The sequence below is a fragment of the Lissotriton vulgaris genome, chromosome 3_1 (genome assembly GCF_964263255.1).
Source record: "Lissotriton vulgaris chromosome 3_1, aLisVul1.2, whole genome shotgun sequence".
Taxonomy (NCBI): Eukaryota; Metazoa; Chordata; class Amphibia; order Caudata; family Salamandridae; genus Lissotriton; species Lissotriton vulgaris.
The window spans coordinates 1,477,035,433-1,477,107,521 of NC_141689.1; positions in this window are offsets into that span (position 1 = coordinate 1,477,035,433).

A 72,089-nucleotide genomic window follows, 5' to 3' on the forward strand; every position below is an offset into this window, starting at 1 on the left:
ATTCTTCTTACCTTCTTCTTTCCACTCTCTTCTTTTCACTTCCCTTTTTTCTCCTTCTAGCTCTCGCTTTTCTTTTCTATTATAAAATCATCCCATGTATTGCCCTTTTGGTGAGTCATTCATTTTGACTTTTCTATTTTTCTTTATATAGATATATGGTTCAGATTCTACTTACTCTGGCCCTTGCTGGTGACACTGCACTTTGCACTTTCCTGCTTTTCCCTGGTCGGTGGTGAGAGGAGGGGACATGAGACGTGACGGGTGCAGGAGCCCCGTAAAGCAGACCGAGGCTTCATGCAGCGCGGGATGTGTCCGGGCTCAGGGATCTGGGCATAAATCCATTGTTTTGTTGCTCACGATGCCATTCCAGTTTGGACCCATCCATATGCAAATCAGTCTTGAGCCTATGCCCAATGGGAACAGTCCCTCCCGAACTGCCAGGCCAGGTCCTCCCTGGACTGGAAACAAGCATCCTAGGACCGGTTTCGGGTTTTTAGCCTTCATCAGCCAGAATAGCTGGACTCCATTGGCATGGAGAGCACGGGACCCACGTCTGGGCATACCTGTCCCACTCTGGGTGGCAAATACAAAAAGAACAATTGATGGACAGAATGCAGACCAATGTCATACATTCTCCCCAGTACAGAGATCTGGGCTTAAATACATAGTTTTTTTGGTTCACCATGCCATTCCAGTTTGGACCCAGCCATATGCAAATCCCAGAATTGGCATCCCAGGATGCTTGTTTCCGGTCCAAGGAAGGCATGGCTTGGCAGTTCAGACAGGACTGTTCCCATGAGGCACAGGGTCAGACTGATTTGCATATGGCCATGTCTGAACTGGAGTGGCAGAGTGAGCTAAAGAATGATGATGGATTAAACCCAGATCAGTTGACTGGGGGTGAGTGCTTGCAATGTTCAACACTCCGTCCATCATCCCCTTTGGTTTTACTTTGTTTGCCCTAAGTTGGCATGGTATGCCCAGACGTGGGTCCCTTGCTCACTTTGCCACTGGATTCAAGCTAGCCTGGCTGTTGACGTCTGATTAGCCAGAAACTGTCCCAGTATGCTTGTTTCCAGTCCAGAGAAGACATGGCCTGGCAGTTCGGGCTGGACTGTTCCCATGAGGCACCGGGTCAGACTGATTTGCATATGGCCATGGCAGAGTGAGCTAAAGAATGATGATGGATTAAACCAGATCAGTTGACTGGGGGTGAGTGCTTGCAATGTTCAACACTCTGTCCATCATCCCCTTTGGTTTTGCTTTGTTCGCCCTAAGTTGGCAGGTTATGCCCAGACGTGGGTCCCTTGCTCACTTTGCCACTAGATTCAAGCTAACTTGGCTGATTACGGCTGATTCGCCAGAAACCAGTCCTAGGACGCTTGTTTCCGGTCCAGGGAAGACATGGCTTGGCAGTTCGGGCTGGACTGTTCCCATAAGGCACAGGATCAGACTGATTTGCATACACCCATGTCTGAACTGGGGTGGCAGATGGAGCTAAAGAATGATGATGGATTAGCTCAGTTGACTGGGGGTGAGTGCTTGCAATGTTCAACACTCTGTCCATCATCCCCTTTGGTTTTGCTTTGTTTGCCCTAATTTGGCAGGGTATGCCCAGACGTGGGTCCCTTGCTCACTTTGCCACTGGATTCAAGCTAGCCTGGCTGATGACGGCTGATTAGCCAGAAACTGGTCGGAGGATGCTTGTTTCCGGTCCAGGGAAGATATGGCTTGGCAGTTCGGGCTGGACTGTTCCCATGAGGCATAGGGTCAGACTGATTTGCATATGGCCATGTCTGAACTGGGGTGGCAGAGTGAGCGAAAGAATGATGATGGATTAAACCCAGATCAGTTGACTGGGGGTGAGTGCTTGCAATGTTCAACACTCCGTCCATCATCCCCTGTGGTTTTGCCACACTTAATACAGGAAATCCTATCCAGAGTTGGAAATTTAAATATAACGCATACTGGTATTAACATCTTACCATTGGGTTTCTTTTATCAGCCCCATTGTGTTACCCAATCGCGTATCCAGAGTAGGGGTTTCCAGGCCTTCCCCCCCATCTCCTTAGAACATCCCAGTTCTAACCATTATGATATCTTACCTACTCTTTAGGATATTGATTGACCAATTGTACATGAGGCCCCATACGTTCAAACAGGGAACCGTGTCTTGCCTACACAGTTTGATAAATCTGTCACCCCCAATAATGAGCCAGTCACCATGTCGGTAGGACTTGGGGTTACCACTCACACTAGACTTACTGGCAATTCCCCAGATTTATTGTCTCAGCCTGCTACCCAAACAGAAAATGCAAGTCATATTACGGGTGATACACAAGGGGTTCATTTAGTGCATAGGCCGCCTACTTGTAGTATTCTTTTCTGGAATGTTTCTGGATTGTGTGCGAAAACTGGTGATCCTCTTTGGTTGAAATTCATTGAAGATTTTCCCCTATTGTGCTTACAGGAAATTTAGTTAGAGAATCTGCTGCACGTCAATGGGTACAAAACATTCTACTCACCAGCAGTCAATTCAGCCCATGGGAGGCACAAGGGTGGCTTGTGCACTGATGTATCAAATTCTGTTAACATGAATAATGTAATATTTAAGGCCTCCGCTACTTACTATCAGATTGTGGTATTTAGTATGGACAAGAAGCCCTGTGTTGCTTTGTTAAATTTTTATAATAATATACCTCCTGAGCTGTTCAGGGGTGTGCTGAACAAACTACAGAATGATTTTATTAATTTACAAGATAAGACCTGTAACGACATCTGTATAATTTGGGGTGAGGATTATTATCACACCCTGTGTCAACACGCGATGTGAGGTACCTGTGGTTTAGCTCATGAAAAAGGTGCAGAGCAGGCTCATTTCCCACACACAACATCTGGGGATTTATTAAATTCACCTTTGTAGCTTATTCGGAGAGCTCGAGCGGAGTATGTGGCCGATAAAATCTTGGCTAGTACCAATCCTGCCAAGACGATCTTCTCCTTGGTGAAGGGCATGAAGAGTGGTGGTGCTACGAGGGCCTCATCGATCTCCTCAAATCAGCAGTGCATTGAGTTGGCTTGGTACTTTGTGAACAAAGTCAAAAACATTTATCTTGGGCTACCTACCCTGGCTTCGTCCGTTGAGGTGGTGGTTTCGGGGGCTACTTGTTCGATCGGGGAAAATACCTTGTCATCCTTTCCTCCGCTGACACATATGGAGTTCGAGGCCCTCTGTCTGAAGATTAAATCGGGCTCTCCAGCCGACCCTTTGACACCTGCTCACTTCCGTCAGTTTCACACTCTCCTCTCCCCGCTGAATATTGACTTGGTCATTCTTTCTTTGGCGTCAGCCTCCTTTCCGGGGGCGTGGAAACACGCTAAGGTCATCCCGTTGCTCAAAAAACCCTCCCTAGACCCTGGGGAGTCAGGCAATTACCGCCCTTTCTCCCAACTGCCTTTCTTGGTGAAGCTGGCTGAATCCCAAGTGAATTCCATTCTCTCTAAGTTTATTGAGCAGAATAACATCCTTGATCCATCACAGCATGGCTTCCGAGCTCGCCATGTTGTAAATCAGCAGCGATTAGGTTAAGCATTCGCAGAAGACATGCTTTGTTTTGACCATTATCGTAACAAATGTGCCGACTCCATCTTGTATTTGTAACGGCCATTTTGTATGCCATACATTGCCATGTGCTCGTCATGTGCTTTGTCCTACCTTCTTGTCAACTGCTCCTGAAGTCTGCCCGGCAACAGGCTATTTTTAGTATTCCCCGCTTCCAGCATGTCCAGACATGCGCAGTAGGGTCAACGGCCGTTACTAATTGGTTCCAGATAGGAATGTGTTTACCAGTTACCGAAGAGTGTGAACTCCGCCCATCTATCGATTGTGCCTTCCAAAATGTCCTTGTATGGTCCTGAAACTGCTCTGGTCTTCTGTACCACCTTCTCTTGAGCCCCTTCATTGTGTATAAAAGGGGCCATGTGCTTTAGTTCAGTGTGCTACTCAATACAATACTGAAGGGTGTTGTGTGGACTGTAGTACCACCTTTAGGTTTAAAGTATTTTATTGAAGCAAGGTGAAGAAGGAAACAACAATACAAACATATAACCACAGGTGCCTCTCAGAATCAGTGTGCATGGTACATTAGATGCATAAAGGCAGTCCATTCGACATGGTGGGCACATTCGTGCCTGGATCTCACAGCTCGCGCACCTGTGGACAAAAACAAAAAAGGGGAAAAAGAAAAAGGGGAAAAGAGAGGGGGGGAACAACCCTGCCCCTCCTCCCATCCAGCCAACAACCCCCAAACTCCTCAACCCCCTCCCCCACCCCCTGTACTGTGCCGACAACCACTTGCTCTTCCCCTGCGGCTACCTATTGTCTACCCCCACCACCAGATGCCAGCTTGGGCCGGTTAAACATGCGGGTCCGGCGGCGGTGTCAGCCGCAACAGTCTAAGATACCTAGGGCAAGTGATTTCTTTGAATTCTGAGCATAATAAATTATGGAAGGGTGCCCACAGCTCCTCAAAAGTGTCTACGTCCCCCGCCACCACTAGGGACAGCTTCTCCATGCCAAGTACATGCCACAATCTATGCAGCCAGCCGACAACAGTGGGGAGCGTGGTGGAGCGCCAGTGAATGAGTATGTTCTGTACTGCTGACCCCAAAGCTATCGCTGTCTGTCTACCCCTTTTAGATCTGAGAGGGTACATCAATCCATTCGGCAAACCCAGTAGGATATATGCAGGGAGACGGGGTGGTTCTATTCCAAAGCATTTGTCAACCTCATTGAGGACCTCCTCCCAGTAAGGAGCCAGAAGGGGACAGTCCCACAATATATGAGTAAGTGTGCCAGTCTGACCACAGTTGCGCCAACATGTCCCAGGTATTGAGCGGTCCATCTCATGTAATTTCTCAGGAGTGCGATACCAATAGGTTGTGATTTTGGTGAAGGTCTCTGTGAGCCCGGTGTGATAGGCGGAGTGGCGCGCTCGGTAGGAGATGTGGTCCCATTCAGTATGGCTCAGCACTTGACCAAGCTCCCGTTCCCACCGCTCCCTACCCGGGTTGTAGATGTGGAAGGGGGGGGGGGTTGCAGCATCTTATACAAGTCAGAGATGAGCTTGGCGTCCGACGAGCGAGTCACTAGCCAGCAATCATACGCTGTAATCGGCCGGTCTGCCGTCGCGCGCACTTGAGGCTGTAGCGCCCAGTGACGTGGCTGCATATACCGCATGCGTTCCGTCTCGGGGAGGCTATAATCCCGATGCAGATCCTGGAAGGAAACGACACCCTCTGGGCCATATAGATGATATAAAGTGAAACATCGGGCCGCCCACCAGTGATCATAGGCTCCAGGCTCCATACCCGGGCCAAAGTCCGGGTTACCAATCAGTGGCGTGAAGGGAGAGGGAAAGGTAGTGAGTTCGTGCCTGGTAGCCACAGAGTCCCACACCCGAAGCGGGACCCGCGTCACAAAGGAAGCATAAAGGTTAGGGGGCCGGTGGGCCCTTTTCAAGAAAGGCACCTCTTGTACCGTTCTGCCAGCTACAGCCTGGTCTTGAAACAGCCAGTGTTTATCCGATTCCCACCGGCTCCACTCCACCAAATAGCGCAATTGGGCGGCTTGAAAATACTTCTGCAGGTCTGGTATCCCAAGTCCACCAGACTCCGGCGCCAGTGTAGCTATGGTCCGTTTGATCCGAGGTCTACGGCCCTGCCACACAAAACGTGCGATGGCCGACTGAGTTTCCGCGAGCCAACCTTTGGGGGGCTGCAGCGGGAGCGCCCTGAACAGGTACAGGACTTGTGGCAGGAGGGTCATCTTCACCGCGGCCACTCTGCCCAACAGCGATAACGTGCCCCTGTCCCAGCGGGCCAACTCCTCCTTGAGTTTTGCACTCAAAGCTGTATAATTGGCGGTGACCATCGCAGGGAGTGTGGGTGCCAAAAGGATCCCCAGATATGGAATCCGATCCCCAGACCAGCTCAAAGGGAAAAGCCTCTGCAGGTCAGCTCTGGTGGCGCTAGTCAGCGAGATATCAAGGGCCGCAGACTTCCCAAGGTTCACCTTGAAGCCCGCCACCGTAGCAAAGAGGTCCAGCTCCACGATACATGCAGGCAGGGACCTCCGCGGGTCGTCGAGTGTCAGTATGACATCGCCGGCATAGAGGCTGAGAGCATGATGGAACTCTCCCATCCGGACTCCTATGATGTCGGGCTTCTGGCGGACCCTTTGAGCGAACGGCTCCATATAGAGAGCGAAGAGCAGAGGGGACAGCGGGCACCCCTGTCTCGTGCCACGCTCTATTGGAAAGTGCCGAGAGCTACCTCCGTTCACCCGGACTACCGCAGATGGGAAACGGTAGCAGTTGAAAATCAGGTGCCGGAACTTCTCGCCGACCCCAAACTTGCCCAGGACCTTTTCCAGATAGGGCCAGTGCACCCTGTCAAACGCCTTTTCCGCGTCAATGGAGAGGAGCATGCGTTCCCCGGGGATCCTCGAGGCCTTCTCAAGGATATGAGTCACTCTCTTCGTGTTGTCCACAGTCTGCCTGCCTGGTACAAAGCCAGCCTGATCTGAGTCGACCATGCCCGGGAGATGAAGTGCCAGACGTGCCGCCAGAATGCTAGTGAAAACCTTCAGGTCTGTGTTCAAAAGTGAGATTGGGCGGTAGGACCCGCAAGCAGTCCGATCCTTGCCCGGTTTCGGGATCACAGAGACCGTAGCCTGAAGAAATTCAGGGGGAATGGCACCCGGCTCCGAGAATGTATTAAAAAGATGCGTCAAAAGAGGTACGAGCTCCTGGCAGAAGGTCTTGTAGAAGAGAGGGATAAAACCATCAGGTCCCGGGGCCTTACCAGTCTTGAGCTGGGAGATCGCCGTAACCACCTCCTCAATCCAGATCTCCCGCTCCAGATATTGGGCCTGATCCGGCGTCAGCGACGGGAGCGACACCGAGTCTAGATAGTCCGTTTCAGTCTGTGCGGAGGGGACCTCAAGCGAAGCACCGCGTACTCCGCTCTATCTTTGTCAAGAGCTGATAGGAGTTTCCTGGCGGCCTTCAATTGCCTCCAGACTCGGGGGGCGCCCGTTCTGTGATGTACCTGTTCCAACTCCCGCACACGTCGAGTAAGCTCATCCCTTTTGAGCTGGCGATCCTTGTTCTCCGCCGAGGAGATAGCGATAAATTCACCACAGAGCACAGCCTTCAGGGCAGCCCATTGCGTCGCGCGGGTAGTGTCGCCGTTGTCGTTTACGCGCTGAAAGTCCGTTATGGCCGCGCGGATCTGTAGCACCGTCGATCGCCTATGCAGCAACGTATCCCGAAGACGCCAGACCCCCCTCGAACGAGCCACTGGAGGCAGACGGAAGGTGCCCTCCACCGGTGCATGGTCGGAAAGAGAGAGGACCCCCATGTCGGCATTTGAGGCCAGCTCGAGCATCGGGCCCGTCACTAGAAGATGATCCAGCCTCGCGTAGGACTTGTGGGCATGGGAGAAATAGGAGTATGCACGAGTCGCGGGGTGGAGGCGGCGCCACAGGTCGTGCATATCAAGCTCCCCCAGTCGGGTACGAACCGAGCCCGAAAGCTCCCCCAACTGGTGGCGCCGCTGCACAGACCTGTCCAGAGTCGCATCAAAAACCACATTCAAGTCCCCCCCTAGTATAATGTGCCTGTCAGGAGTGGATGCCACGTCTTCCAGCGCCCTGTGCAGAAATTGGTCCTGACGGTCATTGGGGCCGTATATGGAGCCTACAGTAAACACCAAGCCCCCCGCCTTAATCCTATATGCCAGGAGTCTCCCCTTTTGCTCCGCTACCTTCTGCAAGACCTCCCCTCTGAACCCTCTTGAGAACAAAAGCGCTACACCTGCTGTTTTAGAGGCACTGGAAGAAAAGAGTTGCGTGGGGAACTTGGGGGTGCGCATTCTGGAACAGTCCTTGGCTAGCAGGTGGGTCTCCTGCAGTAGGCAGATGTCGGCCTGGGAATTCTCTAACAGGGACAGGACAGCCCGCCGTTTAACCGGATTATTCAGCCCCTTCACATTCAGAGTAACAACTTTAAGGGCCATCACGGAGGGGAACACCAGAGACGCTCATGAAGGCGGGCAAGGCCCACCGGGCAAAACTCAAGGGCCACAGTAAGAGACATCATCTCACAGCGAAAGCAAACTTCCCAACGGCACAGTACAGTTCCCAAACCCCAAAACACCTCAACTTTCCCCCAACCCCCCTCTCCCCAGCGGACCCTCAAACTCGAAACTTCCCCCAACAACTCCCCTTCCTCCCCCCCGCTCCCCAAGCCATTCAAAAGCGTCATTGTCCCAGTCCGGTCTAAATCGGACAAGGCCGTGGAAAGTCGATCAAGTGGACGTCCAGCCACCACCACAAGCACCCCCGCCCCCCCTACCCCTAGAACCCCCGCACCTGCAATGTTGAAAAGCTAATGTAGACTCCCCCCGGAGTAAGTTCAGGCCGTCAAGGCCACATCGCCGTTCGTCGTCGCCCTGGAGGCCTCCTGGATGGCGCTCGACATGTCCGCTCGAATCGTGGGCGAGTCAGGCCTCGCAGGCGGCGGGGATCGCCTCTCTCCGACCTGTTGCCAGCCGTCTCTAGTGCTTCGCCTGCGGCGAGGTGCCGGGGTGTCCATATCCGAGGCCATGATACCCAATACTCCGCAGACATCCTGGAGGGACCGAAGCTGATGCAATGTTCCATTCCACCGGAAAATCAATCGGAAGGGGTGCCCCCACGAATACTGCATTTCGTGCTCCCGAAGGAAGTCCGTGGCAATCTTGAATGTTTTCCTCTTCTGCAACGTGATTGTGGATAAGTCCTGATATAGAGCCACCGGGTGATCTCTGAAGCGGAAAGACTGCTGCCGCCGCGCCTCGCGGAGAATTCGCTCCTTCAAGGGGAAGTCCAGCAAAAAGGCCAATATGTCCGGGGGGGGCGCCGAGGCCCTGCGAGGACGGCCAACCCTGTGCGCCCTGTCGATACGTAGTTGGAAGTCCTCAGACTCTCCCAGGATTTCGCGGAATAGGGCTCCCAGGTAGGCGGCCACGTCCTCACCCTCTTCGTTGGACGGAACACCCCGGACCCTGATGTTGTTCCGCCTGGACCGGTTTTCAAGGTCCTCGGCGTGGGCCTGTAGCTCGATCTGTTGTTCCCACAGCCGTAGGACCTCCTGCTGCAAGTGGGTGATCTCCTCGTCCCTGGAATGACCAGCCGCCTCCACAGTGTTAACTCGCTCCCCCAGGGAGTCAACTTCTCTTCGGACTTCCCGGACCTCTCCGGCCACCTCCTGCTTCAAAGTCTGAAAATCCTCCCTTAAGGAGCTAAACAGGGACTCCAGGAACGACCGGGTCACTGGGGGCTCTCTGTCGTCAGCGCCCCTGGAGTTGGTCGAGGGGCTCGGGGCAGGCTGGCTCCCGCCGCTGCGTAGGGCACCGCGTCCCAACATGTCCGGTAAAGTCCGATCTCCTCTCCTCTGCCCCCTGGCATTCGACATCTTGGATAGGCGGGGATCGCCAACGTCCACAGTTCGGCAAGCAGGTGCCGCAGGCCGCGGCAGCCGAGCAGCAGAGGCTGGCCGGTCCCTCAATCGCTGGCAAGGGAGCACTGTGGCCCAGAGGCCCCGGTCAAGGCCGGGCGGCTGCTCCAAGTCCCTCAAAATGGCCACCCGTTACAGGCAATGGGGCCAACGCCCAGGAATCGAGACCGACTCCCGTCACAGGAACACATACAGGGCGTACAGTCAAAGGGCAGGCTCGCAAGGCGCGAGGCAACCAGGGCCGGCTCGCCGGGATGTGCAAACACGCTGGAGGAGGCACGACCTCACTCCGTTGCAGTCATGGGGGACCGGAGCAGCCACGTGGGGTAGGCCCTCTCGAGCCCCGGGCTTGCGTAGTTGCCGTAGGCCAGCCACGCCTCCGCTGCCACCGTCTATTCAACTCCACTCCGTCGGCGAAGGCCGCTCCGGCACCCACCCAGGCGCCGTGTCACAGGCACGTCGGCAGGCCACTCGCAGTCGCTGGATCACCTCGCCAGAATACAGTGCCTGAAAACCTCGCGGCTCTCGGGTCCCCGCAGGTCTCTCAGCGGCCACCGCCTCAATCGGCTCCCGAACGGAACCACCGCCGCGGCGGGACAACCGGGGCTCACCGACTGCTCTGCACCACCACAGGGATCACCAGGTGTGGTAGCCGCCCGATCTGGGGGAGATCAGCGGCTGTAAGCGGTGCAGGGTTTCGAGGGGCTCGGGAGCTCTCGGCAAGTGCGTCCTCTCAGCCCGCCATCTTGGCCACGCCCCCTTACCACCTTTAAAGGTTTAATAAACTTTGCTTTTGTATTTTCCAGTTTCATTGCCAACTTCTTCCTAAGGTCTGAGGACTCTGTGCAGAGAAGGGCGACCCTTGCACTAAGTAGGCCTAGCTGAGGTTTGCTTACAACAAATTGGCGCCCGACACGTGGGGCTCATCGGCGACTCAGATGCCCGAAGGAGTGGTCGTGACGAAGGATTGGAATCTCGCTGCGGACGCGATCAAGATCGCATACCAGAAGAGACCCGAGTCTTGGCATCCAAGGTGGTTTTTTCCTTTCTTTCTGATCTGACCATCCAGGTGGTGCCGGTCCTCGACTGAGATCTCTTCTGTTGGTTTGCCGTGCAGTGGCCGTTTGGTCGAATTTAGAACTTAGCAGTTGGAATCTGGACGCCCTGTGATTGGTAAGAACCGTTGTACGGTACTTGCTGTGGGTTTTGGAAGCCTGGGAGTGGCAAGGCAGTTTTAGGATACGCTTGCTGTGGCAATTTTGGAATGACTAGTCAATGATGTGTATGTGTATGTGTAATATATGTGTTGCAACATATATAGGCAGGCAATGAGGAGATTTTTCTCTACAATGCAATTTTGATTTGAACGGCACAACGTATTAGAGATACCTTAAGTGCTACTTTGATTATAATACTGCATATTTTGCACTATTTTTGGCATGCCTGCTTTTAGCGCACTCCGTAGGATGTGCTGCTTCTGTGGAAATAACTGGTTAAGTCTTGCGGAATCGCAGCCGGCATCCCCAGAGGGGACGCCTCATAGAGACATGTATCTAAAATATGGTCTTTCTTCTATAATGTACAGCACATTGTGGAGGAAATACACGCAAAAGGATCCTGAGTTATGTTGGCCGAAGTATGGGTCATTTGATATGCGGAAAATTGAGTATGTGGAACAGTGTATGTTTAAGCGAAAATCTAGACAAGATATGTTTGAGAGTGTGCGAATGTGGGTGAAAGAAGTAAGTGAGCATGAGAAACGTGAGCAAGCGCTGATTGAGAAAGAGCAACGGAAGAATGTGTATGAAAAAGCGCAATAATTGAGAAAGAAGGAGGCGAAAGAGTTGGAAGAGAGAAAGGAGAAGGAGAGTAGATTACAGGTATCTGGCCAATATGCTGTTCGACAACCTCTTTATCCTGTCCTTAATAAACCGCAAGATGATTTTTCTTTGTTAGATCGTCCTCCGCCTTCGTATATTGTTCCGTCCGCTCCATCTGCCTAAGACAAGGATGCCGGGGCTGATAAAACGACACTTGACACCCGCTCCATGATTCCGGTCGATCGTGCGGCTGAACTGAGAAAGATTGCTCGACAGTCATTTAAGGATATTGTTGCTGTTTCTGATATTTTAGAGACTTTAAAGGGATGGCACGATAGAGAGCAGATATATTTTACTGAACGTTTTGCAGAGGAAGTTGTTGATATGTTTCGAGAAGTATCTGATGTTCTCGAACCCCATGATGTGGCAATCGATTGTAAACAATTACATAAATGTCTTTTTACTCTTTCCCAGGTGACTGATACAGTCAGGCGGCTGGTTAAACTTCGAAATGAGGCACTTCGGCTATGGGAGGAGAAACGGAAAGCTAAAACAGATGAACGAACGGGATTGGTCGACGGGAAACAATCATCTATTTTTGAAACAGATAAGACCGCGATAGTGCATGCAAAGCCTATGCGAGAGGCCGCGCCTTTATATGTTCCTCCTAAAGGAGCGGGTACAAGTGACGATAAATATTCTGTAGATGCTAAAGGGTATTTTATTTATATTTGGGTATATACTCCCTGGAATAGAGCAGATGTTATGGCACTTAAAGCTTCATTACCTGATCCGCGTAAAAATCCTGCCGCTTTCTATGAGGAAGTTGAGGGAGCCTTAAATTCTTGTACCATGACATTAGCTGATATTGATTTATTTTTCGGGCTCATATTGCTGCCCGATATGTGGAGATCCGTGCGTAAAATAGATGATAGCACAGCCTATGGGGCATTATGGAAAGAGATAGAGAGGGAAGATGAGGACAGGGAACCAGCGAAAAAGCCATGTCAGTTGATTTTAGATCTTCTCGGTGCAATATTAGGTAAGTTAAAAACGATTATTACCCCTAAAAAGATTGATTGGACTGTTTTAGCGTCTTGTAAGAAAAAGACAGATGAATCAGTTTCAGATTTCTTCGCACGTTTTGAGGAAGCTTTTCATGATTTCATTGGCCAGTCGCTAACGGACGATACGGGCCGACACTTGTTTGTAGATAAGTATGTTACGAATCTATTACCAGGAGTGGCTAGCCGCTTGAAAGCTAGTGAAAGCTCTTGGACCACCTCTTCTCCGGCATCCGTCCTGACGATGGCTCAATATTACGAGCGTCAGGAACTAGAAGCGAAGGGCAATGAGGATAAAAAGTCTAAAGAATTTAAAACAAAAGTTATGTTATCTCAGGTTTATGGTCCACCTCTTCGAGGTAACGATAGAGGAGGATGAGGATTATTTAATTCCTATTATACTCATCCCTCTTTGGCCGTTGATCAATGCACGTATTGTAGGAAATTTGGTCATTGGGCAGATGAGTGTCCATTGTTGCGCTCGCAGCGCTATGTCCGTGGCCGAGGATCCATGAGGAATCGCTCGGGGAACTCAGGACCCAGAGGTGCTATGAATGATCGTGCTAGGTTTGAGTCTAATGTGCGGGTACAAAATGGGTTCGATACTTTTGATAGGCGCAATCAATACCAGATGTCTGATTATGTGCAGCCTGAGTCGCATGATTCTGCTTATGCATAGGATTGAGTAGGATGGGGTAAGGAATCAGTTGAAGTTCCAGTAGATCAGAGGGGTCCTTATGTTACAGCACATGTTTTGGGTTCTACTGATCCGTTTCTGGTTCATACAGGAGCTACTCGTAGCGCTTTGTCTAAACAATTGGTTCCAAGGGCTCCCCTGTCTGGCTTAATGATTACATCGATAGGGTTCGATGGAACACCTTCCCTTAGCCCATTGTCACAACCACTTGCATTTCATGTTGATAAGTTTGCTGCTCCATGCCCGTTTTTGCTTTCCCCAAATACACCAGATAATATTGTGGGTCTTGATATGCTCAAGTATTTCAGAGCGCCAATAAGATGTTCCCCCGAAGGAGTGCGAGTGATTTTGAATGACAATTATCCCGTAATAGACAGAGTTTGTATTGTTCAAGAGGATACTGCATTAGCTTCCGTACCTAACAGTCTCTGGGCTACTTCAGATACCGATGTGGGCCAGATGGTTATTCCACCAGTTCATATTAGTGTAAAGGAGGGAGCTGTATTGCCTCGCCTGCCTCAATATCGAATTTCACAGGAGGGTGAGGAAGCACTCATACGAATTGTACAAGATCTCATTGAAGTTTGAGTTGTTGAGGAAGTTTCATTTAACATTTATAACAGTCCGATCCTCCCAATTTTGAAGAAAGACACTGATACCAGGATTTACAGATTTACTAATGATTTACGGGAGGTGAATAAGATAGTGGTACCGCAAAATCCAGTGGCTTCTGATATCACGACACTTCTTACTTGAGTTCCAACTACTTCAACTACGTTCTCTGTTATAGACTTGAAGAACGCTTTCTTTTCGATCCCTATTCATCCTGATAGCCCATATTTGTTCAGTTTCACTTTGAATAATCGATCGTATAGATTTTGTAGAGTTCCTCAAGGGTATGCTGAGAGTCCTAGTATTTACAGCCAAGCATTGAAAAGACAGCTTGATTCTTTTGTCCTACCCGAGGGTGTGGCCCTCATTCAGTATGTTGATGATATTTTGTTAGCAGCCGATACCCCTGAGCAATGTGAAAAATGTACTCTGTCTTTGCTTTCTGTCCTTGCTTTACATCACCATAAGGTATCGAGAAAGAAACTGCAGTATTGTAGACCAAAGGTAACCTACTTAGGTCACCTTTTGTCTAAGGAGGGGCGTGCACTCACATCAGATCGCATTCAAGCAATTTTAGACACGCCAGTACCTTCCACACAGAAAGAGGTTCGAGCATTTTTAGGTCCTACTTCTTTTTGTAGGCAATAGATATTAGGATTTTCACATATTGCTAAACCTTAGTTAGCACTTTTGACAAAAGACACTCCAATACCCCTCCCTTGGACAGATGAATGTGAGAGTACTCTTCGACAGTTACGACAAGCTCTTTGTTCAGCACCAGTGTTAGGTACTCCAGATTATACGAAGCTCTTTACATTGTACGTACACGAGAGGGATGGATGTGCATTGTCAGTTTTAGTACAGACACATGGTGATAAGCAACGCCCTTGTACATATTTTTCAGCAGTACTGTTGCTCGAGTGTTGGCTGGTTGTTTTCGCTCAGTAGCAGCAACAGCTGTGTCAATACACCAGAGTGAAGGGATAGTCCTATCACATAAGCTGTTGGTGCCGGTACCCCATGCTGTTGATGCCCTTTTGAATCAAACAAAGACGCAGCATTTGACTACTGCTCGTCTGACAGGATATGAGTTGACGTTGTTAGCTCCTCACATTACATTGAAGAGATGTGCAACACTAAACCCAGCCACGTTGTTGCCATTTCTGACGACTCAGCCTGAGGCGCAGGAAACACACAATTGTATTTTACTGACTGAGGAACAGACAAAGGGTCGTATTGATTTGCAAGATATGCCCCTTCCAGATGTGGATGGAGAACCGTGGGTTGATGGGTCTTGTCTGAAGTTACGGGATGGTACAACTTCAGCCGCATATGCAATTACTACGCTTCACACGATAGTAGAGACAGCTCGCATACCACAGAAGTCAGCTCAAGCAGCAGAACTAATAGCTTTAATACGAGCGTGTGAGCTTAGTACAGGATTGTGCGTGAATATTTACACAGATAGCCGCTATGCTTTTAGAGTGGTGCATGATTTTGGCCTGCTCTGGAAGGAAAGCGGCTTTCTGACATCACACGGGATGCACATAATGCGCGGAGAACTAGTGCATAATCTTTTGACTGCATTAACATATCCAAAGAAAATAGCTATAGTGAAATGCAGTGCGCATAAAAAGGTGACAGATAAAGTGGGATAAGGAAACGCTTTTGTAGATCGAGTGGAACGTGAGACTGCGATGCAGCCTGACACTACTTCTATGTATGTAGTGAAGTCACAAGCTGAGCGGTGGCACGATGCTAGGAAGGAAGTACTAGAGATACAGAGGACCGCTTCTGACAAAGAACGAGAGCAATGGTCAAAAGATGGAGAGTTGGATGATGAAGGTTGTTGGCGAAACAAGCAGATGGATGGAAGTTACCTATAGCTTTTGTACAACCTATGGTTCAGATGGCACATGGGCTAGCACATGTTGGAGCTTCAGCAATAGTGAAATTGCTTACACAAGTTTGGGAGCATCCAGAAATTGCTAGCACAGCTAAGAGAGTAGTACAGTCCTGTATGATTTGCTTACGATTTAATCTTGGAAAAGGTACACGAACTCAAGCAGGAGGATTTGCTACACCGACTGCACCTTTTGAAGTTTTGCAGATGGATTATATTCAGCTTGAACGCTGTAATAATCGGAAGTATGTCTTGGTGGTGGTATGTGCCTTCAGTAAATGGGTTGAGGCGTACCCCACAAAAGACAATACTGCAATTACAACGGCAAAGGTGCTTTTGAAAGAATTCTTTCCTCGCTATGGTGTTTGCGGATTTTTGTGGAGCGATAACGGACCTCATTGTGTAGGGGACGTTATAAAATATGTCCTGAAAGGATTAGGGATCAAACAGAAGTTTCATGCAGTGTTCCACCCACAATCAGCAGGTTTGATGGAAAGATACATTGCTACTCTGAAACTGAAATTAGCTAAGATACAGGCTTCTACTTCTCTGAATTGGCCAGATGCGTTGCCACTGGCATTGTTGTCAATCAGATCAGTGCCTCATTCTTGAACAGCTCTCACACCTTATGAGGTTCTGTTTGGCAGGCCCATGAATATCTGGGGAATTCCTAAACCGAGTTCTGTGTATGATGTACCTTGTGTCTTAATGAATGACTATTTGGCAAAATTAACTGATAATTTGGTTTCTATTCATCAACAGGTTTGAGAAGCACTTCCTGACAGATCCACAGGCGAGGGAAACAACCTCCGGCCTGGCGACTTCGTCCTTCTAAAGTCCTTCGAGAGGTCGAGCAGTTTGGAGCCAAGGTGGTGTGGGCCAGAGCAAGTGCTACTTGCTACGAGAACAGCAGTGCGAGTCACAAATCGGAAAAACTGGGTCCATGGTACCCATTGTTGACGAGTACTCCCGACTTTGGTGGAGCCTGCTGTGTTGACCGACAGGTTCTGACTGCGGAGAGAGGCCGTGCTGTGATGCCTGACGGATCTGAGGAGTTCTTCCCGGACCAAACAGTCCTTGGAGCAACAAGATATAATTTGAGACCGAGAGAGAAATCTGCAGCATTTGTGAAAGTTGTCTGAGCATTCCCTGGGTCAGTGAAACGGAGAGCCGATGTGGCATGGGGGGGGGATAAGCCCTGCATTAGAGTAGTGACACCCGTCTTGGCCTGTGGTGACAAAATCAACGGCTACCCAGGGGTAAGAGCTCTGACAACTACTTTAGTTTCAGGAAGATTTGTTTTGTGTTGTGACTAAAATGGAAAAGTAGAAGAAGATTTTTTGTGCTGGAGGGTTCGTTGTTGCTTTGGTGATTGCGGCAACAATAACATGGTCTGTTGAGGAGACAACTCCTGCTTGTGAGTTGTTTGTTGTTACTACATCTACACCAGAGGAGCATTATTTCTTTACGCTCCCATATCAAGAATTGAAACATCGACAATCTTATCTCAATAATACCTTTATTCAAATGTTGCATCACACCCACATCGCTACAAACGCTACAAACTGTTGGATTTGTGGGATGATGCCTGCACATCAAAAGAAAGGAGGTACACCGTTCATACCTCTCCCTTTTTCGCATAATGGCTCTTGTCGAGCCTGGTATACATTGCTCTTTGCGACCAGGAAGCCTACAGTGGGTAGACTGTTTTTCCGGTTAAATAAAGAGTGCCATCAAGACAAAGATGGGTATCCTAAGGCGAATGGAACTAAATGGGAGTGGGGAGAATATCGACCGGACAATATTTCAACGCCATATATTTTCACCAACACAAGAGACTCATCCAATGCTGAATATTTTGTCATTTCCGTCACTCAAACACAAGCAGAACTATGTGTACAGAGCATTGGACATATCCCTGTGGGGGTCAGTGAATGTATTACTGTATTGAATATAGATAGCTTAAATAATAGTACCTTTTTAGCTTCACACAATACTTATTTTGTGTGCGGAAATCGTGGATACTATCGATTGCCCGCCGGCTGGACCGGCATTTATTATGTATCATTTTTATTGCCCCCTATGTTTCTAGCACCTTCATTGTATCATCGAAATCATAAACTGTTTAACAATTTTACTGTAAATAGATACAAAAGAACTTTGAATACTGATAGCATTGATCAAACCGACACTAGTCTACAACAATATATAGATTTTAATTTAGGATTGTTCTTTTTTGTAGGTGCTGCATTAAACAGCAGAAAAGTGCGACGATTGACTAGAGTAGTGGAAGCTGTCACAGATCAAACAGCTGTAGCTTTAGGAAACATCACTGAAGAATTGCAAATTGCTAGAATTGTAGCTTTGCAGAAAAGAATGGTGTTGGACGTTATGCTAGCAGATAGAGGTGGTGCATGTCAATCAATCAATCAATCAGTGACACTTATAAAGCGCGCTACATACCCGTAGGGTCTCAAGGCGCTGGGGGGGGGGGGGTGGGGGGGGGGCGCTACTGCTCGAACAGCCAGGTCTTCAGCTTCTTCCTGAAGGAGAGGTGGTCTTGGGTCAGGCGCAGGTCGGTCCGGAGGGAGTTCCAGGTCTTGGCGGCCAGGTAGGAGAAGGACCTTCCTCCTGTAGTCGCTCTTCGGATGCGGGGGACGGCGGCGAGGGCGTGGTTGGCTGATCGGAGGTGGCGTTTGGGAGCGTAGAAGTTGACTCGGCTGTTGAGGTAGCTCGGGCCTTGGTCGTGTAGGGCTTTGTGTGCGTGGGTGAGGAGGCGGAAGGTGATTCTTTTGTTGACGGGGAGCCAGTGAAGGTCTCTCAGATGTCCGGAGATGTGGCTGGTTCGTGGGATGTCGAGGATGAGTCTGGCTGAGGCGTTCTGGATCCGCTGGAGTCTCTTCTGGAGCTTGGCGGTGGTACCGGCGTAGAGGGCGTTGCCGTAGTCCAGTCGGCTGGTGACGAGGGCCTGGGTGACGGTCTTCCTGGTCTCGGTGGGGATCCACCAGAAGATCTTCCGTAGCATGCGTAGGATGTTGAAGCACGCCGAGGAGACGTTGTTGACTTGCCTGGTCATGGAGAGGGAGGAGTCCAGGATGAAGCCCAGGTTGCGTGCATGGTCTGTCGGTTTGGGTGCGGTGCCCAGGGCGGGAGGCCACCAGGAGTCGTCCCAGGTGGAGGGTGAGGAGCCCAGGATGAGGACCTCCGTCTTGTCCGAGTTCAGTTTCAGGCGGCTGGTCGTCATCCACTCGGCTACCTCTTTCATCCCTTCGTGCAGGTTGGCTCTGGCGGCGGCTCTGGTGTCGCGTTATAGGTAGTAGCTGCTGCATGTTCATACCTGACCACACCACATCAGTGTATAAATCGATTAATAAACTTCATAAAATCGCTGCAGACCTTCACACAGAAAATGATACATGGACTTTTACAGGGTGGCTTTGGACTCTGATTTCTGCCTGAGGCTGGAAAGTATTATTTATTTATTTATTTATTTTTAACATTTGTTAAGCGCGAACAATTGCCCGCAGGCGTCTCGGCGCTGTACTTTGTATGCTCTCCTGTGCGGTCTTACGAGGTTAGAGGTTGAATAGCCATGTCTTTAGTTTCTTTCTGAAGGACATGAGATTTGGGCTGGATCTTATGGATTGCGGGAGTGTGTTCCAAGTTTTGGGGCGGCAACTAGGAAACGTCTGTCTCCCCAGTTAACCAACTTAGTTCGTGGTATAACCAAATCGTTCAGTTTGGCTGAACGAAGTGTCCGAGAAGGAGTATATGGGACAAGATGGGTTATCAGGAACTGAGGTGCTTGGTGATGTAACGATTTATAGACAATGCACAGTGTCTTGAATTTTATTCTGTTCCTGATAGGGAGCCAGTGAAAACTTCTCAGCGTCTCAGTTATAGGCATGAATTTGGGAATATCTGAGAGCAGTCTGGCTGCTGCATTTTGGACTGTCTGCATTTTCTTGATTACCCTGACTTAGGCATTGGCAAATAGGCCGTTGCAGTAGTCTAATGCAGACAGGACAAGAGCGCTAACCAGTGTCTTGCCTACATTTTTGGGAAGAAAGGGAAGGATTTTCCTAGCCAAGCGTAGTTTATAAAACACTGTGGTGGCCGTCTGGTTGGCATGAGCCATAAAGTTTAGCTTGTCATCGAAGATGACTCCCAGGTTTCTCACCTTAGTGGCAGGTTTGGGCAAGGCTCCAAAGGATGATGGCCACCAAATTGGGGACCAATTAGGACTGAGGTGGCCAAAGGTTACCACCTCAGTTTTGTCGGAGTTTAGTTTTAAACAGTTTGCTTCCATCCACTGTCCGATGGCCAGCATACCTGTTTTAAAACTCTCTGCTACTGTTTCCCCATCGTTTCTGACAGCCAGAATCAGCTGGGTGTCATCCGCATATGAGGTAAGGTTCATCCCATGCGCTTTGATGGTTTTAGCGAGGCCCGACACATAGATGTTGAAAAGTGTCGGACTAAGGGATGAACCTTGAGGTACCCCACATGGCAGTGCCAGCTCCGCAGACTCGAATTGTCCCAGGATAACTGCCTGGGATCTATCCGTCAGGAAAGATGGCAATAGTTTACAGCCCTATGTATAATAATTGCAATAATCTTCACTTGTGTATGTATTCAGTGTAGTCCGATGATATGTTATATGTGTGTTACTGCTTGCATACCGACCAAAATCAATATTGCAGAAGTTAAAATGCAGAATGATTTAAAACAGGAGATAGCTAGCATGATGAACATCGATATAAGGGATGAGTATCTAGCTTTTCCCAGGAAGTCTAATGTCTTCAGCTAATTCTGAAAGGGTCGTCTGTTGTATATCAGCAGCGATTAGGTTAAGCATTAGCAGAAGACATGCTTCGTTTTGACCATTATCGTAACAAATGTGCCGACTCCATCTTGTATTTGTAATGGCCATTTTGTATGCCATACATTGCCATGTGCTCGTCATGTGCTTTGTCCTACCTTCTTGTCAACTGCTCCTGAAGTCTGCCTGGCAACAGGCTATTTTTAGTATTCCCCGCTTCCAGCATGTCCAGACATGCGCTGTAGGGTCAACGACCGTTACTAATTGGTTCCAGATAGGATTGTGTTTACCAGTTACCGAAGACTGTTAACTCCGCCCATCTATCGATTGTGCCTTCCAAAATGTCCTTGTATGGTCATGAAACTGCTCTTGTCTTCTGTATCGCCTTCTCTTGAGTTCGGTGTGCTACTCGATACAATACTGAAGGGTGTTGTGTGGACTGTAGTACCACCTTTAAAGGTTTAATAAACTTTGCTTTTGTATTTTCCAGTTTCATTGCCAACTTCTTCCTAAGGTCTGAGGACTCTGTGCAGAGAAGGGCGAACCCTTGCACTAAGTAGGCCTAGCTGATGTTTGCTTGCAACAGCCATAGCACTGAGTCTGCTCTGTTAGTAGTTATGGAGGCCATCCGGGCGAATCTGGATGTCGGTGTTTCAGCGGCCTTGGTCCTTTTGGACTTAAGTGCCGCTTTTGGTACCATCTCCCCTGCAATACTTCTAAGACGCCTACAGGAAATTGGCATCAGGGATGTGGCTCCTTTTCATTCCCAGGAGTTCGCTTTGCATCAGGGGTTGCCGCAGGGCTCAGTGTTGAGCCCCTTACTGTTTAACATCTATGTCTGGCCCTTGACTGCGTTAGCCAAAGGAAGAGGCTTGTCACTGGTGTTGTATGCTGACGACACCCAATTGGAGCGCGCCCCGCTGAGGACCCCGCCCAGCAGACCCGGCAGCAAGAAAGCCCCGTGGTTCACCGACGAACTCAAAAGCTCCAAGAAGAACTGCCGAGCCCTCGAGAAAGTCTGGAGAAGGGAACCTACACCGGACAACAGGACCTCCTTCAAGCTTGCCACCCGGAAGCACCACCAGCTGATCCGCGCCGCCAAGAAAACAGCATTCAAGGACCGGTTGGACAACAACGCACACAACTGCAAGGAACTCTTCAACATCGTGAAAGAGCTTTCCAACCCCAGCGCAGGAAACAACGACATCACCCCATCGCAAGACCTCTGCAACTCCCTCGCTTCATACTTCCACAACAAGATCGCGGACATACACAACAGCTTCAACAACCAACCAACGCACACCATGACCGAACAACCACCCCCCACCACCACCCTCCACGCCTGGACCCCGATCAGCACCGAAGACACCATCCGCACGATGAACTCCATCAACTCAGGATCACCGACCGACCCCTGCCCTCACCACGTCTTCAACAAGGCCGACGCTGTCATCGCACCCCACCTGCGAGACATCATCAACACATCCTTCGACACCGCCACCTTCCCTGAGAGCTGGAAACACGCCGAACTCAGCGCTCTACTCAAGAAACCAACAGCGGACCCCACCGAACTCAAGAACTACCGCCCCATCTCGCTCCTCCCATTTCCAGCCAAAGTCATCGAGAAGACCGTCAACAAGCAGATGGCCGCCTTCCTCGAGACGAACGGATCCCTCGACCCCTCACAGTCCGGCTTCCGAGCCAATCCCAGCACCGAGACCGCCCTCATCGCCGCCACCGATGACATCCGAGCCCTGATGGACAATGGAGAAACAGCGGCCCTCATCCTCCTAGACCTCTCCGCGGCATTCGACACGGTCTGCCACCGCACCCTAGTACAGCGCCTCAGCAACATCGGAATCCAGGACAAGGCGCTGGAATGGATCATCTCCTTCCTCGACGGAAGAACACAGAGAGTCCGCCTACCACCGTACAAGTCAGAGGCCTCCGAAGTCATCTGCAGCGTCCCTCAAGGTTCATCTCTGAGCCCCACCCTCTTCAACGTCTACATGAGCCCCCTCGCGGCCATCGTACGCAAACACAAACTCAGCATAATCTCCTACGCCGACAACACCCAGCTGATCCTCTCCCTGACCAACGACCCCGCCTCCGCCAGAGCCAACCTGCACGAAGGGATGAAAGAGGTAGCCGAGTGGATGACGACCAGCCGCCTGAAATTGAACTCTGACAAGACGAAGGTCCTCATCCTGGGCTCTTCACCCTCCGCCTGGGACGACTCCTGGTGGCCTCCCGCCCTGGGCACCGCACCCAAACCGACAGACCATGCACGCAACCTGGGCTTCATCCTGGACTCCTCCCTCTCCATGACCAGGCAAGTCAACAACGTCTCCTCGGCGTGCTTCAACATCCTACGCATGCTACGGAAGATCTTCTGGTGGATCCCCACCGAGACCAGGAAGACCGTCACCCAGGCCCTCGTCACCAGCCGACTGGACTACGGCATCGCCCCCTACGCCGGTACCACCGCCAAGCTCCAGAAGAGACTCCAGCGGATCCAGAACGCCTCAGCCAGACTCATCCTCGACATCCCACGAACCAGCCACATCACCGGACATCTGAGAGACCTTCACTGGCTCCCCGTCAACAAAAGAATCACCTTCCGCCTCCTCACCCACGCACACAAAGCCCTACACGACCAAGGCCCGAGCTACCTCAACAGCCGGATCAACTTCTACGCTCCCAAACGCCACCTCCGATCAGCCAACCACGCCCTCGCCGCCGTCCCCCGCATCCGAAGAGCGACTACAGGAGGAAGGTCCTTCTCCTACCTGGCCGCCAAGACCTGGAACTCCCTCCCGACCGACCTGCGCCTGACCCAAGACCACCTCTCCTTCAGGAAGAAGCTGAAGACCTGGCTGTTCGAGCAGTAGCGGCACCCCCCCCCCCCAGCGCCTTGAGACCCTACGGGTATGTAGCGCGCTATATAAGTGTCACTGATTGATTGATTGATTGATTGATCGCCTTCTCCAAAAAACGTTGTACCAATCTGGACAAGTTTAAAGAGGACCTCTCAGCGATTGTGGACTGGATGACGCTAAACTGCCTGCAGTTGAATGCCAGTAAGTCCGAGATCTTACTGTTCGGGAAGGATCAGGGTTGTGGTCCGAGCAATGTTGGCCGGATCGCCTCAAACCTGCCCCTTGCCCAAGGAGACTGTGAAAAACCTGGGCATGTGGTTTGACAGTGGCCTGACATTTGACTCCCATTCGAAGGTAGTGGCTGGGGCGTGTTTTGGGCTTTTGTGCGGCCTGAAGCCGTTGTTGGTTTTCTTTCCTCCAAAAGTGTGTCAAACCATTGTCCAGGCTGCAATTCTATCCAGACTGGATTATGGAAATTGCCTCTATTTGGGTGCCAGCAAGGCCAGTGTTAAGCGTTTATAGAGAGTACAGAATGCATCAGCACGCATTCTGGTGGCTCTCCCGAAATCCTGCTCAGATTCTCATGTGCATCGCAAACTTCATTGGTTGCCTGTTGAGAAGCGCATTCAATTCAAGTCGCTTTGTGTGTCGCATAGGATCCTGACGCTACAGGCACCCTTGGGGTTGGCCAATCTGTCAGTGTTCTATGTGCCGAGGCGTCCTCTGAGATCAGCCGATCTAGCGCTGGTCTGTACTCCTCGTGTTTTGAAAGCCAGAGTGGGTGGTTGTTCCTTTCGCATTTTGGCTGCGCAACTCTGGAATTCGCTCCCTGTTTCCATCAGAGCCATCCAGAACCACCTTGCTTTCCGAAAAGCCATAAAGACCTGGCTTTTCCCTGTGTAACCTTTATCTTCTTTCTGGTTCCCGTTTTGGAGTCTGTGGTTGAGCCTGTGGTTGCTGGGGCAGCTATGCGCATTACAAATCTGACAAATAAATAAATACATTTGATCCGGGGTTTGCAAATGAACTATGTTGCCTAACAGTTCCATTCAGGTGTACGTATACACGCTGAAGTTGTGGTTCAATCATTGATTTCATTTTGCTTACACAACGCCACTCAAGTAGGGTGATACATTTTGAAATACATTCTAAGGCATCGAGTGACCATTTCCCAATGAGTATTTTGTTCCTTCTACCACGATCTGGGTCAAGCGAGGTTAGATACCCGATCAATATGCATTTGATATTGCCCTTAACAGAATTAATGGCTATTCTCTAAGCTGGGCCAGAGTTGACCCCTAGAGTTGAATAAATTAGTAATAACTAAATGCAATCAGGCCTTTGCAGTTTGCCTTAACTATTCTGCTCCTTATGAGGAGGTCCTGAATTATTTCTGTCTGATCTCAGCGAAGATTAAGAAATGTTTAACTGTGGACTCTAAGTTTAGACAACCGAGGAAGCAGGGGTGGTTCGACTCTGTTTGTACCAAAGCCCATATAAATCTAAAAAAAGTCCTACATAGGCAAGATAGGAATCAGTTGGAAATTAATCTAGCCAGACACACATATAGGCTTGCGTTAAAGGAACGCAAGAAAATACTAAGAGACGATTAGTGGAGGGCCTTGCACGAAGCATCATTACTTAGGGACAATCAAAATAGTGATTAGCGAGGACACATAGGTGGACCATTTTACTCAATTTTATAACGATGATAATCTGGCCCAAAACTCAGAAGAATTTGAACTTCCCTTAGAGATTGATTCTCGTAATATGTTTCCTTTGAATCTACAGTTTTCTATAGATGAAGGTATAAGTGCTATAAACGCTAGAGCAGGAGGAAAAGCACCCAGCCCGGACGGCCTGCCGGTAGATGTATGTAAATCTAACCTCATACTGTGGGGCCCCCTGTTAACTTTTCTTTTTAAATGCTTGTTGCCACCAGGAATTTATCTCATCCTGGTCTGATTCAATCCTGGTCCCGATATTTAAAAAAGGGGGACCGTAATAAACCCACATGTTACAGTCCGATCTCCCTTCTGGATTCCTTTTTGAAAGTGACAGGGCGTGTTATCTTAAACAGATTATGACTTGGGCTGAAGATACAGGTGTCATTTCTAATCTACAGTAAGGGTTCCATCAAGGCCTAGGGACAATCGAACAGGGGTTCAATTTAAGCCTTTGTAATTTGTACATACACACAGGCCAAACATAGAAGGCTATTTTTAGCCTTCGTGGACCTTAGCTCCACGTTTGACTGCATGAGACATGAGAGACCTTGGGGCATACTTCGAATATGGGTGTGGAGCTACCCCTTATAAACTTTATGAGGCATGTGTAGAGACGAGCAGGGGGTTCGTTTCAAAAAGCGGGGTGAATGCATAGCTAAATTCCCGATTAGAAAGGGCGTGAGGCAAGTTTGTGTGCTCGCTCCCTTTCTTTTTACTGTATATATAATTGGCCTCAGTCAAGTTTTAATTGACCCATGCCAGGACCTACCTTTTATTAATAAGCTCCCAGTTCCCGCATTATTATACGCTGACAATGCGGTTTTAATGGCCCCCTCCCCAACTAGGGCTGCAAAGAGTAGTAACCAGCTTTGCCACATTTATGCAATCTAGGGACTTGAAGTAAACATCACTAAGACCTACAAAATTAAATGCGGAAAGAACAGCGCTAAAAGTTGCAATATTTTTATTAATAATACCAAGGTGGAATTTACCAATTGATTCCCGTATCTGGGCATTCATTTTGATAATAGAGGGACCTGGTCTTCAGCAGTGTCGGCCAGGAAATTGCTGTTTTCAAGATCAACTGATGCGCTGGTCAACTTCCCAAGAAGACTAGGTAGAAGACCAGTCCCAGAACGAATACAAATCTATAAAGCTAACTGTTTTAGTACAGCCATGTACGGAGCCGGCATTTGGGGGCCCATGGATGTACAGCAGTTAACATTAATTGAGAATGCATTTGTAAGATATTTATTGGCGGTCCCCAACAGTACTGCAATGTTTATTTGCTATTCTGAACTGGGGACTCCATATCTTTCGGATGTGATTAAAATCAAACCAATTCTGTTAAGGAATAAGAAATGGGAGACAATACATACTGCTTTTAATCGGGTCATCATTAATAACTGCCTAAAGCTCCATAGGGTATTTTCTATCCTCTGGTTAAATTACATTTAAAAGTTTATGAGTGACATTGGACACCCTAAATATTTTGCCAGGCCGGATAGTATTGTTTTAATTTCAAGGAAAACATTGGAAGTAGACTGTCTAACTCACTTACAATCAATAAGACTTTCCCAAGAAATTCTTAAACCAACAGTACTGGATAATCAGATGCTGATGGTTTGTCATGGTATCCAGTCCTATCTTTGACATGTTGCCAGGAGCTATGATAGGATGCTGTTGATTAGTTTTCCAGCTTCAAACAATTGGTCTAAAAATGTGATTCCATGCCCATGCGATGATGCATCAAAATAATCCACAATGCATATCTTTTTTTTCGGTAAATTCTATTCTCTTCCAAGAAAAAGATTGGCACTGACGATTTAAAAAATGTTGAGGTTAAGACAATGTCGTCCAGCATTCCTCGTTTTACAATCCTTAGAAAATTAGATGTTTATGCCCTCAGTGGTTACTTACTTGAAATGTGTTATAAATGCAAGGAAAACAATGTGGCAATTGAGTCCTGGCTTTTAATATGTTAGTAATAATTTTTAACTTCATTTCTCCTGTATGGTAATTTGCGTGTAATTCTATGTGTTTTAACTGATGAATTGTGCTTTTATGATTTATATTTTAAATTGAATAAAGCTATTTTTGATTGATTGATTGATACTATGTTGTTGACTATATGCCATACTGGCCCAAGTTATGATTTACTGCTTGTATTCTTCAATACAAAAATTAACTAAAAAAAGAGCGGTAATAGTAATTGTCACCCCTTTAGCGTCCAAAACTTTCCCCAGATTGGTTTAAATTTGAGTGGGAATTGTAAATGTCACCCCTTTAGTGCCCAACACCTTCTCCTAGCTAGTAAATATTGGAGTGGGAATAGGAAAAGTCACCCTTTCGTGCCCAACACTTAACCCAAAAGTGTTTTAGATTGGTGTGGGAGTAATAAATGTCACAACTTTAGTTTCCAATGCCTTCTTCTAATTGATATAGATTGGAGCAAGATGAGTAATTGTCACCCCTTCAGTTTCCAACACTTTTCCCAAATTGGTAGATCAGAGTGCGAATAGTAACTGCCACCCCTTTAGTGGCAAACACTTTCCCCAAATTGTTTTAGATTGGAGTGTGAATAGTAAATGTCCCTTCTTTGGCATCAAACACCCCCCCAAGTCGGCTTAGCTGCACGCAAGGAGTACCGACGGAGAGAGCAGGGCTCCAATTACCTGAGCCGCAGCCAGGTGAGGCGAAGCCATACCCTCCTACCTAATAGCAATCAGGAGGAGCAACCTGATGTACCTAGGATTTCCAGATGACATGGTTGATAATGAGTTCTTTACGCTATTGTTATAATTTTGATCACCCTTTTGCAGTAGCGAGTATTAGGTCCTGATGAAGGCAGCGGAAAAATCCAGTCCTTCTTTCTGCTGAAACATGTTGACCACAAGTATTTCGTAGCAGATATTTGTTCAAACTGCTACTTCTCTGCACTGTTTTTAACAATTGGGAGATTGAGAGGCACTATTAAAATTTCAATTCCTCCCATCTCTCCAATTTTATGCACAGCACTATTTTTTCACTCTCACCACTTGATGCACTGCAAATCAGTTAGTATAAAGTGTCTTGGTACCTCCAAATCCTCCTTTCATCACTGGCTTAGTAGCATCCACACTTACATCTAGTTCTGATGGCTACAACTGTGATCTCCTTGGTGTGAGGAGACCCAGATGATGACAAGTGCGGTATCGGACAGCAACTGATGGGTACTTTTTTATGCCCTAGAGATATCTTGTTTTGCCTCAGTTACACAGGGGTAGCATTATTGTCCTTGTCCAACATCTAGATGTGTTGGACTCTTGCCACATACAGGACGAAAAGTTGATTGTGGAGACCCATGGACAACCGTTGTTTAAATAATAAATGTCACCACTTTAGTGTCCAACACTTTCCTAAAATTGTTTTAGATTGGAGGTGGAATAGTAAATGTCACCCATTTAGGGGGTGATTACGATGTCGGGTGGATGCACCAACACAGAAACTGGGCCAACTGACCTCAGGGCGGCTGTCACGACCACCTAGTCACGATGCGACCGAATACTGTTTGGTAGCATACTCCCATTCCCCTATGGGAGCTTGTGTTACAGGTATATAAGATCCATAACAAAAACTCCCATATAGAAATGGGAGTCTGTGTTCATCCCTGCACTTCATGGTGCCTCCCACATGGTTCAGGGATAAACGGTGAGGCACCATTGTGTCCCCTCTGCCCCCATCCGGAGGCAGCATAGACTATAGGGCCGTGCTAGTGGCCCCCATACTCGCTCCCCAACAGGTTTTTCATATCTGAAGGCCCAACATGGAAAGCCTGCCGGAGACTGAGTATCAGAATCCCAAGGGCTGAAAGGCCTCCCTTTTTGGATTATGGACTGGTCTCCTACTGGCTGACGGCTCTTTGAGCCCGTTGTAATGACCAGCTGGTTTAATTTCCAACCACCAGCATTGTAATGAGGCAGTCGGAAATTAAACCGAGATGCGGTCAGGGCCTTTCCGGGAAGCATGATAATAAGGCCGCTTGTGTCCAACACTTTGGGATCGATTCGATCTCTTTCGGAAGCAGTCCAACCAACTCGGATCCAGAAAGCTTTACGTCTGACTCAACTTTGAGCCTTCCGAGGTACGGAGTATGATGCATTGCATGTTAAACTCCAACCGAGTCGTCCGGAAAGCAATCCGTCCAAAAGAGCCATCCAGAAACAGGGATGATGCGACAATCTGGTTCAGATTTGCTCAAGAATAACATGGCGCTTACGAATCAGACTCGTTTTAACCCACAAGCAGATTGCGATGCATTCGACCCGGTTTCGGAACTGTATCAGTCTATGTATCAAATGTCAAGGGGAAAAAGTAATGAACAGACAAAACAACCATTGGCAACACCCCAAAAATAATAATTAAGCCATACACACAAATCCACCTATATAAAGGGCCAAAAGTATGACCATCATCCTTTGCCACAACTGCTAATAGGTCCAAGGAGCCACCGACAAACATTCCCTGCTCTCTGCCTCACACACTTCACACACCACACAACTTGCACAGATCTTCTTTCATATAAAAAAACACAAACACACACTCTTTTTCATATTCACACTCACCCTCACCTTCACACTCACACTCACCCTCACCATGGCCAAAAGGAAGCAGCCATGTTTTACAGATAAGGAGTTGGAAGTGCTTTTTGATGAAATTGTCAGAGTAGAGCCACAGTTATTTGGGAACCAAGTCTAAAAGACCCCGTCCCAGAGAAATAGGATGTGGGAGAGGATAGTCAACAAGGTGATTGCTGAAGCACCTTGAATGTAGCACAATGGATGACATCAGGAACAGGTACTACGATATGCGAAGGAGGGCCAAGAAACTTCTCAGCAGGGAACATTTCAAAAACCAGCAGACTGGCAGTAACCCTCCTGCATAACCAGTCCACTTCCATTCCTGGGAGGAGAAGGTGCATGCCATTCATCCGCCGGAGAGAATCCATGGACTCAGAAGCACCAGAGACTGGGAAATACCCATTCTAGATTTTAAAAAGTTACCAATTACACCCCTAGGTACATCACTGTAAAGGATAAAGTTAAACAAATTACTGTTTTAACTTAGATTAAAAATTAGAGTCAAAGAGCATGTGATGTGTATGTTAGATTGATTCAAACATGCCTGCAATGAAATTGAAAATGCACCAAACTATTAGCATGTGCATACTTATTAAAAATTCGCACCAAGGCCTTGTGCTCCAAAAACATGCACCAGTGTCAGATATCTTGCAAGTACTTTTTCCACTCACTCATTGGAAAGCTGAGTCACAGCTAGTGTTTTTTGGGATAGCTGGGAAGGTGGTTGTGGGCACAGGCCTCATGGGACTCATAGTCGCAGCGAACACTCCTCCTCACATACAGCCCAAACAGAACCACTGGCACTATGTATCCCTCACAGTGAGTGCAAATGAACCAGCAAGATGGCTGACACTGCTACATGCGGTCTGGAGCACAAGGCCTACATGGGCGTTGTCAACCCAAACAACATGCACCAGTGTCAGACATCTTGCTAGCACTTTTCCACTCACTCATTGGAAAGCTGAGTCACAGGTAGTCTGTTGGGATGGCTGGGAAGGTGGGCCTGGGCACAGTTCCCATGGGACTTGTAGTCACAGCCATTTTGTCAGAACACTTCCACTCACTGTCAGGTAAGCATGCTTCATGGTGGGCTGTTTAGGATGGGTGGGTGGAGGAGTGTGAGGCCCGACTACATCTCCCAGAAGGACCTGCCCTACGCACTCTATCCAACAAGCACAAATAGCAGACCTGGAACTAAGCATATCTGACAGTAAGTGGATATATACTGTTACAATAGATGACACTGTGGACTGCTGTGTGGACCACAAGGCACTGTTGGGCTGTGTGCCAAATGAGACACCAGACACAAGTGTTACACAGCTTGATAATACATTTCCAATCACTGTCATGAACTCAGTCTGACATGTGGTCAGTTGTCTCTGGGTGGGAAGAGTATGTGAATGACAAAGCCTGGTGGGAGTTGGAGTTATGGCAAACACTCCTACACCCACCCAGAATACCACTTTCATCTGGGACTATGCCTACATAACAGTGAACGGAAGTGCGCTAGCAAGAAGCCTGACACTGGTGCATGCCATAGGGGCACAAGGCCTTTTTTGGAATTTGGATTCAAGTGTAACATAATGCACCAGTGTCAACATCCGTGTTAGTACACTTGACCTCCCTGCCAGTTAGCCATAGCCACAGATGACTTACCTGGGATGTGTGGGAGTTGGAGTATTTGAAAAGGCTACAACTCACGCCAGGCACTGTACAACATACACCTTCCTAAACATCACAAACAGACCAACAGGAACTAAGATTCACCACAGTGTCTTTGAATTCACTAGCAGGATGCTTACACTGGGCCCAGGTGTCAGACCTTTCCACAAATACCAATAGTGACTTGTGCTCAAAACACCAGGCTCCAGTGTCAGCCATCTTTGTCAGTACATATCCACTCACTCTCAGGAAAGCATAGATTCAGAGGTGGTGTTTTTGCATGGTGGAAAGAGTGTGTGTAGTACAGGGCCAGGTGGTAGTACTGGATATTGCAAGCACTCCTCATACCATACAGCCATACAAGACCACTATGTACCATGATTACCTGACATTAAGTAGACATGCAACAATAAAATGATAGAGACTGGGGACTGATGTTTGGAACAGAAAGCTATGTTGGGAGTTGTCTTAAAGTCGGATACCAGTCCCCGGTGTCAGACACCCGTCAGGGACATACTGACACACTATGAGGTAAGCTCATTTCCTGTTGGCCTATTTAAGCTGGGTAGGAAGGTGTATGTAGGGCTGGGCTTGATAAGACTTGGAAGAACAGCAAACACTCCTACACACACACTCCAACCACTTCATCGGGGCTATGTCTACCTCACAGTGAGTTCATGTGTACAAGCAAGATGGCAGACACTGGGGACGACTGTCTGAACCTATCACAACTGCCACATTTGCCTATACACTACAAACACCATCCACAATTGACAAATATCCTGCAAATACACTTACAAACATTGTCTGAACAACACTCTTCCTGGTGGCCTGGTGGGCCTGGGTGGGAGGAGGTATGTACGTTTCACACAAAGAGAACAAGTACTCAAACATCAGATTTTCACTGCCACAAAATTACAGAAAGCTGAGTTTGTGAACTCATCTGACCATTGAGTCAATGTACAAAGTACATAATCTGTGTAGCCACAAAGATAACCAGTCACACATTTTTCTAATCACAGCCATTCACATTTGTAGAATGAGATGATAACAAGAAGCACCCACTCACTCCATTTCCACAACTTCCTGGCTAAGTTAACAGAACAGAAGTGTGTAGGCAGTAACACCAATGTGACTGTTAAAGACGTGCACTAAGGCCAGTACACAGGCACAAAAAGTACCTACATAGTGAGAGAAATTGTATGTTTCTCACAGTGAAAGTAAAGATGTGGACACCGCTAACACACCTGTGTTATTCACAGAGTGTCAGGAACCAGTCAATATCTTTGGACATGTAATGTAAACGAAACACAACAGGCCCAGGTATGCACATACTTGGACATGTCCATCAATCCCCCCTCTTGTCCAAATTACATAGTTATCCCAAAAAATGGGCCAGCATCATGGATAAAGGAGGCCAAGCTATCTACATTAACTCATCATTCGGTTTAGTAGCCTATGTAATGTGTATGATTTGAGGGGCAGTGGACATTCACACGAGTCATTGTGTTGCTTCTGTACTCACAGGGAGAGCTGGGAACACCACTGGAACCATTCAACACAGTCTGTCCCAGTCTCTGCTCGACCAGGAGCTCTCGGGCATTGATGTCTCTCTACCATCTTCGGACGACGAGGACCGAACTGGCCCATCTGGTTCTGGGTCACCCCACGGCACCAGCGGCGGCAAGATTTGGATGCTCTGTGATCACTCCCACCTCAACAGACAACACACAGCTGACCCCTACCCGCATGGATACAGCAGTCCAGGACAACATCAACAGCACAGCAACACGGGACACTCAGGATTTTCTGGACAACAACACCACTGTCAACAATGAATGAGGCTCTGTATCTGCTCTGCCAGCAGCAGCAGGTCCAGCTCAGGTGGGTAGGGAGCCGTGGGGACCGGCGTAATCATGCAGCTGGTGCTGCTGATGAGAAGACCCAAAACCTATACCAAATCCTCCATGCTTATGAGGACTCACAGGGAGAAATGAGCCAGGTAGTTGGGATCCTCAGGACCATGTAACAGCAGCAGGCAGGCCACTATGAGAAAATGGAAAGGTAGATGGACAATTTGTTTTTTAAAATATATCTTTATTGGCATTTTTTTTAATTGTAGACACAATATTCTACAAGTACAGGTGGTCAAAGGTATACCTAATACATTGTGAGAGATATATATCACTCCATTCCTATACAGTTGAAGTCCGGCCGAAGTCCGGCATTTCTTCTGTGATACATGAACAAAATTGATTACCTGACGGCGGTGCACAGGGACATTCTCCCCTGCCTCCACCAGATTGCCACCAACTTGTCCACACCTCCCTATGTGCCCTAAATATCTGTTGCAATAACATCTGCACCAGCCACAGGGAAGGATGAGGACTCTGGCGGATAGCACCCTGCACTGCTGCTGCCAGCACCTGAGGGTCTCCAGAAAAACATGGAGTTGGTCGTCCAAAGGAGAAACAATGGGAAACTGATGGCTACGCATCACCCCCAGGAAGTGACTACCTGCTCCTGATATCTTCCATTGTGTGCCGAGTGTTCACTTTGTTGACTATCATTAAACTGTCCAACATTGACTAGAGGGTCTTAGTTGGACTATGGACTCTAATAACTGTGTAGAGACTATGGACTCTAATAACTGTAACCCACAGTTATTAGAGTCCATAGTCCAACCAGGAGCTCTCGGGCATTGATATCTCTTTACCATCTTCGGACGACGAGGACCGAACTGGCCCATCTGGTTTGGGTCACCCCACAGCACCAGCGGCGGCAAGATCTGGATGCTCTGTGATCACTCCCATCTCAACAGACAACACACAGCTGACCCCTACACTCATGGATACAGCAGCCCAGGACAACATCAACAGCACAGCAACACAGGGCACTCAGGATTTTCTGGACAACAACATCACTGTCAACAATGTATGAGGCTCTGTATCTGCTCTGCCAGCAGCAGCAGGTCCTGCTCGGGTGGGTAGGGAGCCGTGGAGACCGCCGTCATCATGCAGCTGGTGCTGCTGATGAGAAGACCCCAAACCTCTCCCAAATACTTTGGAATATTTCATCTACAAACACGGCCAACTCCTATCTGAACCTTATTTTCTGTTTTTTGTTGAGCACCCCACTATGGTGTGTACTGATTTCACAACATCATGCACTAAATTAAATCACTTTGCACAAAAAACTTGCTCATATTGTGACTTTGAATTCCAAATATAAAAATTGCAATGTAGCAGAAAATCCACAAAGAATAAAGTGTCTACAACCTTATTTGCACATCACTTCAAAAATTTGAAGTACTGGCTTGTGAGTAAATGTACCTTGTCACAGCATGTTAGATAGACACAACCAGGTTATCACTCAACCCGTAGGAGATGGAACAGTTGCAAAGAACATCCTAGCCAAAAATACTTGCACCATCAAGAATCATTGTCCGAAAACTATTTAATCATGGAGTATGTGTTGTATCATAAGAATCTTTGGATGTATGAAAACAGACAGGGCACACCATAATGTTGAGCACAAGTGTATTGTCTGGATACAATCTGGTCCATCAATCCAATGTCAATTCACATTACACAGTAACAAAATGCACACAAGTAAAGAAAAATGAACATCAGTTGAAAAAGAAAGTGCGAGTCAGAGATTTCCACAGCAGTTCAATGTTGGAGTATGTTACAGCATCAGGGATCTTGTGAGGTCACAATTCTGCAGTTGACATGGCAAAGTACCCTGGTAAGGACAAACATAGAACAGAGTCAGACCACAGGACTATGGCTGTACATTTTGCTACCCATGTCATCTGAAACACAAGATTTACAGAGTGAACATGAACTACGATTTGCGGTAAGACTGTACATGTTTATTTATCCCTTTCAAAAACTTATCATACAACAAACATACGGGCATATGTAGGTAATTCACATTTTGCGATTCTTAAATAGCGATTTTTAAGGAATCCTATTTGAGAATTGCAAAATGGAATGTAGGTAAAAATGTTCAATTTTTTCGCGAATCTCAAAAATTCCTTAATTGCGATTAGCAAATTGCGAATCGTAATTAAGGAATGAGTGTCCCATTCATTCCTATGGGCCAAGAGGCCCATAGGAATAAATGGGGATATATTCTCAAATTGCGATTTTCTATGAGAAAATCGCAATTTGAGAATGGCAATTCCGAGCGTGCCAGGGTGTCCAAAGGACAACTGTTGCACCCCTGGAATGTGCCTGTAAGTATATGTGGCGCACATACATGCCCTAAGGGCATGTCTGTGCGCCACATGGCATTTCGAATACAAAAAAAAACTCATTTTGAAAGGAAATCGCAAAATACCATCAAATTGGAGTAGGTGGTATTTTGCGATTCCTGAAGCCCAAATTGCTAATTCTAAGGCACCCCAGCATAGCATTTAAGGAATCGCAAAATTGTGATTCCTTAAATGCTTGAGCAAAATAAGGAATCGCAATTTTTGCGATTCCTTATTTTGCGAGTTGGCACCTACATACCAAATCGCCGTTTGCGAATCGCAAACGCCTACCTACATATGCCCCATAAGGACAATTTCATACACTCACCAACATACAAACACATTGTCCTCCAGCAATACAACAGCAAACAGTTGGGGTTAGTTACCTCCTCTCATTGGATACCTACATTCATGTGAAGAAGTTGTGGATGAGCTATTGTCTCAAATCCATGCCATTATCATCATCCCCGCTGTCATCATGTCTCAGGCAAGGATCCTCCCTTGCTAATGGCTGCTGGCTTCCGTAGTCCTTTATGGGCGGTATTTCCGTCCGTATAGCCAGGTTGTGGAGCATGCAGAAATCAGCGATGATCTTGCACACCTTTAATTGGGCATATTGTAGGGCTCCTCCCGTCAGATCCAGGCAGCGGAATCTTGTCTTCAGGAGGCCAAAGTCCACCCAATGACTCGCAGACTCCTACCACAGGCCTCATTAAACCACACTTCTGCAGGTGTGACTGGGTTACAGAGTGATGTCAACAATCAAGGCTGGTTTGGGTATCCAGAGTCACCTACATTTAACAACGAAAAAAGATTCAGTTGTCACACAGCAGACCACTATCTGACATACAATCAACACACAGCATAACACACACAGGCCACATTACCTACCAACAAGCCAGGCATGGTCAGGTTTTAGCTGAGACATTAAACAGTGGATGGCTCTCATCCACATGATGTATGCATCATGTGTCAATCCTGGAAAAGGGGCACAGACGTGGCAGACTGACATGTCAGTCAAACATACCAATCGGACATTGATCAAGTAGTAATGTTTGCGGTTGCAATACACAACCTCATTTGCTTGTGGTAGAACCAATGCGACGTGGGTGCCAATAATTGAACCAATGATAAGTGGTATCTGTCTCAGTGCATAAAATTGTGCCTTGATGTCTGACAACTGTCCTGGTTTTGGGAACTTTGTGCACTGTTCCAGGTAATGGAGCAATGCATCCAAAACATCACGAAGGACACAGCTGAACATGGTTTGTGACATACCACCAGAGGTGACCACTGTGTATTGGAAAGTACCAGTGACAAAGAAATATCAAGCTGGCATGACCTTCACTTTGGGAGTCACTATAGTTGTATATGTACGACTAGGCTGCAGATGAGGTGCCAACTGCTCTGACAACTGTTCAATAATTGGTCTGGTGAATCTGTACTTTCTGATGGTGTCACATTCTTCCATGGGCAGCAGGTCAGGAAAGAGCCTGTACACTGGAGGTCGTCGGTGGTACCTATGTGTAGAGTGTAAACACAGTTGTTGCCAGGTCACAATGTACCAAGCAACATGCATTGAAACAAATAGGACATGAAATATGCACACAACTTAAGGTACGGTACAATAGAAACAGATTATAATTTGCACGGATGTGCTCAGATACAAATCACAGATTCAGTACCCTTCCCAGACATGTAAACAAGGTATGGTGACACACCAATTATGGTGGTGGAGTGTACGAATCGCTAGTGTCTGACATCATCAATGTGAGCAAGCATGACATGCACAACAGGTTCTCAGAAAAATAGGTGAATATTTAGGTTTTTTTGAACAATTACATGCTCAATAGGGATACAGAATAGGATCATGTGATGCAAGAGGTGTGTGACATCTGATATACACAGCATCTCACAAATTAAATCATGCCCACCACTGTCACAGTGTGGATACGGTCATGTTTTCATGTCTACATTACAGATACAATCACATACACAAACATTGTCAAATGTTGATGATGCAAATATTTGTGAAAACCCCATCCACTGAAGTCTTGGACACACAGATAGACCAGCAATTCACATTACACATACAAGCTTAAGAGGTAGATTATTTTTACTGCCTACTCATCCAACGGTATAAGCTTTAGCCATTACTAACGTAACATACATCTACAGTCTGAAATCATGACAATTGCACAATGGGACATACAGTCCCCAGATGCACTGACAAATGCACTTTTACATCCTCAAAAATGTATTTAACACTGTGACTAATACTATGCAGATTACTGGATTTCTCCAGCTGCATGCTGGTATTTCCCATGAAACAGTGTGTCATGTACCCCTCAATGTGAGCTCCATGGGAGTGTGTTAAATCCATCAAAAAATCAATTTAATTTAATCTAAAAAGCAATCCCCACATATACGGCCAGATTCATGAAACGAAAATCGGCTCGCAAAGGGCCAGATTCTGAGAATCTGGCCCTTTGCGTGCGCAATTTTTGCATTTGGGATTCATCATCCCAAATGCAAAAATCGCTATTAAAGAATTTGTACATTTGCGAGGAATTGCATTTAAGGAATCTCTATTTGAGATTCCTTAAATGCAATTCATGAACCATTTTAAAATTGCGAAATCGCAATTTTGGGCCGCTATTTACCGTGAGGTCAAACCTTGTGGTAAATAGCGAAAACTTAGAAAAATGCATTTAAATGCATTTTTCTAAGTTGCATGTTACACACACACATGTCCTTTGGACATGTGTGTGCGCAACAGCAATGTAGATTACATTTCAGGGGTGCTACAGGGTGTCCTTTGGACACCCCTGCACCCTTGAAATCGCAATTTCAAAATGCGAATCGCTAATAGCGATTCGCACATTGATATGTCTTCCCATTCATTCCTATGGGCCTTTAGGCCCATAGGAATGAATGTGGAGTTATTCCTTATTTGCGATTAGCAATTAGCTAATCGCAAATAAGGAAGCTGTAGGAATCGCTAAATAAATTGCGATTTGGACATGAATCCCGCTTTGCGAGTCTGTAATAGCGATTCCTTAATAATCGCTATTACTGACTCGCAAAACGGACCTTTGATGAATCTAGCTGATAATGCACAGAAATACAAAAATACAGAAGTGTCTGCTCTGCCGACCGATTACTCAAAGGATGCGGTATCCACATCTGAACCAATCTGGTCACTGCCATTGGCCGTTGGTTGTTATGGGGAGCGCCATGGGTAAGTATTCAAAGGACGCGGTATCTGCATCTGAACCAATTCCGTCACTGCCATTGGCTGTTGGTTCTTATGGTGAACGACGCTGGTGAGTATTCAAAGGACGCGGTATCCGCATCTGAACCAATTCAGTCTCAGCCATTAGCTGTTGATTGTTATGGTGAGCGACACGCGTTTAGGCTCAGGTCTTCATCACGTGGCATCTGACTTGGTTACCTCCCTGATTCACAAATGTATCAAAGTCAATAGTGCTACGATGATGAATTTTTTAACGTTGCAGTAGGCGTGTCATTTGCAACAATGTTATGCATTGGACCGATTTGGAAAATGCGACCAACGCAAATCTATCACTTTTGATGCATGGATTTGAGACCTCCTCTGTTGTTTAGATACAAGTTTGTCCATTTCCTAGAGACTTCACTTGCCTGCACTACCTGCATCATTCCTGCACCTCCTGATTGCTGCTGTTACCACATCCTTTGGTAGCCACTATGGCATGGACAAAGCCTAGGGCCCCAGCTTTCAGTGAGTAGGAGAACCAGGTCCTGCTGGACACACTCCTGCCACTGCCCAGCCAGATAAATGGCAAACCAGAGGAGTAGGTGAGTGATGATTAGAGTGCATTGTCATTGGACAGGTGCAGTAACCATGCATTACTGGCATTAGAATCTCATTAGTAGAAATATAGTCTGGGTTTTTGCAGTTTAACTGTATGTAGGGAACTGTTCTGGGCAGGTACACTGCTGTAGAAGTGTGTGTACTGGGGCAAATATATCATCACTGTTCTCATGGGACATAGTTGTCATTGAACAAAGTACTAATGCACATGATGCATGTTTATTCCCCTTAGACATTTTTGCCAATCTGACCTATGCGTAGAAGTGTCTGACTCAGCTACATGTAGCATGTGAACTAAGGCACTGTCACCATGGCATCCTTACAGGTCAACCTCCTTGAGAAGGCAAAGATGTGGAGGACCATCGCCACAAAGGTGAGTGACGTGAGGGCCGCATATCGTCACATCCGTCATTGCCGCAAGAGATGTCAGTACCTTTAAGGCTGGGCTAAGAAGGTAGCTGAAATCTAGCTGGGCCTGTCACAACCTGGCAAGAGAGGCGGACACCGAACCCTGACCCCCACATGCTCAGCATCCTAGTGGTGGTCTTCCCTGACCTGGATGGGTGGATGAAGGCCAAACAGCAGCAAGGAGGGGGTGAATATGTGCATTGTTGCACTTCTATCCTTAATCATACATTTTGTAAGATATGTGCCTGATGGCACGTTTACAGGTCGTAAGCCTGCCAAAAGTACACTTATTTTAACGATATGCATATGCAGAAGGATCATTAGATGGCAGTTATTGTCCCTTTCATCAGGGACATGTGAGTAAGTTATGTTCAGGTTAGTAACAGTAGTCAAACAACCAAAAGAAAATAAGTATTCAACCTGGGTATACAATGTCAGGAAATATGGGTCCTAAGTTAGTGGCCTAATTTCTTCTGAAATCAGTGGTTTGCTACTACCATAAGTGGGAGCACAACCTCTTTGTTAAGTTCCCCTCACACACTCTAATCGTGTCATGCTTCATCATAGGGGCACACTGGCTCATAAAGGTCAGGGTGGGCTCAAACCGTTTTCCAGGGAGCTCTTAGAAGAAAAAGGCAGGGGGGCTTTAAAGATTAAAAAAACATTATCACCTCCGGGTATCCCTTTAATATGGAGGGACAGTAGTTATTAAAAAACATGAGCACAGGTTTCTGTAGGATATAATGGTCCTATGACCCTATGTATGCCAACATGTTCCAGCCACTCTGGGGCCCTATGGGTCCATGGCTTCCATCAGGGCACAAGTGAATTAATTGTCCCTCCCTACAGTATAAAAACAACAATAATCTAAAAATTATTCAAATTTTCATGAGAACAGCTGTTGAATATACTTATCCTAATGTTTGCGTTCTCTCGACTTTGTTTCCAACCAGATGTTGGAAGACTACACGTTTCTCGAGGGGACTGGCAAGGCTGGACCCATCTTGTAGTCACACATTCGTCAAAGATACGTGCCAGCTTCTTCACCTACTTGGTTCCATCCCCACTGCGTGGTAGTAGCTAACCACTGATTTCAAAAGAAATTAGGCCACTAACTTAGGACCAATATTTCCTGACATTGTGTACTCTGGTTGGATACTTATTTTGTTTTGATTACTGTTTGGGAGGGCGTATTCGTTCCCACTTCCGTTGTAGAAGTTCCTCTCGACCCTTAAGGCCTGGAGCCAGTATTGACTGATACACACATAGTAACAGTAGTGCCATGCACATATGTTCATCAAAATTATAAACACATGTGCATGTGGAGGAGCTTCAGCATGAATCCCATAGCATGACATGTATCTGCGCATTCACCGATTGGTGAATCTGTTTTCAGTGTGGTTTTAACAAATCATTGCAGTAAGTTGTAATTGGAGAACTCAATTCGGGAAACCCCATGCTATAAATTTTGGCAGAATGTGTTTTCTATGTTCAGGTCTAGGTGAGTTGGGCTTGGTCCGTGTGCCAAAGTTTGGTACCAGCCATGCTGCCAAGTGTGATCACATGTATCCCATGGGACAATCACATCTTGGCTAACTCTGGTGATATGTCACACTGACCTTACACATGATATCATTTAATATTCCATACTCACCATTCTAAATAGTGAGTCCATGTGTCTGTTATGGTGAAAACACAAACCATTCAGTGTCAAACACAGGTTGTCACTGGTCGAAACATTGCTGCAATTGTGAGATATTATGTGAGGTATACAGTCACAACAGTTGACATGTGTGTAGATGCTCTTGACTATTTCTACTTGATGACCCAGTAAACCCTGAGTTTGATGCATCACTGTCTTTTTCAGGTATGTTAAATATGCATCACATTTGAGTTGATTACCAAAATGAGATGTCAAACAGGAGCAATATCAGCTGTTGAAAGTGTGCATAATGTGTAATTGAAGTGAGGGACAGTCAGACTTGGCCCATACAAATGGGATTTGTGCAGTCTGGACAAGATTGGTACACAGTGTTGACTGTAGTCATGATGGATATTGGTTCAGTAACAATAGTCTCTACAGGCAATGCACCTAGACGTGCCAGTGGAATGGTGTTCCATGTAGTCATTGTGAAGCTGCAGCTATCAGATTTAGAAGATTGTAGACCTTTTTCCACATCTGTGAAACTTGAGCAGCTTTCAATGTGCAAAACATTCTGATTTTGCTGCAAGACATTGTGCACTGATGACACATGACAGTGTGCCACAGCCTAGCTATGCATTCTGCCTTAGTGTCTCCGCAATAACAGTAGAGAAGCTAAGTTACAGGACAAATGGGATCAATCACTGTTATCTGTGTGACATGACTCATGCAATGTCTACATATTGTGAATGTTTGAAAAGGAAGACATTTGACCTGTGACATATAAGCCAATAGTTCAACATTTGATGACTACGGATAGCAGAATGTTTACCATGTCTCAATTCAAATCTGAGAATCATATTTCCATTGTGATGGCTAAACTCACTTGCAGGAGAGGAGATAAAAATGTCAGGATACAGGTCCGTCATACCATGCTACATGGTCTATTAGTCAACCTTGTGGTTATGTAATTTGATGCTGATACACCTAATGTTGCAGATAACATCATGTGTGATCTGTTAATGGTTAACTGGCAGACTTACAAGTGCCATGTATTTTGATGTAGCAAGAGCTAATAGCACAACACAATGTTATGTCTAATATTTTGGATCTATGAAGATTTGTGATGTTACCTATGTGTCAAGTACATATGGATGACTCATGTAATTCATTTGTATTCTTGGTCACAGCATCATCAGCGGCCATCGGAGGAGACAGTGCTATGGATGTGGTAGGAGCAGTACGTTAGACTGAGTGCAGTGATGAGTCCCTGTCGGACGGACCCAGTGACGAAGAGGTTGAGGGGAGCTTCACTGGGGGCAGCTCTGCAACTTCATCAGCAGGCTCAGAAGAACTGAAGACTCCAATGGGGGGGTGGGGGAGATAGTGACTGGATTAACAACATCAGATTCCACTACCACCACCACTCCCATCTCCACCCTCCCAGCTGTTCCCCATCCCACTGTCCGTGGCCACTCCTGTAGCAGAGGAGGCATATCCTTTGGGCCAGGCACTTCATTCTCTGCACCTGTCTCCCCTGCCACCCTCAGTGTGTTTGCCAACGACATCCGTGCTGAATGTTCTCCATGCACAAACCACTCTTTTGACAGACATGTTGTCATTCCTGGAGGGCATTCACTCTAACATGTCTGCCCTACAGAGATTCAATCAGGCTACGGCCTCCACACTGACGGCAGCACTGTCCGTTCTCCAGCAGTACCTCACCCCTCCTACCTCTTTCTTAGCCACTGTCAGCCGGAGTGGCAGACCAGGCCCAAAGAGGATGGAGCTGCGATTCAAGGACCGTGCTGGGGAGGCATCACAGGGGCACCTCAGGCTGAAGTATTACAGCAGTTTTCCCCACCAGTGGTGGCACCAGTGGTGGCAAGGAGGGTCACACACCTTGATCCCGGTTATTCTTTTTTAGACGCAGCAGCAGGGGTCCACCTTGGGCCACTAAAGGGAGAAAGTGTGTTGAAACGTGGTGGGGGGCATTTGTAGCAGACCCTGCCTCACGGTCACACAGAAATTCCTGAGCAGCGCTGGAGGCCTACTCACAGTGGCCTACAACCCCTACCCACCCACGCTGCCACTCTCCTTGGACCTCTGGTCGTGTCGTCCCATCGGGGAAAGACCTCAACTAGGCTGACACCTGCCACCTCAATCCTAGTGGCGCTGATTACAAGCCATACACCCCTCCTTCAGGCAGCTATGGGGAGGAACATCCAACTATGCACAGCAAGGGTGAAGGCTGGGGAATCAAGACCCCAGAGCCTCGCGGACCTCACTGGGTCCAGGGATATCAAAATGCCCCATCTTGGGGGTTGATCAGAGGCTCCTCTAGGTGGGGGTCTCGACTTCGATGGGGTCACCTGTACCCCTGGTTGTTCCTTACCACACAGCTCTTCTGTGCCACTCCAAGCCCTCCCTGGCATTGTGGTTGAAGGGGCCGCCTCCCACGGATCTCCAGCATCAGGAGTGCCACTGTCCTCTCGATGTGGGAGCCTCTGGGTCATTGGTCCCTACCATAGTGTATCACTGTAGCATAGCTGTCAGCATGTGGGGACCACGCCCATCAGCCACCCAGGTAACTCAAGGGTGGCCTCTCGATTCATCGCCATGAGGACTCTGCCATGCCGTAGCCCCCACACTGTCCCTGGCCCACTGCCTCTCACGGTCCGTCAAGGCTAATTATGGAGCATCGGAGAGTAGGCGGTGGCCTAAAAGGAACCACCCATGTTATTGTGCCATCATTCTGCTGCTTTTTAGGCACAGATGGCTACTGATTTTCAGGCTGAATAGCAGATCACTATGGAGGTGCGTCCAACATGTTGGCTGACTGAGCCAAGCCCCTACTCCGGTGATTCTTATTGTGCATGGAAAGTTTCAGGCAATCCACCAAGTGGGAGTCAAGAGGAAGGGGGGTCAAAAATAGTGTTTTTATAATGTTGATTCCGATAGGGATTTTGAACACGACAACAGCCTGAACTGCTGGATGGCATTATACCAAATTTGTCAGAAAGCTAGCTCTTGGTCCTGAAAGAGTACTTTTTGCTATTTGCTGTCAATTTCTTCAGTAGTTTTTGAGATATTGAAAAAAACACATTTGTATATATATAGAGGTGCAGATCCTCTGAGGATCTGACAGTCTTTGTTATGAAATCTGAATGACTGCCAACACTTCAATGAGGAAGTGTTGGCAGCGATCTTGGGACTTGACTTCAGCCGAGTCCCACAAAAACATTTTTAAAAAAGCAAAGTGGGCAGCGTACAAATACCCTGACCCCCTAACCATGGTCCCATGGTCTCCCTGTGAACCTGACAGGGCCAGGAAGCACTTATTAAAACATTTTGCCACAGAAACGCAACAGAGCCACTATTCAGCAGTGAAAATGTTAAAAAAAAACAAGCGCAGGCTATCATGCTTGTTTTGATTAGAGCCCCTAGGTGGGATAGGTCCCTGGGGCATTTTTTTTTTAAAAAGGAGCGGGAACATATCCCCTCCTAAGGTTCATTGAGCCCCAAGGACCACCACCTTCCTGGTGCTTTATTTATAAAAAAAGGAAAGGGGAACACAGACCTCCCTCCATAGGGACTGTGAGCCACGGGGACCACCACTTCTGTGGGACTAACAAAGTATTAATGTGGTGGCATGTGGACCCCCCGAGCCTGGAGACCACCACTTCCCTGGGGCTAAACAAAATATAATGAAGGGCCCCGCGGACAACCCCCGGGACCGGTGATCACCACCTCTCTTGGGCCAAATATATTTTATTAAATGGGAGAGGGGAATCACAGCCTCCCTCCCAAGCCATATAGGGCCCTGGGAACCACCACCTGTTATGTTATATGTTACGTTATAAAAAGACATGTATCGCCCTCTAATACTCTAGAGTGTCCTGGCGCATGAAGGCCGGCACTGAAAAATGTAACGGAAGCCCTCCTTCTGGAGATATATATGGCACTTGAGACCTCTACCTCCCAGGTTCGGCTCCTGCTATGTCCTGGGTTTCCCATCCCCAGGACATAGCTGTTTGCTTTTGTTTGGCAAGAGCTGACAGCTCCCACCAAGCTGAAGCAAACACTCTGGTTCTAGCAGGTGAGAGCTGTCAAAGTGCTCCGGTCTGCCAGAAGCAGAGGATTTATTTCTTTCTCTGCCCACAGACATGCTGGCATGTAAGCTGAATTTCCAGAAGATCTCTGCATGCATCAGCAATGCTGGCTCCTGCAGGAGGCAGGTAGCCAGCTGGGTCAGAGCTGTCCAGGGGGAAGATCAGCAGATAGCAGAAAGAGGCAAGATAAAGGTGACAAACAAGCAGAACGAGGCAGAATAAAGTTCAGAACTAAGCAGAAAGAGTCATAACAAAGCCCGCATTCTTACAGGTACCCATCGTCGCTGCTCCGCCAAACCATCTTTGAAGGCCCTTCACTGGCTCCCCATCCAAGAGAGAATTCAATTCAAGGCTCCCTGCACGACCCACAAGATTATGCACGGCAAGGCCCCTCCCATACTCCAAAATCTCATTTTACCCCACACCACCTCTAGAACTCTCCGCTCCTCCAACTGTAACCTAGCCTCAATCCCCAGGATCAGAAAAGCCCGCTCAGGCGGCCGACTGTTCTCCCTCAACGCTGCCAAACTTTGGAACTCGCTCCCCCCTAACCTCAGAGCCCAACCTAACCTTTTCTCATTTCGTAGAGCACTCAAAACATGGCTGTTCCCATAAAAACATCTCTCACTAGGTTTTTGTCTGTCAGCGCTGGGACGCCTATGGGCAGCCATGCGCTCTACAAATCTGTAAAATAAAATAAAATAAAGGTGAGAAATAAGCAGAAAGAGGCAGAGTAAAGGTAAGCAGTGAGAAGAAAGAGGCAAGAAAAAGGTGAGAAACAAGCAGAGAGAGGCAGAATAAAGGTGAGAAACTAGCAAAAAGAGGAAGAAAAATGGTAAGCAACAAGCCGATAGTGGCAAGAAAAAGTTGAGAAATTAGCAGAAAGAGGCTGAATAAAGGTCATAAACAAGCAGAAAGAGACAACAACAAGGGGAGAAATGAGCAGAAAGAGGCTGAATAAAGGTTAGCAATGGCCAGAAAAAGGCAAGGTAAAGGTCATAAGTGATTGTAAAGAGCCAGAACAAAGGTGAGAAACAAGCAGAAAGAGGAAGAATAAAGATCAGCAAAAAGAAGAAGGAGGCAAAATAAAGGTCAGAAGCTAGCAGACAGAGGAAAAATAAACATGATAAACTAGCAGAAAGAGGCAGAATAAAGATGAGAAACGAGCAGAAAGCCAGAATAAAAGTGAGAAATTAACAGAAAAATGGAGAATAAAGGTTAGAAATTAGCAGAAAGAAGCAAAATAGAGATCAGAACTGAGGATAAAAAGGTAAAATAAAGGTCCAAAACAAGTCAAAAGAGGAAAAAAAGGCCAGAAGCTAGCAGAAAGAGGCAGAATAAAGTTGAGAAATGAGCAGAAAGAGGAAGAATAAAGATCAGAATTGAGCAGAAAGAGGCAAAATAGAGGGCAGAACTGAGCAGAAAGAGGCAAAATAGAGGGCACAACCGAGCAGAAAGAAGCACAATAATGGTCAGAAACTAGTAGAAAGAAAGAGGCAAAATGAAGGTCAGGAATGCGCACAAAGGGTTAAAATAATGGGCAGAAAGAGGGAAAATGGAGATTAGAAAAAAGAATCAAGAGGCAAAATAGAGGTCAGAAACAAGTAGCAAGAGGCAAACTAAAGGTCAGGAACAACCAGAAAGAGGCAACTTAGAGGGCAGGAGTGAGCAGAGAAGAGGCAGAAAAACGAGGCAAAAATGAGCAGAAAGAGGCACAAACCAAAGGCAGCAGAGAGTATCTGACGGCAGGCAAGCTGGACAGAAGGACCCCCACACAGGGAGCTGGTATGAATACCTGCTCCCTTGTGCCCCCTACTTTTTATACAGCACAGCCACTAACACACCCACTCTCAAGGCTTACAGGTTTCAATTAGGAAATACATTTAAATTCACTGAAAAACCCAAAGTTTACAGTGATGGTATTGTTAGGAAATAGAATTTTTTTAATGTAGAAATTCACAGAAAAACGTAAGGTTACAGGGACGTTATAGTTAGGCTCAGATTTCACTTGAACAAAGCCTTTGCAATTCAGCAGTTACAGTTAGCTGAGCTAGCTATATCTTATGCTCCCGCAATACATTGCTTATAATTTAACATATTACATCACTTATGACATGGTCAGTGACGTCACTCATGACATAATTAATTACATCACTCATTACATCATCCACACCACCACTCACACCCCAAACAACCTCTCATACCCACTCACATACCCATTCACAGAGCCATATAATTACTGACACACACACACTCACTCATACAGCCACTCTCTCACCCATACAAGCCACTCACACAGCTACTCATAGACCCATACAGCTACTCATACACTCACTCACACACTCATATACTCACTAACACACACATACAACCACTCACATACCCATTCACGTACCCACAAAGCCACTCACACAGTCTTTCACTCAGCCATACAGCTACTAAAAGAGCTACTTTCTCACACATATAGCCACTCACACATCTATTCACTCATCCACAAAACCTCTTCCATACCCATTAACACATCAATAAAATCATTCCAATGACCACTCACTCATTTGTACAGCTACTCACATAAATATTTGCTTTGTAAAATAGCCACTCACTCACCCGATCACTAATTCCTTCACTCACCCATACAGCAACTCACACCCACCCACACACCCATACAGGAACTCACACAGTCACTCACTCACCCATACAGCTACTCACACACCCACGTATTCATCCATACAGCCAGTCACGGACCCAAACAGCAACTCAGTCACCCACTCCTACACTGAAACAGTCAGAGTGCCACTCAGATGACATATATGAGAACCAGTATTATTCATTAGTAGAACAAAAAGAACAGTAATTTAGCGTATGCAGTAGCTTAGTATATATCCTTAACCCTAAGAAACGTCTACAAAACATTTAAACTCACTTAATGATGTCATCAATGATTTCATCAGTGATGCCGTTTGAGGTGTCATTGAGGATGTCATCAGTGATGCCACTGACCATGACATGAGTGATGTAAAATGTGAGGTCTTTAGCAAAGGATTGTGGGGGCATAAGTAAAAGTTAGCTCAGAAATCTGCTGCATTTCAATTGGTTTTATGCGAGTGAAATCTGAGCCTTTCTAAAATAACCCTGTAACTTTTGTTTTTTTGAGTGAAAACATATATATATAGTATACCAGTAAGTAGTAATAGTTAGGACCATGTTTTCATTGGGAAAGTGTTTTTTGACTTACCTATACCAGTGATTCTTTTCATGCATGGAAAGTTTTGGGTTGATCCATCAAGCGGGAACCGAGGAAAAGAGGAGCGCCAAAAAAGTGTTTCCCATGTTAATTCCAGTGGGAGCTGTGAACACGCCTAAAGCCCTAAGCGCTGGACAGAATAACATGGAATTTGGCAGAAAATTAGTTTTGGCTACGCAGATCACGCTTTCACTTATTTGGTTTAAATGCGTTCAGTAGTTGTTGAAAAAATTAAAGAAATCCAAATTTGTTCATCTGAGATTGCTGCTAAATCACAACTAATAATGAGCTTGTGCAGGGAATAGCAGACCTTTAATTGTCTGCCAACACTTCAACCAGGAAGGGTTGGCAGCCATCTTGGCACTCCGCTTCAGCCAAATCTCCCAAAAAAATACAAAAAAGAAAAGGGCAGGGTAGGAATACCCTGACCCTAAGCCTTGGTCTTGGGGTCCCAGAAGGACTCCTGCAGGGCAAAAAGCATTTAAAAAAAAAAGTTTGTCACAAAATGTACGGCAACTAATAAAAAAAATAAGCATTGACTCCTGCACTTGTTTATACTAAAGACCCAGGGTGGGCCAGGTCTGGGGGTATGTGCACATATTTTGTAAAATAAAGGAGTGGGTGCTTGGGGTCTACCCTCCAAGTGAATTTTAATGCCCTAGGGACTACTACCTCCTTGGACCCTATTTATGTATTGTTGTGGGGAGTGCGTGCACCCCCTGACCCGGAGACCGCCACCTACCTGGGGCTTTAATTATAAATATGGTGTTAGGGCCCCCCTCCTGGGTAGTTCTTGACCCCGGGGACTACCACCTCCCAGGGCGGCCTGTGCAAATAGAAGGAAGGGGGCTGCACTGCCCCTTCTTGGAGCCCTATGTGACCCTGGGGAATGCCAGCCCCCAGGGTTGGCTCCTGCTCTTTCTCTGGGTGCCCACCCAAGACATAGCTGTTTGCTTTTGCTTGGTGGAAACTTTGATAGATCCCACCAATCAAAGGCAAAACCTCTGATTCCAGCGAGCGGGAGCTGTCAAAGTTCTTCCACCCATCCCTGCCCACAGACTTGCGGGAAGGGAAAGAGTTGAAACAGATTGCCCTTGAATTTGAGGAGCTGCATTTTCAGCAGCTACCTTTGTGCAAGAGAAATACCGGCTCCGGCAGGAGATGGGGAGCCACGTAGGGCTGCAGAGGGCCTTGAGGCTCACTCACTGTCCTGGGGAAAAAAGCAGAAAGAGGTAAAATTAAGGTGAGAAATGATCAGAAAGAGGCACAATAAAGGTTAGAAATGAGCAGAAAAAGGAGAATAAATGTCAGCAATGAGCAGAAAGAGGCAAAATGGAGGTTTGAAATGAGCAGAAAGAGGGAGAATAAAGGTCAGTAACAAACATAAAGAGGCAAAATACAGGTCAGAAACGAGCAGCAAGAGGTGGAATAAAGGTCGGCAACCAGACAAAGTGGGCAGTATAAAGGTTAGCAAGGAACAGAGAGAGGCAAAATCAAGGTAACACATTTGGAGAAAGAGGCAGACTAAAGGTCAGAAATGATTAAAACAGGCAAAATAAAGGATAGCAAAGAGCAGAACAAGACAAGATAGAGGAACGCATGGAGCAGAAAGAGGTAAAATAGAAATCAACAATGAGCAGAAAGAGGCAAACTAAAGGGCAGCAAAGAGTAGAAAGAGAGAAAATAGAGGTCAGCAATGAGCAGAAAGAGGCAGATTATAGGTCTACAACGAGCAGAAAGAGGCAAAATTAAGGTCAGCAAAGAGCAGAACGAGGCAGGATCAAGGTAAAAAATTAGCAGTATGAGGTAGAATAAAGGTCAGAAACAAGCAGAAAGAGGGATATATAGTTCAGTAAAGAGCAGAAAGAGGCAAAATAGATGCCAGCAATGCGCAGAAAGAGGCGAAATCAGCAACAAGCAGAAAGAGGTAAATTAAAGGTCAGAAAAGAGAAGAAAGAGGCAAAATAGAGGTCAGAAATGAACAGAAAGAGGTAAAATAGAGGTCAGAAAACTACAGAACGAAGCAAAATAGAAGCCAGCAATGAGAAGAAAGAGGCAAAATAGAAATTCGAAACAAGCAGAAAGAGGCAAGATCAAGGCCAACATCTAGCAGAAAGAGGCCGAAATCAGGTCAGAAACTAGCAGGAAGAGGGAAAATAAAGGTCAGCATAGAGCAGAAAGAGGCAAAATGAAGGTCAGCAAAGAGTAGAAAGAGAGAAAATAGAGGCAGCAATGAGCAGAAAAGGCAGATTAAAGGTCCACAACGAGCAGAAAGAGGCAAAATTAAGGTCAGCAAAGAGCAGAACGAGGCAGGATCAAGGTAAAAAAATAAGCAGAATGAGGTAGAATAAAGGTCAGAAACAAGCAGAAATAGGGATATATAGTTCAGAAAAGAGCAGAAAGAAGCAAAATAGATGCCAGCAATGAGCAGAAAGAGGTAAATTAAAGGTCAGAAAAGAGAAGAAAGATGCAAAATAGAGGTCGGAAAGGAACAGAAAGAGGCAAAATAGAAATTCGAAACAAGCAGAAAGAGGCAAGATCAAGTCCAAAATCTAGCCGAATACAGGTCAGAAACTAGCAGGAAGAGGGAAAAAAGGTCAGCATAGAGCAGAAAGAGGCAAAATGAAGGCCAGCAATGAGCAGAAAGAGGCAAAATACAGATCAGCAATGAACATAAAGAGGCAACATAGAAGTCAGCAATGAGCAGAAAGAGTCAAAATAGAAATCAGCAACAAGCAGAAACAAGCAGAAAGATGCAAAACAAAGGTCAGCAAGAAGCAGAAAGAGACATAATAGAGGTCTGAACAGAGCAGAAAGAGGTGAAATTATGGCCAGCTACAAGACGAAAGACGCAAAATAGAGGTCAGAAACAAGCAGCGAGAGGCAGAATAAAGACGGGCAAAGAGCAGAAAGAGGCAAAATTAAGAAGAGCAAAATAGAACAGGCAAAATAGAAATCAGAAACAAGCAGAAAGAGGCAAAATAAAGGTCAGAAACAAGCAAAAAGAGGTCAAATAAAGGGCAGCAATGAGCAGAAAGAGGCAAAATAGAGGTCAGAAAGAGGCAAAATAAAGGCCAGCAAAGAGCACAAAGAAGCAGGATAGAGGTCAGAAATGAGCAGAAAGAAGCTGAATAAAGGTTAGAAACAAGCAGAAAGAAGCAGAATGAAGGTCAGCAATGAGCAGAAAGAGTGAAAATAAAGGGCATCAACAAGCAGAAAGAGGAAAAATAGCGGTCAGAAATGAGTAGAAAGAGACGAAATAGAGGTCAGAAAAGAGCAGAAAGAGGCAAATTAAAGGTCAGCAACTAGCAGAAAGAAACAAAATAGAGGTCAGAAACGAGTAGCAAGAGGCAGACTAAAGGTCAGCAATGCGCAGAAAGAGGCAGAATAAAGGTCAGCAAAGAACTGAAAGAGTAAAAATTGAGGTCAGAAACAAGCAGCAAGGGGCGGAATAAAGGTTAGCAACTAGCAGAAAGAGTAAAAATAAAGGGCAACAAAGAGCAGAAAGAGGCAAAATAGAGGTAAAATATGAGCAGAAAGAGGTACAATAAAGGTCAGCAGGAAGCAGATAGAGGCAAAATAAAGGTCAGCAATAAGCAGAAAGAGGCAAGATCAAGGTAAAAAATAATGGCAAGCAATGAGCAGAGAGATACAAAATAGAGATTAGAAATGAGCAGAAAGAGGCAAGACCAAGGTAAAAAACGAGCAGAAAGAGGCAGAATAAAGATCAGAAACAAGCAAAAAAAAGGCAAAACAAAACCAGCAACGAGCAGAAAGAGCAGAATAAAGGTCTGAAAGGAGCAGATAGAAGCAAAATAAAGGTCAGAAACAAGCTAAATGAGGCATAATATAGGTCAGCAACGAGCAGAAAGAGACGGAATACAGGTCAGAAACAAGCAGAAAGAGTCAAAATAAAGGTCATCAAAGAGTAGAAAGAGGCAAAAATAAAGGTGAGCAATGAGCAGAAAGAGGCAAAATAGAAATCAGCTATGAGCAGAAAGAAACAGAATAAAGGTCAGCAATTAGCAGAATAAAGGTGAGCAATGAGCAGAAAGAGTCAACATCGAAGTCAGCAATAAGCAGAAAGAGTCAAAATAGAAATCAGCAACAAGCAAAAAGAGGCAGAATAAAGGTCAGAAACAAGCAGAAAGATGCAAAACAAAGGTCAGCAACAAGCAGAAAGAGAGACGCAAAATAGTGGTCAGAATAAAGCCGCAATAGGCAGAATAAAGGCCAGGTACAAGCAGAAAGAGGCAGAATAAAGGTCGGAAATGAGAAGAAAGCGCGAAAATAAAGCTCAGCTGAAAATAAAGCTCAGCTGAAAATAAAGCTCAGCAAAGAGCAGAAAGAGACAAAACTAAGAACAGCAACAAGCAGAAATGAGCAGAAAGAGGCAAAATAGAGGTCAGAGAAGAGCAGAAAGAGGCAGATTAAAGGTCAGCAACTAGAAGAAAGAAACAAAATAGAGGTCAGAAACGAGCAGCAAGAGGCAAAGTAAAGGTCAGCAACGAGCTGAAAGAGGCAGAATAAGGTCAGCAATGAACTAAAAGAGTCAAAATTGAGGTCAGAAACAATCAGCAAGAGGCAGAATAAGGGTTAGCAACTAGCAGAAAGAGTAAAAATAAAAGGCAACAAAGAGCAGAAAGAGGCAAAATAGAGGTCAGAAATTAGAAGAAAGAGGCAAAATAGAGGTCAGAGGAGAGCATAACAAGGCAACATAAAGGCCAACAACGAGCAGAAAGAGGCAAAATAGAGGTCAGAAACAAGCAGCAAGAGGTAGAATAAAGGTCAGCAGGAAGCAGAAGGAGGCAAAATAAATGTCAGCAATAAGCAGAAAGAGGCAAGATCAAGGTAAAAAATAATAACAAGCAATGAGCAGAGAGATTCAAAATAGAGAATAGAAATGAGTAGAGAGAGGCAAGACCAAGGTCAAAAACGAGCAGAAAGAGGCAGAATACAGATCAGAAACAAGCAGAAAGAGGGAAAATAAAGGCCAGCAAAGAGCTGTAAAGGCCAAATAAGGCCAGCAACGAGCAGAAAAGCAGAACAAAGGTCAGAAAGGAGAAGATAGAAGCAAAATAATGGTCGGAAACTAGCTAAATGAGCAGAATGAAGGTCAGCAACGAGCAGCAAGAGGCAAAATTGCAGTCAGAAATGAGCAGAAAGAGGCGAAATAGACGTCAGAGAAGAGCAGAAAGAGGCAGATTAAAGGTCAGCAACTAGCAGAAAGAAACAAAAAGAGATCAGAAACGAGCAGCAAGAAGCAGACTAAAGGTCAGCAACTAGCAGAAAGAGGCAGAATAAAGGTCAGCAATGAACTGAAAGAGTCAAACTTGAGGGCAGAAACAAGCCGCAAGAGGCAGAATAAAGGTTAGCAACTAGCAGAAAGAGTAAAAATAAAGTGAAACAAAGAGCTAAAAGAGGGAAAATAGAGGTCAGAAATGAGCAGAAAGAGGCAAAATAGAGGTCAGAGAAGAGCTTACAAAAGCAAAATAAAGGCCAGCAATGAGCAGAAAGAGGCAAAATAGAGGTCAGAAACGAGCAGCAAGAGGTAGAATAAATGTCAGCAGGAAGCAGAAAGAGGTAAAATAAAGGTTAGCAATGAGCAGAAAGAGGCAAAATAGAGATTAGAAAATACCAGAAAGCGGCAAGACCAAGGTTAAAAACAAGAAGAAAGTGGCAGAATAAAGATCAGAAACAAGCAGAAGGAGGAAAATAAAGTTCAGCAAAGAGCAGAAAAAGCCTAAATAGGGCCAGCAACGAGCAGATAAAAGGACCAAAAGGAGCATATAGAAGCAAAATAAAGGTCAGAAAAGAGCTAAGTGAGGCAGAATAAAGGTCAGCAAAGAGCAGAAAAGGTCAAATAAGGCCAGCGACGAGCAGAAAAGTAGAACAAAGGTCAGAAAGGAGCAGATAGAAGCAAAATAAAGGTCGGAAACTAGCTAAATGAGGCAGAATAAAGGTCAGCAACGAGCAGCATAGGGGCAAAATAGCGGTTAGAAATTAACAGAAAGAGGCGAAATAGAGGTCAGAGAGGAGCAGAAAGAGGCAGATTAAAGGTCAGCAACTAGCAAAAAGAAACAAAATAGAGGTCAGAAACGAGCAGCAAGAGGCAGACTAAAGGTCAGCAACGAGCAGAAGGAGGCAAAATAAAGGTCAGCAATGAACTGAAAGAGTCAAAAATGAGGTCAGAAACAACCAGCAAGAGGCAGAATAAATTTTAGCAACTAGCAGAAAGATTAATAATAAAGGGAAACAAAGAGCAGAAAGATGCAAAATAGAGGTCAGAAATGAGCAGGAAGAGGCACAATAGAGGTCAGAGAAGAGCATAAAAAGGCAAAATAAAGGCCAGCAATGAGCAAAAAGAGGCAAAATAGAGGTCAGAAACGAGCAGCAAGAGGTAGAATAAAGGTCAGCAGAAAGAGGCAAAATAAAGGTCAGCAATAAACAGAAAGAGGAAAGATCAAGGTAAAAAATAATGGCAAGCAATAAGCAGAGAGATGCAAAAGAGAGATTAGAAATGACCAAAACGAGGCAAGATCAAAGACAAAAACAAGCAGAAGAGCAGAATAAGGCCAGCAACAAGCAGAAAGAGCAGAATAAAGGTCAGAAAGGAGCAGATAGACGCAAAATAAAGGTCAGAAACAAGCTAAATGAGGCAGACTAAAGGTCAGCAACGAGCAGCAAGAGGCAAAATAGAGATCAGCAGGATGCAAAAAGAGGCAAATTAAAGGAAAGCAATAAGCAGAAAGAGGCAAGATCAAGGTAAAAAATTATCAGATGAAGAGGCAGAATAAAGGTCAGAAGTGAGCAGAAAGAGCGAACATGAAGGTCAGCGGAAAGTAAAGATCAGCAAAGAGTAGAAAGAGGCAAAAATTGAGAACAGTAACGAGCAGAAAGAGACAAAATAGAAAGAAATAGAAAGAGGCAGAAAAAATTTCAGTAACAAGCAGAAAGAGGCAAAATAAAAATCAGCAATGAGCAGAAAGAGGCCAGGACAAGGTAAAAAATTAACGGAAAGAGGCAGAATAAAGATCAGAAACGAGCAGAAAGAAAGAAAATAAAGGTCCGCAAAGACCAGAAAGAGGCAAAATAGAGGCCAGTAATAGCAGAAAGAGGCAGAATAAAGATCAGAAACGAGCAGAAAGAAGCAGAATAAAGGTCAGCAATGAACAGAAAGAAGCAAAATAAAGGTTAGAAATGAGCAGCAAGAGGCAGAATAACGTTCAGCAAAAAGCAGAAATGCTTTTAGTCTCTCTCTTTTGTTAACAGCTTCGGTGGAAATATGGGTGACACAAAAGAAGGCCACGTTCTTTGGCTTGGGCAGGCAGTCTGTCTGGTGCCTCTTTGCAAAGCCATAGGCTTCTGCAGAGAGGAGGAAGAGAAGCAGGACGTAGCAAACCTGGGGACAAGAGGAGTTACCTGTGAGCCCTTTACTTTCCGAACCCACACTGTTTATCAGCAGCAACCAAAGGGAGCCAGCAAGCTATTGGGAGTTAGCAAGCAGTCTGCAAATAAGAACCCATGATGCTTCTCATAAACTGCCAAAGGAAGTCAGCAGTCTGCCACCTGTCTGCCAATCAGAACCTACACTGTTTATTAGTAGCAGCCTCTCAGCCAATCTGAGACCCCAGAATGCTGTAACTCTGCGCTGCGGGGTCACAAGAGGCAGGGCTGTAGGCAAGCCAGAGAGAGTGGAGTTCGGTTGCTGCCGTGGTGGTCTGGGTCACAGACTGGAGTTGTGTTAGCTGGGGCGGGGCGTGTATGTTGAGGTGAATGACTTTGAGGATTTGTTTTCTTGTTGTCTTGAGCTTGCTCTAGCGTGATTATTGCTTATGGAGGGACAGCATAGTTGCTATTCTTCTGGTGCGGAGTGCACACGTGCAAGCATTGATTTTGTGTTGGTGGCACTCCCCAGCTTGATGTTATTGTCAAGGCTGGGTAGAGCTTCCTTGTATTTCAGGGGGGAGGTGCTGTGTCCTTGGCATGTTCGACTCTGTGGGTAGCCAAGCGATGCTCCACCCAGAGTCAGAATTGCACAGAATTAGGCTGAGTTTCCCAGTAACTCTGCAGAATTCCACTGGAGTGAAACTCTGCGATCTCCACCCAGGCCTGGTACAAAAACATAGAAATTCACTGAAAAAGGGTTAAAGGGACATTATGGTTAGGAATTGGCATTTAAAAACCTTTGAAATTAATTTAAAAAAACAAAGGTTACAGGGATGTTATAGTTAGGTTCAGGTTTCACTCATACAATACAGTGAAATTCAGCAGTTATAGTTAGCTGAGCTATTACTATAACTTACGTCCCTGCAATACACTGATTATGACCTCACATATTACATCACTTATGACATGCTCAGTGACATCACTGATGACATCTCAAATGACATCACTGATAACATCACTGATGACATAATTCACAGTATCTGCCAGATATCCACTCACACCACCATAGAACCTTTCATACACCAACTCCCACTCCCACACACCTATTCACAAGCCCATTCACACACCCATAAAAATACTTACACACCCACTGATTCAGAGATCTAAACACACATCTACTCACTCATCCATACAGCCACACATACACCCACTCAGTCACTAATACAGCCACTGACATATCTACTCATACGGCCACTCAAACACTGTGTTACTCACCCATAGAACTACTCACACACCCAGTCACTCACAAATACAGCCAATCACACAGTCACTTATTCACCCATACAGATACACACATCCACTCACTTACTCATACAGAGACTAACACATACTCACCTATGCAGACACAGACACAAGGACACACTCACCCAAACAGCCACTCACATTTACTCACTCACCCATACAGTCCCTTATAAACTCCATCACTCACCTATACTGCCTTTCACATACCTAGTTTCTCACTCATATACCACTGACACATCCACTTACTTACCCACAGAGCCATAAACACAATTATTTATCCATACAGCCACTCACACACTCACTCACTCACCCATACAGTCACTGACTCACACACTCACTTATCTATACAGGCAGTCGCATACCCATTCAGCCACCCCTACAGACACTTGGACAACAATACAGGTCCTCAGACAACCAATCACTCACCAATACAGCTACTCAACTGCCAACTTACACACCCATACAGCCACTTACATACCAACTGACTGATACAGACATTCACACAACCAGTCACTCATCCATACAGGCACTGATACACCCACTGATTCACCAATATACCTTGGTATATATATTTAACACTCATAAACATTTTAAAAACACTCACACTTACCGTATGATGTCATCAGTTATGTCATCAGTGATGTTTTTTGAGATGCCATCAGTGATGTCATCAGTGATGCCACTGACCATGTGATGAGTGATGTAATATGTGAGGTCATAAGCAGTGCATTGTGGGGGTGCGAGTTATAGTTAGATCAGCTAACTATAACTGCTGAATTTCACTGGTTTTGTAAGAGTGAAATTTGAGCCTAACTATAGTGTCCCTGTAACCTTTGTTTTTTCTCAATGAATATATGTGTGTGTGTTTATTTATTCATGTAATTTGTACACGGTATCATGGGAGCACAATATTACTGTCACACAAACCAATCCTAAAGAGTGTAGCAAAGCCAAAAAAGAGGTGTGGGAGGTAGCTTATTTAGCCAGTTCTGGTGTCTCAGAAAAAGCCTGACCTGCTTTTTCAGTCTGGACCATAAATCCATCTCATATGGGGAATGACGGATTTGGATTCAGCTGGTCAATTTATGTAATGACACAGAAGAGCCAAGAAAATGGATTGAAATTCAGCCCAGTGTAAACACAAAAGGCGGCGATACATTCATGCAATTGATATATACCTTTTATTACTGTCTAAGTGACTCTTTCTCTGTAGCAGTAGTATGTCAAGGCATGGGTCTAGAGCTTGCTGAGTCATATGAGTCAAGCTGCACCTGAATGATGAGGCCCAGTAACCTGGAATCTGGTCTGAGGTTGTGTGTATTCTCGGAGGGGACCTGGCTTGGACTTGCAGTTTAGACTGGAATGCAATGGGGTACTTAATTGTTACAAGTTTACATGAAACTAGCCCATTTGAGTATGACGGCATTTAAAAAATATTTTTATATGTACAAGTGGTATATTTTCTTCACACACTTATAAATGATTAGTCAAACTGGTATGAATTTATGTATTCATTAGTGGGAGGTTTTATTGAATAGGTGATATATATATGACATGTATTCACATATTAATGATTTCTTTTGTATTTGCTATGTAATAGGTATTTGTACCACATTCACATAATTACTTTTTGTTTTTTGATATTGATTCACTTTGGAAGAAAGACTACACCGATCTTCACTGTTTGTTGGTCACTATGAGGCAGATTAACGTTTCTTGGCGCATCCCTGCAAATCAGCAGGGATGCGCCAGGAAAGATGCGTGATGCAAGTTTACCCTTCCGCCACCACAGATGGGCCGCATTTACAATATGATTGTAACTAAATGTAGTAGAGACCTTATGGTCCTAACAGTTGAGATAGCTGTTAGAATATCAAAGGAAGAACTAGCTGAAATCTCCAAATTAGAGTCTGAAATTAGCACTAACCCAACCATAGCAGACGCCAAGGCACTCTTGGAAAAGGTAAATAAAGAAGTACAAGAGTTTAAAGACTACACTATAACTCAAAAATCTAACCAATTTGAAAAGGATAAAAAAGGTTTTTCACTAGACAATATATATCCATACTTACAGGCTGATTTCTATTCCAAAGCGGAATCTAGACGTTTCCTTCAAGGAAACCAAGGAAGATCACGAAAACAGTTTATCTCATTCTCTGACACATCGTCGTCAGGAACTGACAGTGAGCCTACCAGTAATTACAACCGTCCCAACAGGAATCGGAACTGGAACGCCAACCAGCAACAACAAAACCAATCGTCAAACCCCTAATTTTTAGGGAGAGGCCAAACACTTCCCAGGGGTCGAGTGAGAAACAACATCCCGTGGGAAATGAAAACACGACGACAGCACTACAAAAACTAAATGCGTCGCCAATCTTTAATCTATCCAAAAATGTTTTGACATCAGACGAGGAAAGTATTTTGGCAAAAGGCTTGTCATTCGTCCCCTCAAAAAGAACTGACTTTGTTAAAATGAAATCAGAATTTATCGAATTTTGCAGAAAATCACGATTGACCCTGTTTTTTAGTGAAAACCCCACCAATCAGCCGATGGAGGTTACAGGCCTTAGAAATAAGTCCACCTTTTGCCCTCCAGCTAGTAAAGTTCCAAAAAACCTTTTGACCTTTGAGAAAAGTGTCTTGTCTGCGATATGGGCTATGGAGAAAGAGAAAAAATATGTAAAATTTAACACCACCAAGAAGCAAATGACAGCTCTAAATAACTTAAAAACTGACACCACGGTTATAATCAAGCAGGCCGATAAAGGCGGTGCCATTGTGGTGTGGGATAGTAATGACTATACCACTGAGGTAATGAAACAGCTAGAAGACAGTAGCTGTTACCGTAAGATAAACAAAGATCCTACTACAGACCTTCAAAACGAACTTTTTGCCATTGTACAAGAAGGTTTTGATCTAGGTTTTGTCGGTCCGAAAGAACTTGAATATCTAAAAATCAAACACCCTAAAGTGCCCATGTTTTACGTACTGCCGAAAATTCATAAAGATCCAGACCACCCGCCTGGCAGACCCATCGTGGCAGGATGTGGTTCGGTGCTAGAGCCGGCAGCGAAATACGTAGATTGTTTTCTTAAAGAATTCATGATCCAGGTCAAATCCTACCTCCAGGACACTACAGACTTTATCAAAAAGTTAGAAAACATCAAATTCTGTGAAAACAGAGACAGACTAGTTACTTTAGATGTAACTGCTCTGTATACACAGATTCCTCAAGATGAGGCTGTAGCAGTACTTACATATTTCCTAGATTCCAGACCTAGACCTATGCGGGTGCCTACAAAATTTATTGTGGACTTAGCAGCATTTGCCTTAAAGAAGAATTACTTCTGTTTCAACGGTGAGTATTACTACCAGGTCAAAGGGGTAGCCATGGGCTGCCCCTTTGCACCAGAATTGGCAGTACTGTTTATGGCAATGTATGAGAATGCGTACATCTACAACAATAACCCATTTACTCAATACATCGGAGCTTGGCTCCGATTTATTGATGACGTTTTTATGACTTGGACAGGAGATAGTGACACTCTCAATCATTTCCATCAATGGCTTAATGCCAGAACTGCCGATATAAAATTCAGCATTACCAATTCAACAAGCAGGATTGCATTCCTTGACGTGGAGGTCTTTCCATCTGAAGGGAAACTGGCCACCACTCTATACACCAAACCCACCGACCGGAATAAGTCTCTGATGTTTACCAGTAATCATCCTAGAAATTTTAAAGAAAATCTCCCATACGGGCAGTTCTTGCGAGTTCGCAGTAACTGCACTTTTAAAGAAGATTTCCAACACCACTCAGAAAATTTAACATCTAAGCTGTGTGATAGGGGGTACCCTAAAAAACTTGTTAAGACCTGTATGAAGAGAGCTCAATGAACCACGCGCGAGACACTCCTGGAACGCAAAACTAAACCTGAGTTGAAACGGCAGGTATGCGTCACTACCTATTGCCCCAATGCCAACCACTTGAAAAAGGTCATAAAACAGAACTGGCATTTAGTAAAAGGTCTAGATGAAAGTCTTGTAAATGTGCCCTTATTTGCCTTTAAAAAGGAAAACAACATTGCCAACCATATAGTCCGAGCGGCTATGCCTGCCTCTAAACCTGCGACGTTACGTCAAATGATGGGGATGCCCCCCATCCTCGGACATCACAAATGTGGTACCTGCCTTTGTTGTGAATCTACCGTGGAGGGTTCACTCTTCCAACACAATGGAATTTCCTGGATGCACGACACTTTCAGCAACTGTAAGAGCAAGTTTGTTGTATATGGCATTACATGCCCGTGCCATCTACTATACATAGGCAAAACAAACCAGGAGGTCCGTCAGCGGATCTCGCAACATAAATCCAGACTAAAAAGGAAAGTTGAAAACGCTCCTTTGGTGCTACATTGGACGCGGATGCAACACTCAGTCAGTGACTTAAAATGGACAGTGATTTCAAGAGTAGAAAAAAATCCTCGAGGTGGCGATCAGAATTTGGCATTATCCAAACGAGAAGCTTTTCTTATAGTTAAATTTGACACAGCAGTATCCGGGTTAAATGAATTGAGCGAAATCTTTAAACTGTAATCCGGTTTTCTGTTAGAACACTGGATTGTGTTATCTGAATATCCGTTTTACCTGTCACATGGACCGCGCGTACAAAATTTTATAGTCCAGTCCGTGTTTTCCGTTGCCAGCTTGGTCCCAGTGTGGGCGTACCTGACCATCTGGCCAGCATATATAGGTAGAACAGCCCAGCCCCGGCCAGCTTTTGCGCATGAGCCAGGGTGTAGCGCCTACTCAAACACCGCCGTTCCAAGGTCTTGACAAGCGAACTCGCTGTAAGTATCACTATGTCGACTCCCTCTCCGCTACCATTTGCCGCTCTTTCTTTATTGTTAAATTAATACCTGCTCCGTCTTTCTGTTTCAGTAGACTTTTTCAAACACGTTCACACCGTGCGCTGCCGAGATGCCGGTAAGGCGCCTGGAACTTTTGGTTAGATTAGTCACTTTTTAGAAAACACTATTCACTAATATCCATATTTCAATATCGTTTCAGGTCCCCTGAATTCCATTGTACTAGCGACCCGCTTCATGCGGAACACGCTCTTTACTAGCTATCACGGTAAGCCGCCTTGTCAAACAGTACTAATTTGCGAAATAACGGGTGGCTGACCCTTGCTCAATATGGGTTGTTGCTGGCTCTCTTTCAGATTAACAAAGTATCTACTAATAGAGATTGCCAACCGTCGTATTAAATATTCCACTTGTTTCTTTGTGTTTCCGGTAAGACTTTTTTTCATTAGTCTCACTCAGTCACACTCGCATTTTGCGGCCCTCGCATACTGAAGTTTCCTCTTCATTTCCCATAGACCTTGTGCCAGTGTTCATAGTTCTACGGCTGCGTACACCGAAATTCCGGTTCATATGTACTAGGTGAGAGTTCCTTTGACTCTGTAGAACGACAAGCTCCCTACTATGTCGGAACTCTTTCTGATTACCCCAATGTTTTCCACTCCACAGGTAAAACGTCCGTTAAATTACGCGCCCTGGTTCGCTTCCAAGCAAAGCTTTCTTGTTGACTTATAAGGTAAGTAAAATCGAGCCTTCCAACCTCGACCTTTCGCTACCTCAATTAATTTTCTATTTCTTTACCTGATTCCGATGCTTTTTTTGATTGTTTCAGACTCAGACAAAGTCCATCCCGCTAAAGTGTTGAGACTTTCTATGCACTTTTGAACACCTGCTTTTTGGTAAGCCTGTAGAGGAGAGGGTTGCATCTGGGACAGGAATCTGATGTTGATCTATTGAATGTTGTTTATAAACTTTTCCTCTCTTTTAGATTTTCATAATTCTCCCTCCCCCCTTTTTTTAGAGACGACCAAGGCCCTGAAGAGAATCCCCAGAAACCAGCGGGATTCGAAACGCGTAGGCCCCAGCCATACCGCTGTCTGCAAGAGTGATAAGCTCTTCAAAAAGTTTCTCTGTTGCTTACCACTATTTTGTGTACATTACCTTTATTTAATAATTAACAAAGTATTGCGAACATTCTAACCCGATATAGGAATGTACCTCTTGTTTGAATAACTTCTAAGTGACATTACTTTTCAATTGTTTCGCAGACTTTGGCTTTTCTCTCATATCCCCCTTTGTCTTGTGCTTGTCATTACATTGTAAATATTGTACTTTTTGCACTTTTGTAGTCTTTGCAGTCATTATACCCCCTTCCCCCGATGAATGGTTGTATGTTGTATGCCTGTGACATGTCTGATATGATGAATGATTTCCAGATTAGAGCCTTTGCCTAGCATGTATTATTTGTTTGTTTTTTGAATAAGCGTTTTATGAAACATGTTTCTTTGCTGACAAAGTTATAAAGAATAATAAAAGCTATTGACTAGCTCCCGGTCTTGAATGGTGTTTCAAGTGCTGTGTTATAACTCATGTACATTACCTATTGATATCAGTACTGGCAACTTCTTTCTGTTATTTATGCATTTACAATATGGCGCATCATGGCGCACGGATAAACAGATGAGTGTCGCTTCTGCCGGCATAAGGTTGGCGCAGTGCTGGAGTTGTGTCGTGGGTGCGAGACAACTCCAGCACTGTTCCAACCTGGCCTATCCACAACATGGTGCGCCACTCCTTATGCCTGCTTCAAGCAGGTGCAAGGTTTTGATGCAACATGGCCGTAAAAGTGACTCTGTGAAATCTTGTAGATTTCACTGCGTCACTTTTACGTGGCGTTCCGGCGACGGAAGGCCCACCCTGTGCCGGAACGCCGGAACGACCACATGAAACCTGACACAGGTTTCATGTGGCGCAGGGCTTTACAACATGATGCATCTCCCTAGATGCGTCACGTTGTAAATAAGGCGCAACGTGCCACATGGTTTATGCCGCCACTGCATCACAAAAGTGACACAGTGGCGGCGTAAAAGTGTCATAAGGGGCTTGTAAATCTGCCCCTTGATATTTATAGTGTGTAGTGAAAGATGGCGCCCATCCCTGAAAAAGGCTCATGGAGAGCCGAAACTCATTAAGTCTACTGTCTTCGATGTAAATACATGCACTTTTATCACTGGCACCCGGTCATCCTGGTCCTTATCTTAGAGCGTTGTAAAACAAAGCTTATGTGTGTGGACTTTCCTGAAACAGTGTCCACACATCATCTTGTAAGTACTCAGGATGTTGGTCATCGGAATATTCAAGATGGTACTAAGAAGTATTGAAATCTGTAGCCCTGCCAACTCCGTTGATATATCTATAACCTGGAGACGCCATGAATAGTAGCAAGAGCTGCATTTTTTAATACCGATGGGATGACCATGATGAACACGGTTGAGCGCATCCTAAGAAGCATCAGCTAACACACCGTAAAAAATTGTCTCCCACAAGGATTGATAAACACAAGCTGTTTGGGAGCTCATCCAGGTGAATGACAAACTTCAAAGCCTGGAGTAGAGGTAACATAAGACACTGTGGTCTTTGTTGATGTCAATACCCGGCGTTCAATGTTAAATATTGCAAAAGACATTTCACAGAAAAGGCAAGCTCTAGCCGATATGCTGTTTGCCACAGATTCCGAGATTACAACTGAGTTGATCCAGACATGGGGAAACAAGCACCTGTATTTTTGGTACAAAACGCAATAATTTAGAAAATTTGTGACATAGAAAACTTAATAGATGGTGGAAGGCAAAAAGTTTGCAGCAATATCCTGATGTCCGTAAAATTCCCAGAGGTATAAGGATTTTTATAACTCAACTCAGTCGCATGAGAATCCAAATCCCAGGCTGCCCAGAATGGGCACATAATTCAGCAGAGAGTTGTAAAGGTATGATGAAGATACTAATTAAATATGAATGAGAGGAATTTCAAATGCAACTAAACAAATCGAGGAATTATAATCTGAAATAAATAAATTAAGTGATCAAGAAGAGTTCTCACATTTTCAAATATTAATGGAACAACAATTAACAATTAACCAATTATGAAGAAGAGATCTAGAAAAGAAAACAATGTAAACTCCAAAAAGATACATGAGAATATAAATATGGGAGGATAGTAAACTTCTAAAACGTTTTTGACAATGTTTTGGAAATGGAATGTAAAGATAAGAACAAGCAAAAAAATAATTAAGTGGTTATCAGATATAATTCTGAAACAGGTTCAGGTGTCGATTTCATCACAACTGGACAAGGAGTATCAAACGCATCGGTACACAGTACTTTTTAGAGGAGTTGATGAAGCTCAGAAAGGGACATCTGAAGCCAGCAAACAGGTCAAAAGCAAAAGATGGCGAAGAAACAGACAATAGGTCAGAAAAAAAAGCCAGAGACGAAAAGAGGAAAGGAAGGAAAAGCCTACAGGCAGTCATGAAAAATATGGTGACATCACAGAATGAGATAATTTATCATATTGCTATTAGAAATATGTCAGACCTGGAATTGAATTATGAACAGAGGAATGTCCCGAAAATAGAACTCTTATTCTGTCCCAGTAGCAACTTTAGGTATACTCAGACAATAAATTGCGTATTTCAATTCATAAGGAAACTTAAACTAGTCAAAACACTTTCCTTATCTAAATTCAAGTGCAGCGAGATCCCCCCACAGCATAAACAAAGGGAAAACTGGACTATAGGTGGTACACAAGGATTATGCACAGCCTATTATATAAAAATTATGTTGAGGATTTTGAAGAAAACATTGATTTGGGGGAGAAAAGTGTCAGAGAGATCATTAATATCCTAAATTTCAAGGGCATTTGAATGAGCATGTATACTGAAGGTACATTTAAACCCAAATCAATAACTGTGCCTATATTGCCCTATGACTCCATAGGCATGTACAATGAGACAACACTCAGAAAGCTTAAGCTTCCAAGAAGGAATCACTTTTCCTCAAATAAATGATACCTCACATGGCCACAATATAAGCTACTAAAAGACCTAAATCAGGAAGCCAGAGTAATTATCAAACCCTTCGATAAGGGTGGGGATAATGTAGTGTTGGATAGGAACAAGTACGTGAAAGAAGCAAAAAGACAATTGGGTGACATTAATTGCTACACTACAGTTAATAAGGAGATAGTTATAAGATACCCGCGACCTTCTGGTCTTGCGGCCACTTCCCCTGTGTAGCCTCCCAGCAGAGAGGCGCTGCACAGTCCTCCTGCTCTTTGCTGTCACTGGTTCAAGCCCTAGTACCTGTGCTATTCTCCCACCTTCGCAGGTGGTGAGTTCATTCCACCATTTAATTGTAATTATTGCCTGTGTTTAATTTTGTTCTACCTTAATGTGTGATTCTGACTATGTAAAATTTTGCTCAGCCTTAATTTGGAATTATTTCTTGTGTTTAAGTTATAGCTTCAGTGAGTCCTTCACTGTTCATTTGTCAGTGTTGCCTGTGCATCACTTTTGTTGATTTCTGGCCTATGTTGTTTTGTTTCTTGTTGCTGCCTCCTTGGTGTTTCATACTGGCTAGCTCCAGTTTTTCCAGCACCATTTTCACACACTGCCCCATGCCCTCCCACCTCCGTAGTCTGCCTCTCCCACTTCTCAGGGCTACTTAAGTAAGCCCGCTGTGAGGCTGAGCAGCGGACGTTCCACCAGTGTGCTGAAGGCTCACCAAAGGCAAGCCCGCCTGCGCCTGCCCGCATCTGTACCACGCCACAGTGCCAGGACCCCTGATCCTTCAGCCCACCACCGATACTTCTCAGTAAATCTAAAACCTCGAGCCCAAAACACAGGATAACAACTGCAACAGCCCTTCACCATGCTCCTCAGAAGGACCTTTCACCTGCCAACATTGCTGCTTTTTCTGCGACTTAAGAACCCTCAGAACCTCAAACCAGGAACAAGCCCGCCCACCAGAGACCACAGCTCCACATCAGATCCCTTTGTAAGAATGCCACAAAATTCTGGGACACCATAACCACCCTCGCCCTCGACATGATGTTCATCACTGAAACCTGGTTCATACACCCGATATAGCCACCTGCACGCCCCCAGATACAAGATGATCCACCGCAACTGTCCCAACAGACCCGCCAGAAGAATCACCATCATTCACAAGGACTCTCTTGACTGCAGCGCCCTGGATGACAATACTACATCGGTCATGGAGCTTATCAACTTCCAGATCAAACCCAATGCCAAAACAACCATCAAAAGTACCCCTGCCTGCAGAACGTCAGGCCCCCGCTTCAGGTTCTGCAGGCCCATACCAGACTTAATCACCCCCCTTTCTATAGACTCCACCCACTACATCTTCCTAGGAGACCTGAACTTCCACCTGAGGAATATTACCAACTCCACCATGCTTCTCGAAAACATGAGCCTCATCTGCCTCTCTCAACTGGACACCCACGCACAGCGCACGGCACACATTGGACCCCATATTCTCTAGGCACTCCCTGGACCCTATATTCTCTATCAGCAATCACACCACAATTTCCCACATCACCGGATGGGACAGTCAACAGCATTGTTCACTTCTCCATTGATAGCCCGCATGAACCCCCGACGAGACACCCCTCTTCCTAGATGCAACTGGAGCAAAGTCACTAAACCCCTCTCGACAGCCGCCCTCAGAGAAGTGAGACCAGCGGATTCCCTTGAACTCAACTTGCAAAACTTCTCCAACTGGATCTCCTCAGCCACCAACATCATCACTCCCTGGAAAAGCACAATCAAAAGATGCCCACCAATCAAGCACGCTGGTACACCCCAGAACTTCTGACCCTCAAATGCCACTGTAAGAAACTAGAGAGACACTGGTGCACCAACAAGTACACTGCCTACCTTGACTTCTTCAGATCCACACTCAACAGCTACCACCACCGGCTCAGAGAAACCAAGAAAGAAGCCCTCAACAACTGCAGCAAAGCAAGCTCCAATCACACAAAGGAACTTTTCATCATCTTCCGGTAATTCTTCTGCCTGTCTGCCTCTAAGAACACAATCCACCCTTCCCAAGCCTTCTGTGACACTCTAGCACTTTAGCACACTACTTTCACTGCAAGATCTCCAACATCTGCAGCAATTTTGACCCCCAACTCACCACCCTCAACCACCTCTGCACCCTAACCATTGACTCCCACCCCCATCAAATCACCGACTGAAGCAGCTCTTGGCCGAAAACACTGCCTTCATCATTACCTCCATTGATTCAGGATCTTCTTTGGACTCTTGCCCCCACAAAATCTACAGCCTAGGAAGAGAAGCGGACGGAGGCCCCCTCATAGTACCGCTCAACACTTCCATCACCACAGCCGCATCCCACACACTTGGAAGCACAGTGAGGCCAAACCTCTACTGAAGAAACCCTCAGCCAACCCCAACAAACTCAAAAATGACTGACTCCTCTCTCTCCTCCTCTTTCCAGCCAAAGTCCTGGAGAAAGCCATTAACCACCAACTCCCAGAATGCCTAGAAAAAAAACATCTGTTTGACCTCTCCCAATTAGGTATCTGGCCCAACCACAGCATAAAGACCACCCTAATCGTAGCAATGGATGACATCAGGCAGCTCCTCGACCTAGGCAGATTGACCGCACTTATCTCCTCGACCTCTTGGCAGCCTTTGATACCGTCTCCCACCACACCCTCATCACCAGACTCTACCACTTAGACATCCAGGTCAAGGCTCTCAACTGGATCTCCTCCTTCCTCTCCAGCCAAACACAGAGGATCCACCTTCCACCCTTCTCCTCCACACTCAAGGACATCATATGTGGAATCCCCCTGCGCTCCTCCCTCACCTCCATCCTCTTCAACACCTACATGACACCTCTGGCAAACATTGCCTACACCCATGGACTCAACATCATCTTATATGCCGACAACACCCAGCTCCTACTATCCCTCACAGAAGATGCAGACACGGCAAGAACCAACTTCCAAACCAGCATGACTGACGTCACCACATGGATGGGGACCAACTGCCTAAAACTCAACTTGAACAAAACAGAGGTCATCATTTTGTGAAACAAGCCCTCCCCCTGGGACGACACCTGGTGGCCCTCTGTAATCGGCCTGCACCCACCCCTACTGACTGGGCACGCAACCTCAAAATCATCCAAGACTCCCACCTCACCATAAAAGCAGCAGATTAAAGCTGTCGCCTCTGCCTGCTTACACACCCTCCGCATGCTCTGCAAGATCTTCCAATGGATCCCCGTTTCAACCAGGAAGATAGTCACCCAAGCCCTCATCTCAAGATGACTCCACTACGGCAATGCACGTTATGCCAGAACTAAGCATGGACTGAATTTGCTAATTCGCGTATCGCGAATTCGTAATCGTGATTCGCAAAAATCTGCCACATTCCGCGAGCTTGCACATTTTTTTTTTGCGAGTTCGGGAGATTTTTTTACCAGTTCGGAACGAGAATTTGCACATGTGTCGCAACGGTCGCAAACATGTTGTTTCCACTTAACCAGCCTGCTCACGATGCCTTTTTTCTGTTTTGGGTCGCAATGACGTGTTCGCGATCATGACGTCGCTCGGCCAGCTACCAAAATCTCGCAGCGCACGCGAACAGGGAGGAAAACTCATCAGCGAACGCAGAATCATGGGAAGTCAATGCCGCGTGCACAAGATTGTATTTTTGATGCGCGAACAAGAAAAAAAAATCTGCCAACTCTCGCATTGTGGATTTTTGGGCAATTTTGCGCAATTTGCGGGTCACGCAATTGCCAAAAAATCGCAAATTCCGCGAGCGGAACGAATTTTCCGCCCATACTTAGCCAGAACCACCCAAGAGCTCCTGAGCCGCCTCCAAACTATCCAGAACTTGGCAGCTAGACTAATTATAGATGTTCTCGGAAGATCAAGCATCACCCTGTGCCTCATAGCCCTCCACTGGCTCCCAGTCAGGAAGAAATGTCGCTTCAAGCTCTTCGTGCATGCCCACATAGGCCTCCACAGAACCGGACCCGCCTACTTTAACCGCCGCCTGACTTTTCACCAAACGACCAGAGAGCTCTGCTCTTGCCTTGGCCCACATCTCCTACATCCATCGCAGCTTCTGCAGAGGTCACACTTTTTCCTACTTTGCAGCAAAATCGTGGAACAACCCCCCCCCCCCTTTTCCACATTTGCAATTCGCATCCCTGAAGGACTTCAGGTAACAGCTCAAGACTGGGCTTTTCAACCACCACTTCTCCGAATGAGGCCCGCACCTCCACTCAGCATCTGAAGACCCCCCTGGGGTGACAGGTTACGCTCTACAAGAACCTCTGATTGATTGATTGATTGATTGAGATACCAGGAACAGCTCTTAAAATGGAAAAACTATGCTTTGATATAAAATGAAGAGTACCAGTGTCTGTGATAATATACTCCACAAATCTCAAAACATTACTTATTACCCAACATGCATAAAGACTATTTGAATCCACCTGGGAGACTGATTGTCTCCTTGAAAGACAGCCTTTTTGAAAGAACCTCAATGTATGTGGATCATTTTCTTTTTCCATTTGGTCAGAGTCTACCAACACACCTCTGGGACAGTAATCATCTGTTATATAAAACAAATTATATTTCTTGGAATACTACGTACGCAAGGGTCACCTGAGATGTACAATCATTGTATACTTATGTCAAAAATGCAGATGGTCTTAAAACATGTGAACGCTAACTGAGGGCCAGACCAATAAAATTATTTGAATATAGCAGGATGATTCTACGAATCATAGAATTTTGCCTTCAGGATAATTTATTTCTTTTTAAATAAAGTTGTATACAAACAATTGCAGGTCACAGTAATTGGAAGCTGCTTCACCCCAAGCTGCTCCAATTTTATTGATCGGCTGGTGGGAGGAGCAGATGTCTTCACATCTAAATCTGGAGACTTGAATGCAGGACATAGTTCTATGGCTGTGTTACATCAATAATTTGTTTTGGATATGGAAAGGGTGGATAAGTTAGAAGATTTCATTAGGATCTCAAATCAGAGCAAATTAGGGCAAATGTTTTCTGCCACACTCAGCACCATGAACATTGAATTTCTAGATCTGGAACTAGGAGTACAAAATGGCATGTGAACATCTTCTCTACATAGAAAGTCAATAGATGGAAATAGCATTGTACATGCCCTTAGTAGCTATTGCCACACATGAAGTTGAGCACACCAAAAGGTGAGTTTGTAAGATTGAAAAAGAAGTGCAGCCCTGATCAAAACTTTGAAAGATCTAAGGAGGATATGCAAGCCAGATTCAAGACTAGCGATAGCCACCATTGGGTACTGAGGACTGATGAACTGAGAATTAATAGTTTTTAGTGCGGGTCTAGCGTATACAATTAAACATCTGAGGACTGCTACCATGAAATAACCTGATACTATTAGAACTGTAATTTTTTTCAGCAGCTGATCCTGTGGAAAAAAATAGCAAATACTCAAAAATGAGAGATCAATCTGTAATTTTTTAAGAGAGGGGGAAGCATTCAAAATACGAACCCCTCCATGACCTGTTCACACCAGGGGGGTGC